The 67,592-nt window shown below is 41.4% G+C and overlaps 2 protein-coding genes across 2 annotated transcripts; one reads left to right on the forward strand and one right to left on the reverse strand.

Moving 5' to 3' along the window:
• Nucleotides 1-16,748: 16,748 nt before the first annotated feature.
• Nucleotides 16,749-25,430, forward strand: RBBP7 (RB binding protein 7, chromatin remodeling factor). The gene is made up of 12 exons (XM_086767640.1): nt 16,749-16,947; nt 17,284-17,428; nt 19,387-19,529; nt 20,010-20,183; nt 20,482-20,597; nt 21,176-21,336; nt 21,764-21,890; nt 21,980-22,057; nt 22,638-22,714; nt 23,167-23,224; nt 24,007-24,117; nt 24,912-25,430. The coding sequence occupies exons 1-12, from the start codon at nt 16,932-16,934 to the stop codon at nt 24,978-24,980; spliced, it is 1,275 nt and encodes a 424-aa protein (XP_086623766.1). The 5' UTR covers nt 16,749-16,931; the 3' UTR covers nt 24,981-25,430.
• A 10,201-nt stretch (nt 25,431-35,631) lies between these two features.
• Nucleotides 35,632-59,657, reverse strand: TXLNG (taxilin gamma). The gene is made up of 10 exons (XM_086767653.1): nt 59,486-59,657; nt 50,405-50,717; nt 49,823-49,914; nt 46,296-46,466; nt 45,350-45,544; nt 43,141-43,260; nt 42,035-42,109; nt 40,587-40,679; nt 39,952-40,047; nt 35,632-38,940 (listed from the first exon to the last, which is right to left on the reverse strand). Exons 1-10 carry the CDS (start codon nt 59,639-59,641, stop codon nt 38,626-38,628), a joined length of 1,626 nt encoding a protein of 541 aa, XP_086623779.1. The 5' UTR covers nt 59,642-59,657; the 3' UTR covers nt 35,632-38,625.
• Between the last annotated feature and the right edge of the window lie 7,935 nt (nt 59,658-67,592).

The raw sequence follows: 67,592 nt of genomic DNA on the forward strand, positions 1-67,592 counted from the left end.
GGGATCTGAAGTGAGACAAGAGTCTGTTGCTCTCCTCTGAAATACCTGCTGCATGGACCCAGAAACACTTTTCAGCTCTCAAGGAAGCCCCTAAAGTTCATATAGCACAGAAACGTTACTGTTGGCAGGTGTAAGGGAGCAGGCAAATGACCTAACTGGGTAGCCAACAATGTATTTAATAAATTGCACAGACAGAAAAGCTGGGACAGGGCCTACAGCAAGGAATGGTCCTGAATTGCCAGCAGAAGCAGCACAGCCCTTCAGTCAGGGTCTGCCGAGAGGGAGAGATACGGAGGAAGCCATAGCAAGGTATTTATGAAGAAATGAAGAAGTTTTGGGGAGCTGGTTGAGAAGTAACAGTGAGCTACCTCCTTCCAACCAGGGAACCCGCAAACGAGTCTGGGGTAAAACAGGGTGAGAATCTGCAGACTAGCTCTTCAGAAGCACTCCATGTGTGGACAATGACTACTACAGAATTACGAATTCCTTGCTGATGTTGTACCATTCATCAGCAAAGCTGAATATGCTAAGGCAGAAAAGGGCACTCTTATTCCAGATATCGTTTTAGAATGATCCTGTGTCGATAGAGCCCCCTGAGGAGAGGATATGCAATCTTCATTAACAAACAGTTTCTGATTTCCAGTCAATTCTGATGAATACATAGAGAGCTCGACCACTAAAAGTGTGGAGTAAAATAGAATGCGTGCCCATACTGCAATCAGTATGTGACTGCAGCTTGCAGGGACAGTCTGGAGTTAATTTCTGGGCTGATGACTTGGAGAAAGATGTTGTAGCAGCTTGGCGTGGCCAGCTATGCCAAACACTTACCTGGACTCTCAAACAGGCTTTGCAGCCTCTGCTGACCTTTGTGACAACACCTTCTATAGTCTCTCTAGCTGGCCTCAAGCTAGCTTCAGTCTTTGCCTTCAGGGCAGAGATGCCACGAGCTATGCGACCTGACCATGCTCCCACAGCTGGTGAAAGAAAGGTGAATACTGTGACTATAGCACCGCTAAAAATCTCCCACTGAATATTTTCTCCCATTTCCACCCTGGATGTGTGTATTTGTGTACATTCCAAATAACTGCAGCCTTCTAGACAAAGCTACCATACTGAAAAGAGAGCTCCACTCTCTACTCCAGCTAGATGCAAGAACCATAGCTGTTCACACTGGGCAGCTTTGGGCCAGCCTTCTACTTGCAGACACTTCTTGATGATAGTGCATCACTGCTGTTTTGAGCCTTCTCCAGCTTGGTGCATCATAAAGAATTTTGTTCACAGTGATTCAGCTGCACTGTTCTTGGCAGCTTTAGCATGGACAGTGCTGCCAGCAGAAACCTCAGGAGCAAGGATAACTGACATGATACCGAGAGCAATGCAAAGCTGTTGGCAAATAACAGCTCTTAGTACTACTGACTGCGCTAAGCAAACTTCCTGCAGCTCCCTTGGTACATGCAAAGTCATTCCCTGGGTTTTCAGACGGTCTGGTTGAAGCAAAGAACACTATGGGAGGCTACTGAGTGATGCCATCTGGCAATGTTCCCACACTAAAAAATACAGTGGAAGATAAATGCTATTTTTTTCTTCAGGAGAGTTTTCCTTCTCAGATTGCTGTGGATTTTATGCTGTGCATATACAGTGGTGAATGGGGAGTATAGTGCCTCTCTTTTCTCTCAAGCTCAGAACTTCTTTGGTCTGGTGCCTTTTTGTTGGTGAATGTTTTTGCTCCTAGCTACATTTCTGTGAAGGTGTTTTGTGGCCTTAGCATGCTGTCAGTTACAATTTAGTAAATCCTAGAGAGGCCTTTACACATTCTACCTCTCATTGAGAACAACTTACAATTTTGGGGAGAAAAACAGTAGCACCTGTTAAATTTTTGAATCAGTGAACTTCTAGCCTTGCATTCTTCACACAGGCTATCTACCTCAACATTTTTAAAGCTGCATTTCAATGCAAAAATCAAATACTATCTCTTTTTGATACAGTGGAAAAGCCGAACTTTTTCTTAAACAATCTCCTGGGTGACTGATGGCCATACTTCTGGAATGAATCTAAGTGAGTGGCCCATCTCTTCCGAACACTCTTATCAGCGCTTCCAAGGGGTTTGTAAAGGACAACAAAAAACTGTGGTACAGTTATTATTGTGATGGCAGACTAGAATTCCAAGGCTTGTCTGCTTTTTCATTTAAGAAACAGTTGCAGTGATTTAAGATGTTGCCAATCCTTGCTCACCTCCTTGCTCAGCCCCAATTATCTTTTCCAAACCTCTTGCAAGTAATGCTTAAGTGTTCCTAAGCCAATATCATATGAAATCTGGAAGCTCAGCATCAACTGCCTCTCACCGTGATTTGGCTTCAGATACCAGACTACTAGATTTCACATCAAACTGGCTGAAGGACTATTTTGCTTTACTGATTCAAGAGGGGAGGATGTAGAAAATGTGGTTGTGTTCACCTCTGGCAGACTGACAACAACAAAGAGTTGGTCAATAACAATTTATATTGTGGCAGCTATTTCTTTACTGAATGTCTACCTAAGACCAATTTTCCAATACCAAAGGGAATAAATCCAGAGTTAAACTCTACAGCTGATCACTAAGTTAGTTACTGCACCAATGTTTTTTTGACTGCTATGTGATTTTGGTGACTACTAACTGTTGGCAAGCCACTCTAATAAACCTAATCAAATAAATCAATCATTTGTAAAAGTCATAAAACTATTCCCTTTGGCTCCACAGCCTCCATTACTTGGGTGGATGCATTTGCTGAAGACAGAGTGCTACTAGACTGACTCAAGCCAGGATGACAAATTCCGTATTCCAGATGACAAAATATTTTCCATCAGAGAAAGAATATTTTTTTTAAAAAAAATATAATTATTATCTTTCAGAGATAGATCTCTTCCATATTGGTTACTCCAGTTTGTGACTACAATTTGTTAGAATTTGAACTGAATACTCTTTATTTTCAGAGTGTTGGTTTGAGCTTGTCAATAATATGTAATAAGTGAAAAAGTGTCAAAATCTAGTGTGCTTAATGTTAGGAGAAAATAATTGTCGTAGTTGAGCCCCGATCGGGACCAGACTACGCAGTCTCTCTCTCACTCCCCCCACCCTCTGAGAGAATAGGGGGAGATGATATAAGGAAAAACGTCTCAAGGTTTGAGATAAGGACGGGGAGAAATCCTGAAAGTTACCGTCACGGGCAAAACAGACTCGACTTGGGGGAAACTATTCATTTATTTCTAAAACTAGCAGGAGAATGAGACAGGGAACAATGTAACCTCCTCTCACCCCTCCCTCTTCCCGGGCTTAACATTATCTCTACTACCTCCCCCCAACCCCCAAGCAGCACAGGATAGGAAGAGGGAATGGGGGTCACGGTCAGTTCATCACCTGTTGTTTCATGCTGCTGCTTCATGGTCGGGGGAAGAACTCCTCACATTCCTCCTCTGCTCCATCGTGGGGTCCCTCCCACAGGCCACAGTCCTTCCTGAAACTGCTCCGGCGTGGGTCATCTCTTCCATGGGGTGCAGTCTCTCCAGAACGGCTGCCCCAGCGGGCCCTCCATGGGCCACAGCCTCCTTCAGGCCTCCACCCGCTCTGGCGTGGGGTCCTCCACTGACTGCGGGTGGATCTCTGCTCCTCCGTGGACCTCCATGGACTGCAGGGGGACAACCTGCTCCACCACGGTTATCACCACAGGCTGCAGGGGAATCTTGGCCAGGAGCCGCATTACTCCTCCCCCTCCTTCTGAACTGACCCTGGCATCTACAGCTGTTCCTCACAACAGGCTGGCAGATGCCTCTCAGGATACTTTTTACATCTTATTCACTTCCCATCTCCTTTCCACTTCTTGCAGCCAGGCCAGGCCGAGTTGGGCCTAGGCGGCTGCCCGGCGGGAGGCCAGAGGGTGAGGCCTGCAAGGCCCACAAAGCTCGCGCCTCCCCTTCTCTGCCCCTGCTCAGCTGCTTCACATCTTCTTTTTCTTTTTTTTTTTCTGTTTTCCCCTTCTTAAATACATTATCGCAGAGGCATTATCACGGGACATTCTGCTACCAATTGGCTCGGCCTTGGCCAGCAGCAGGTCCGCCCTAGGCCTGGCCGAGTCCCCTGAACAAAGGGGAGCGACTTCTAGCAGTTTCCTACAGAAGCTGCCACCTTAGGCCCCCCCTCACTAAACAAAACCATAACAATAATAAAGGATAGAATCTAGAAAGTCATTATCAAAACTTCTTCACATGCACTAAAATTGGACAACTTGGAAAAAGGTATGAAAGGTTTCGTTTTGTTCTGCAGCTGACCTGGCATAGTACATCTACACCCTGAATACGTGCAGCAGGGAGAAAAGTCTTGGAATACTAAGTATTTGCCAGACTTATGTTAATCATCATTAAAGTGGTTTTGTACCCTGAGTGACCTGCTGAAAGAACTTTGAGCTTGTATGTTTGTCTTTGGGGTTTTTTTTCCTGTTATGCTAATAAAAAGTATTACTTCTTCATTTAAGCTTTGTATCTTCATACAAGCTGTGAGGCATTCCCCCAGCTTCTTTGTGATACTGGAGGAATACTGATTGGAAAGCCTTGGGTGAAAGGCAAGTATCCAGGCATATGAAATAATCTTCCATGGACTTACTTGCAAAGTGGTAGTTATTTGCGCTTAAATGATGTCCCTTGAGGTAATGCACTTGAAAGCAACACTTGCATGCAACACCAAGATTTCTGAGGCCATACCACTGGATTCTCAGTATTCTAGTAAGCTGAGATGTACTGTGAGTAGTGGAAAAACTTTTTTTGCCCTTATGGGTGTAAAGATATGTAATAGAAATCCTAGAATTGGTCTGTATGGAAATGTGTGTGTAAAAGCACCAGAAGATATAATGGAGCGAAGCAGCAAACCTACATCACAGTGGAAGAGCCATTCCTCTTCCTGTTATCTCAGCATCAGGACAGACCATAATCACAAAGATACGTGAAATGAAGAAGGAAACAGAACAGGCAGCAACCTGAGGCAAAAACATTGTCCCATAACAACTATTGACTCCTAAAGAGTATAAAAACCTGTCCAAACCAGATTTATAGTCACCAATGAACAGGAACCCAAGAGATGTAGTGAGAACCTGAAAGCTATTTGGTGTTGCCATCCATATGACATAGATCCTGGCAAAATTGCTCGGGCATGCAAGTATGTGGGCATGAGAGTGTGAATGGGCAGAATCAACTTACTTAGTGGATTGTAAACTAAAATAATGTTCTGTCTGCCTAAGGTCTTGTATTGCCTTTTGTTGCACTGACAGCCTACAAGGACCGTGTATCTCCCAGTGTGTAATACTATGTTATGCTTTGCTTTCTTCCGGGTCAGACCACTTGAGTTAAAAGTTTCAGTACAATTAGAGATAAACATTCTTGTGTGAACAGTAAATTAAAGGTAATATTCAGCAAAGCAAAGCATGAGAGAGTTTGGTTAGAGCGGGTACAGCCACTTTCTGTGACTCAGTGGTCCAAAAGGGAACAGAGATGACACTGTCACATTACTGATTCTGGTGATACTGTTGCTGATGAAAACCATTATAGCCTATACTTAAGATTAAAAGATTGCACCTGATTTAGCTCATGGGAAGAATAAACTTCACATTTTTAAGTTAATTCTTCATTTTATTTCTCTTTGCATTGTCAAAACAAGGAGTAACGTCCTCTGCATGTCCCTGAATAAGAGAACAACCCTTAATCTTTAATGAAAGGTGCTGAAGGATGGAGAGTCCCTGCATGTAGCTGAAACCCCCCGCCAGAATCAGAGAGTCCTTACTGAAAGGGATGTAGGGAAGAACAAGAGCAGAAGACCAAGAGAAAATGAACTAACTGTATCAATTGTTGACAACCTGACAGACAGCATCTGCTGTGGATATCGTTTGCGTTAACATCAGACTCCCAGTACTGGTAGTCCCTGTGGCAGGATCAGTCATAAAGAGGATAACCTTTGCTGACCTGACAGCTACCAAACAGGATGCCTGGGAAAACCACAGTGATTACCTCAGTCTGTTGCCTCATCTTTCTGCTACACTGCTTTCCTCTCTCTGCTTGCTGATCTAAATGCTGGTAGGAAGCATTGCTATCTTTCATTATGCAATATTGTGTTATGGACTTATTTAATGAGTTTGTCTTTTTCTTGCGCAAATTGGCACAGAAATTCTCTCACAGTTCACCCTTCAGCAAACAAACTGTAACTTGAGACATCACAAGAAAAAGCATCTTTTAGGTATGGGAGCTGTGTTTTTTCCACATTCTTTTGCTTGTTCATTCCACATGTCCTTCTTTTTGGGGAGAAATGGACAATTTTGGTGGAAAGCAATGTGCATAAACACACACATGCACACACAAACCAAGATATTTCATATCTTTAAAAAATCTAGAAATATAGCCAATTGCCCACTTCCACAGAACTCCACAGCACTTGCTGGTGTAAAGCTTCGTTAGGTAAGTCTTCACCCAGCTGCAGGCACAGATATACTCCCAGTGCTTCTAGCCTTCATTTTCCCACGAGAAAATTAGTTTGCAGCATGCTGTAACCCCTATGTGTATTTCAGCATTACTCTATGCAATAAACAAAACGTTAGTTGCTATGCAGCATATTCACTAACAATTGTAAGGAAGATCCTCTTTTTCTTTTCTCTTAGCTCAGCAGCAACAACCATGCCAAAAAGGGTTTTCTTTTAACACAATCTTTTTTTTTTCTGGATAGAATTTCTGAAGTGATCAAAGACGACCCAGTTAGCTGAGGTCTGATCCAAGACCCATTGGAAGTCTGTGCCTTATGCAGAAAGATCACCTGGTAGGCATTAACAAAGTCCTGCTGCATTCTGAACATGAAGAAATGAGAATCCTGAATAGTATTGCGCCTTCCTGTATGGCAACAACTCCCAAACCAGTTTGCTGCCCAGTACTTGCAAGATTTCAGTGGCAGCAGCTGACAGCTTGCTTTCCTCTGAGACAGTAGCTACCATGGCACTTCTTCAGGCTTCCTGGAAGTTGCTGTTATCCCAGAAAAAAAGGGGCAAGCTGATGTCTGAAAAAAAAATGGCATCATGGCATATTGCCACATGCTGATCTACCCCACTTGGAATGGGTCTTTACACAGACTTAGTTTTGTATTGTTAGGTGAACAACACACTTAATGCCATTATCAGTTGCTTAGAAAAATACTAGTAAAATATACTGTATTTTGATGATTCTATTCTATTAAAATAGTTCTATTGTCTTCATAGCATATTTTGGAAGTCCTTTTAAGACTGAATTACAAGTGTGACCTGACATGCAGTTTAGTGTTCTTTTATCCCTTCTTAGGAGGAGGGTTCTGTGCTTTTAATTTTAGCATGACTTTTTTTTCCTTTGCTATGAAGTGTCTATATTGCTACAAAGTGCCTATATTGCTACCTATTTATATTGTATTACAAAAGCTTTGCTGAATAAATGTGCCTGGGATTTGTGTTGACAGGTGGTGAAATTTATTGCCCTTAATTCTTGTAGGAGTTCAGTCCCAATGAAACTGGGATTCTTCTGTGACCACCCTCTCTGACCACCATCTCACACATATATAAGCCCTAAGACACAGCACTACAGGAGAGGCTGTGGGTTGCTGTAGCAGGAGGGAAGAACCAAGTTTACCTCTCTGGGGCCCACCTTTTCCCTGCGGTTGATTGTGAGAGTGTGTTACATTACCCCTTAACAACTTGTGGTAAATTCTTCCCTTTCCTCTCTCTGAGTGTACGGAGACAGGAGAATGTTTCCACATTTCTGCACACCACCTCATCTCTTTGTGTTCCATATGTTACCAGAATATTTCTCTTCTGAACTCTTCTCTAGGGTCTGAAAGTGTACTAGGCCTTAATAAAACATGTACAAGATCAACAGTATACAGCCCCTAGATATTTCCATTGCGGAGCCAAGTAACTGGGGAGGAGAGACTGATGAATGACTCTATGGCTACAGATGGGAAAGAGGGAAAAGTGTTTCCAAATGTTCTTTTAAACCCTGTAACATATTTTTTTAAATTTTCACATTTCAAGTCAAAATCCCCTGAGACAGAATTTCTGACCTTCACTATCTTATGGAAACTGTTTGTTTCCACATGTGCCACTGCCAAAATGCTGAGTAGGCATTTGAGATTTACCTTCAATATGCCATTCTAGCTTACAAGATGCTTACTGTGAACCTAGGAATTTTGTCCTGAAATAGGTGCAATTTCTCTGCAAACACTAAGCAAAGCATATAATGCTACCTGAGCAAATGCCACTGAGGCATTAGAGATTATAGGATATCAGCATACTTAAGAAATACAAGCAAAGAACACTTGAAAGTCTATCACAAAGCTGTATTCCTTTCAAAAAAAAAAAAAACAAAACAAACAAGAAACAAGATAATTTATGCTTATACTAGCAAGTAGTACCACGCAATAGGAGTGGATCTGTAGAGTAAAGCAATTGGTTTTGAGGATCTTGACTCCATGCTAAATATATTTGTGGGTTTTTACAAATTATTTTAGATAATCTCTTGTCTGGTTCTCTATATCTGACACCCTCACTGGTAGATGGAACATATTTCTAATTTAGTTTCACTCAAAGAGAAATACAGTTCATCTGCTCTGTGACCTGTCTGTAGTGTAAAGCAACCTGCACTAAGTGGGGACAATCAGAAGGTTTGCTTCAAAAGTTCACTCCTGGTCCAGACTAAAATGCTAATGTTAACCCCAGAAGGCTTACAATTACGGTTCTGGAGGTACTTCTTTTGAGAAGCAACTTAAATTAACAAAAAAAAAAAAAAAAAAAAGCATTATCTGAAAAGTTATCTATCCTTCCCTACTTACTTGTTTCACCCGACCACAGCATAAACAAAGCCACTTTGTGTCTCGTTCAAATTCTCTCTATATATTGTCTCTGCTACCAAGAAGGTAACAACCATGATGAGAACTTATTTTGCTCACCAATAATTGTCACCTTGCACAGTCCCATCTTCCTGTATCCAGCTATCTTATTCTCAAAATCTAAGACTAAGACAGATCTTCAGGTCAACAACCAACATCTTCCTATGGTGTCCATAGAATGTTGACAGAATCAAGTGCTGACCTGTGACTGTGGTAGGCAGATGTAATGGTAACACATAACTAATAATAAAGCTGTCCTGGCATCCAACATACTGCATCCACACCACCCTTCCAAAAAAGAAACCAGGTTCTTCACACCCTCCTTAACCTCCCATGTGCAATGTTTTTGAAAGTGAGAGATAGACAAAAATGATTTCTCACACAGAAATATGTTATCATGTAGTCTGGACTTGTCTCCCTAAGCCTCAGCAAAAACCAGGTCCTTCTTAAGAAAGAGGGCAGAGGTGTTATGTTAACAGTTGTCACTGCTCTACTGTTCCCCCAATGCACCTCACAGCAGAGACTAAAGGAAAAACACAAAACAATAAAGCCAAACGTTAACAGTCTGAGCATGTGGGTAGAAACCTGAGCTAGGATTAGCAGTCAGCAGTTTTGATTCCCCAAATTACTTTGGCCAAGTTGCTTAGGTCTGTTTACATTAGATTTCCAGCTGTATGGAGAAATAGTTCAAATATGAAAGCTTAGATTTCTCTAAAGCCCCCAGTGTCAAGGATTTCCTCAGCTGATGGATGCTCAGTCTCAGACACCTTTTAAAGAGGCTCTCTGCAGTATCTCAAATCACAAGATGCTTTTAAAATTCAGGTTTTATTTAATTCAATCCAGTTGTGCTGCCTCTCAACAAAGCAGCAATTCTGTTAAAATCCTTTTTCTTGAAAAAAAAAAACTCTTTGAATATTTTAAATGCATGTCAAATAAGGTCTCAGCAGTGTTCCATTATACTGGAAGTCCCTGTGCTCATATTTAGCTCAGTTGTCCCCCAATGAAGTCCCAGTTACAGAACCCGTTTATACCAGTAACTAAGTGGAAATTTTAAAGCTTTCCTCCCATGCCAGCAAATGAAAGGATGTAAATGGAGTTTTCACCTTCTTTCTCAGTTTCCTCATCAGCAGAAGACAGACAAATGGCAGAGGGACAATACTACTAGCTGGCTCACTCAGGGAACTGAAAGCTCCAGACACGCCAGTGAACTAGCGAAAAAGTGCTGACACTATTGACAGGCGGGGTCTGTGGTGCAATCTCTCCATTGGCACAAACTAATCTGAAACCAGAGCCTGAATGGAGCCGTCCCTGCTCTTGCCCTCGGCCCTGTCCTCCCTGTTGTTCTAGGTTTAAGACCAGGAAGACATGCAGGGAGTATGCCTAGCTTGATCATCTGGCTGACAACCAACTCTGCTAAAATAAATAAATCAAGTAGACTGAGGACCTCATTCAGCTCCCCACTGACCACTTGAATGTTAGTGCTGACACAATGCTGGGCAGAAGAGTGACTACCAAGAGGGAAGATCAGGTCTATTCCTTTTAGCATTATTACGGTCTTAGCTGTTCATAAAAACATACTCTGAAACTTATCACAAAATGGCATTAACAGCACGATGAACTTTGAGCTAGCCCAGAGAGAATGTAAGACAGACTGCTAATTGCAGAACGTGTTCAAGTGCAGTTCTGACCTGACAGGGCAGTGTGGCTATCTTTCTTTCCTCCCATTTTGGAAGAGGTGGCTAAGCCACTTTAGCCACAGACACCACTGCAAGTAACTAGTGTGAACAGCAGCAAAGTTTATTTGCTGGATACTGGTACCCACCAGTTTTAGAACTGACTGCAGATATGTAAACAGGCACCAACCTGGTCTCAGCAGATCTTCTATCTGCCTGTTCCTTCTTCTCTTATATGATGTCCCTAATACACTGCAAATCTATAGTCAATCTGGCACCGGGCTCTGCCTCCCAAAGTAAAAAACTATATGGCCACCTGATGTAATACCTATTCATTGCTACATACTCTGTGCGGTATACTGTGGTTCTCAGTATTCAAAACACTTGGAAAGAAGAGAGGATATAAAATTCAGGATCTCTAGATCTTCCAAAGACTGCACCTGAGGGTGATCTGTCATGATGACTGAATAATCAAACAGAACAAACAAAATTCTTCATTACCACAGAAACTGATCAGTAAGCTAAAACAGCTTGGCATGGTTCCTGTCTCAGTGGATTCACCTCTGAGATATCCAGAACCTTGAAGATAATGCCATTATTAATTGCTTCAAATCTCAAAAGAGTAAGAGTGAAGAACAAAGAAACCATATGGTGACCTCAGAGAAGTCTCTGAAAAAAGGCCAGGCAGCTCAGGTGGGAAGAGACATTCCCAAAAATTAGAAGGCAAGAGTAGAGATCACTTTCCTTCGCCAAATACTTGTAGAGGGTTTTAAGCCCTATAGTAGAAGAAGAGGAAATGGATTATAACAAACATCTCCCTTTCACCTTCTTTAGACTCTCTTGTGCTTCACAATGTTTCACCACATCGTTGAGAGCAGCAGTTCACCTTGACTCCTTTCCATATAACTGAAAACAGCAGCTTCTGGATTACAGTCTCCTCTGATTCCTGTGACCCAGGCACAGGTTTGGATCTACCCCATTCCAGCTCCCCAAGATCACAAGGAGGGAGGCCAGGGCAACAAGCAATGAGGAACTCAACTGAGTCAAATGCTGGAAGCTTCAGAAGTCGGATGTCTCCTTCCATCCCTACAAGTTTGCAAACTCCACATATGGGCAATAATCCATCCAGGCCAGTATGCTGCAGAACTACATCAGAGTATACAAGGAAAGCACATCTGACATCCTCTTGGAAACGTATAGCATGCAAACCAGCGCATATTGCAGCACTGTTTCATAAGATGACCTGCTAAAGACTACTCACATATTCCCCTGCTCCTCAGTAATTCCATCAGTTCCACTGCTCTGTGCAAAATTAATAAAAGTGTACCAAACCAGTTACGTAAACATCAATATCTATGCCACAAATAATTTACCTGCCATTCTATATGGAAATATTAAAAAAATACATAGAAAATGCTAAGCAAATGCCGCAGAGCACAGAGATAGGCCAGCAAGCCTAGGTGTTGAAGGAATATCCATAGCAAGCAATAAGAAAGTGTTCAACAGGATTGGATTTATTAGTCTGGGCTTAGTGCAGTGTTAACGTTATTTTGGAAGGGGAAGGAGGGGCTCGTTATATGAGAACAAGCTTAGTCTGTACGATCCAACATAAACATATTCAACATCAAAGGTAAAACACTGTATATCCCTGAATACTAAAAAAATGCACAGGACTGCCATGGAATTGCTTCTCACTTGCAGCACGAAGTTCAATGCAATCTGCAGTGGTTAGTTGAAAGTGTGACAAATGGTGCTAGTTATCCAAAACAGGCAGATCCCAACAGCATCCCAATAGCGGGAACAGTCCCACCTAGAAGGTGCAAGAGGAGTATTTGTCTACAATGGTGGATATAATCCAAGTGAGTCACGCTTTCCTCTAAGTACTGATGTTCCTACAAATGCACTGTATTTGTTGCAAAAGGAAAGCTATCATTGTGCATGGCTATGCAGCATACATATTGTCCTGCTGCATAGCAGGATAAAACACAGCCAAGCCTATTTAGAAGCGAACCGCCAGAGACATGCTGTCATTAGACAAAGCCCAAACTACATGTCACAGAGAACAAGAAAGTCCAAGACACTGCTACACTGCTACAGCTCAAGATTTTCTGTGACAGCAGAGTATTGGTTAGGTGTGATTTATACCGGAGAGATAATAATCGCTGGGTAAATACAAAGAAATATTGGATGAGCAGTGGGGAAAATAAACACAGTGACATTTCAAGAAATTCTGAATGGATGCTTGCATCAATTAAACTGAGGTGTGCTCTTCTTTTCTGCATGTTTGATGAAAGTGATACTTTATTCCAAACAGGCTACTGAGACTATGCAATGACAGCAAATATATTAGAGAATAATAAAGCAGCAGTTTTTGTGCAAAAATTTTCTTTAAACAATTTTCTGACTGAGATGGTCATTCTCAGTAATACCTACACCTACTTGCTGAGTTGTGCTATGAACATCTATCAGCTCTGCATAATGTACGAGTGACATAAGCATCAGCAAGCCAGCTAATTATTTGCAGAGTAATAAATCAGCATCTATGTCCACAAGCTGAAAATTAGGAAGTGCATATAATTCTTCAAAAGTGTATCTGGCGATTTGAAGAATGATGCAGCACATACACTGGAGGATGCAGGAGACTTTTTTTTTTTTTTTACTGCAATGAAAGTGCAATGTTTCATGCTTAGGTTTGAAAGAAGTATAACTTAATAAAATAAAGCTTATGATTCAAGTCACTCTTGCTTCAAAACTAATTTATCATACATTTTACACATACTGCAAGTGATGAACAATGGCTTTGGATAATTACTTTCCTTACAAAGTGTGAGAATCAAAGGATATGTTTTAGATGTGTGGTCACAGATTTGACTACGCTGATGAATTGCAAATAACCAACCTAAAAGTTGATGATGTGCCTTCTTTGATGGCTGTACCGTTTATAAATTGTCTTTGCCATGACAATCTCAATGGGAGAAAAGCACTTAATAATAGAATTTTTGGTGTATGGATTTAAATTGAAAGAACATGTGACCATGTACAAGTATAATTGCTAACAAGTATAATTGTTAACAAGGAGAAGAGAACTGTGCTGGTCACTTACTGTTTTTGATAGATCAGCATGACAGGTTTTGCTCACCAAAGCTAGTACGAGTCCTGGCAGCCTATTAGAATTCAACTCGATTTGCAAATCCTAAACTGAGTCTGCAAAAATTCGTGAAGGGTCGAGGAGCGATTTCTCCCTTCACTTACAGTTCAGCCAAGCCCTACATGACATCGTTGAAGGACAATTTTGTTTATCGTTTTCCAAAACTAATTCACATTTTCCCCACCATATTCCAGGTAAGCTGTGGCAACAAATACTGCTATTTACAGCAAAAAGCACAAACAGCATCCCGCTGAAATGCGCATACAGGCTTGATCTTTCAAGGGGCCATGTGATCACCCTTCAGTGAGAGCTAACAGAGGTCACTTAAAGCCAGGAAGCCCGACAGAGATTTCCTTTATTCAGTATCTGAAGTTTAAGTGATCAACGCTCTGTAAAAACACACAGACTCTGAAAGGTTCACTCTTCACTCTCCAGCGTTTTAGGAAGGCCTCAGCACTTCGTAAGAGTAGACACATACTTGGCAGCAAATACCAAAACAACTAGTAAGTGTTGCCAAAGGCAAGCTGGTAACACATCTTGTACGATCAAGGCTCTATGTCTGTGTTTGCACACTCACTCGTGCACTTCTATGTAGAGATTATTTTGCAGCTTCTAATTAATTTAACAAGATTCTCATTTTGAGTAAGGAAGCCATCCATAGCCTTCATTCCAGTTTGCGTAGGTTGAAGGAGAAGATTAATATATAGTTACTTAACTTCATGAAAAGATTTCTGTTTTTCAACACTCTGGCCAAAAAAGGCAATGGGAAGGCTTCCTGTTTGAGAAGCTGACTGCCTACCTCAGCCTTCTTCCCTGACACCCGTGCTACAACCTTTGGCTGCTATTACCAGCCTCTGACTCTCCAGCCTCTCCTAGATATCAACATTTTCCATAACCAGATTCCTTGTTTGAAAAAATTGGAGTCCGAACCATAGAAGGCTCAGCCCATGAAGAGTGTCCTCACAGAGGGAAACTGAAAAACACCGGCTCTTATTTCGCTGAGTGTTCCCCTCTCTCTCCTGCCTAAGTCTCTAGCTGAGCACAGTGAGCTCCACTACAGAGCTGATTTCCTCCCCTTCTGGGACTCAAGGCATATGAACCTTAGTGATACAGGATTCATCTCCTCGAGTTTAACACTGAAGCAAGAATTCATCTTATGACTGTAAGTCACAACATAGTAAGAAAACCCATGCAGTTTGGAGGCAAAAAAAGTTCCTTTGAATCTTCAGGAGACTCCAACCTGATTCCTAACTGCCTCTGTTTCCATTATTCTGCTGGAAAGTGTTATTAGCTGTCAGAAGGATTTACCCTGGTTAAGGCTGTTACCTGTGGCAAGTACTGTTCATTTAAGCAGAACAGAAAAAGCAGCTAAATTAAATGGTCTTGTAGACTATTTCAAACTCCTGTAAGACTGATATTATGTGACTGAGAATTCAATAATGCAGTTCAGTGTCTGCCATGCCGTAACTGCAACCTGCAAATAGTTCAAACATGCATTTCTCCTAGAAAAATAAACAACATTCCGTTATCTTCAGCAGCATTGCTGAAAAAAATAGTAACTGTTCAGTTGTGGCCTCTGTAACCATTTTTGCAGCAGCCCTGCATGGCCAGCTTGCAGCACCATGCACCCCTGCTCCCCTCAGCCCCTCTGGGTTCCCCAGAGTCTCCTGGATGTGGCTGCCTCCGCTTGTCTCCACGAGGCTAATCTCTAGTTTTCATTTGTGCTGGAATTTTTTTTACCACTGATGTTAAAGATGTAGACTGTTCTTTTAATTGCTAAAGTATTGTAATTTCTGACTGGTGGAGATATCTTGCATTTTGTATTTTTGACACTTCTGCAAAAGTAATCATTTGTTCTCATTTTCCTCTTGTTGACTGCACTGTTCCTCCTTTCTGAATATACCCTGGCTTGTGTTCATGAAAACTAATGAATTATTTACGTAATAATAATACACTATTCATGTTTCCTGATTTCTACTTCCAGTGTGCAATGACTGATGCCCTATTTGGTAAATCTGTCTTAGAGCAGCAGTAACAAGTCCAGTAGTTTAAAGAGGAGGGCTAGAAGAATGGCTTTGTTCTTCACCCACCTGAGTGTTTAACACCTCTAGAATTTTGAATTTGTATTTTATCCCTCTGCAAAGGAAGTCGAGTGTCAATGACACTCATGGATAGCATTTTGGTACTCTGACGTCCCACACCAGTCCTGACGGGAGTGCTTCTCAGCTTGGCTTGTGGCAGCACCAGGTTGGTGGCACCACCGCCCGAGTTACCGCTGCACTCTGCGGGGAGCACCCCGCGGCCAGGGGCTACCGTCCAAGCAGAGAAACTAGTTACTAGCCCCGCTGTGGCGTGCGTGGCTCTGCACAGCTCGTGTAGCGGCCTCTTCGCGGCACAGACGCCCTCCTGCTGCTAGGGAGCCAGGATTTTGGGGCCACGGCAAAATCTTGATGAGCAGATCCCACGCATCAAACCCGCACGTCCAAAGCGAACCCCACGCCTCAGCCTCGGCTGTAGGAGCTGGCCTTGCTCGGCCGAGCAGCTTTACCTACAGCCCCACCTGGTGGCAACAGCGCGGCCGGCCGCACCTGCCGTCCCCTCGCCCGCAAACCGCCCGGCTCCTCCTCCTCGCCCCCTCCGCTCCGCCCCACCCCGTAATCCCGGGACCACCGCTCCCTCGGCGGTGAGTCCGGCAGCTCTAGGGGCAGGGACGGCGCCGCGGCACCGGCAACCCTCCGCCTCTCTCTCCCCGCCAGACGGCGCTTCCAGGAGCCCCCTGCCCGCTCCGGGCCGTTAGGACGGGACAGGACGGGACGGGACGGCCCCGCCCAGCCCCGCGTGGGCTCAGCGCGCGCCAGCGCCTCATTGGAGCGCCTCCTGCCGCCCCGTGGCCCCGTCTCACGCCCGCCGCCCCGCGCGCCCGCGCCCTCGCGGCCCTTCCAGCCGCTCCATTGGTTGTCGCGGTAGGCGGGGGCCCGCCGGCGGCGCATGCGCAGTGACGCGAGGCGCGGGTTGGAAGTCGGCGGGCACGCGCGCAGCGGGGCCGTTGCGACCCTCACCGGCGAGGCTCTTCCGCCCTCTATCCCGCCCGCCGTCCCTCCCCCCCTCCTCCCCTCCTCCCCCTCCGCCCCTTCGGTGCCGTTGGCCGCTGCTTCCCGCGCTGTGTCTCGCCTGCGCGCGCAGGCGCACACCCAAAATGGCGAGCAAGGAAGGTAGGAGACCCCCTCCTCCCTTTCCTCTCCACGGCTGGGCGATGGGGTGAGGACGCGTGTGCCCGGGGGTGGGGGGCGCGCAGGTCGTGTGGCGGAGTTGAGGCCCCCCGGGCTTCCGCTCCGAGGAGCTCCCGACGGGCTGGTGGCGGGGGTGGGGCCGTTGCAGTTGTCCTCCCGCCGGCCGCGCCTGAGGGCGCTTTGGGACCCCGTTTCCTATCCCGCCCCGTCCCCGGTATAGCCCTGGCCCTTGGCGGCGTCTCCTTTCCCCCGCCTCCGCGCCCCGGGTGAGCGGCGGCGGGCGCCGAGCCCCTGGTTGATCTCTCTTCCTTCCCGCAGTGCTGGAGGACACGGTGGAGGAGCGCGTCATCAGCGAGGAGTACAAGATCTGGAAGAAAAACACCCCCTTCTTGTACGACCTGGTGATGACACATGCTCTGGAGTGGCCCAGCCTCACCGTGCAGTGGTTGCCTGATGTGACCAGGTGAGAGAGGGGAAGAGAAGCCTGGAAGGGGCAAGGGCAGCGCAGGGCTCAGCTGCTCATTTGTTTAGCTTGCAAAGAGGGAGCTGAGGCTGCATGCAATTGCTTGTTCCACTGCTCTTTCTGATAATTATGTCTGCTTTGTAACTTGAGGATAAAAACTGCAGTATGAGAATAATGTGGGTGAGACTTTTCTTTCTGAGCTTGTAACACTTCATTTTGCTTACAACTTTAAAAGCTCTTTGGGTATGCAGAAGCTTTGAGGGAAAAAGGCACAAGTTGATACTGTACAGAACTCTAGCTTAGCCTGGGAGATGTTGTGAGGTGTGAGGAGAGAAATCTTTCTCAGTTTATTGATATATAAGAGACCTAACATTCTTCTATAGTTAATTCTGATCAGAGGAAATATATGTACTAAATTAGCTTTTTCTTGAAGACTGTTTTTTCTCATGTGCAAAGTACAGATAACTATTCTGTAGAAGCTGTGGTGTCTGTCTCCAATTTTTTTTTTTTTTTTTTTTTTTTTAAAGTCTGGACTTATTTAAGAGGGTGTTCTAAGACTGGTACTTCATGTCCTGGTTCTGTCCGTGGCTCACTATTGATTTCACATATTTTGATGTTCCCTACCTCTGAAAACTGTGGGCTTGCTGATTAATTTCTTGAAAAATTTTCAAGATGGGGATAGATTCTGTTCATCTGCCAGCTACTATAGAACTTAAATTGTCACAGTAACCACTCAGGGCTCCACTGAGGTAGTTGACGAGGACTGGGTACTTCATGTTGTTGTAAACTGGATACAGCTAGGTTTTAAAATGTGTGTCTATAGTTCATGCAATAATCAGAGGATGGTCTATTTCCTCTTTAAAATTCCACCTCACATATGTGATGTTATACTTGGTGGCTAGATAATTGCTTAATTTTGTATACCAGAATGTTTGGGGAAGATGTTCAGAGATGTGAGCTAACTAGTCATGGCATGGAGAAAATGAAGTGGGGATTTGAGGGTGTGGAGCCCTTATGAGGAACACTTCTGCTTGCCTCGTATTTTGCAGATTGACTTAATATTCAGTTAAAAACCTGGTATTTCCAATTATCCAGTGTCAAAATATGTAAGCCATTTAAGGCAAGGACTGTCTCTTTGTATGGCACCTGACATGATGGGACACCTGTTCCTGATGCAAGTAAGTGTGTGTGCATTGTGTGTGTGTGTTTTGTTTTGTATTCTTCTTTCCCCTTCAAAATGTATGATGATACTTTGGAAGTGGTGTAGTAAAACCTACGGTGGCTTATTGCCCAAATAATTCCTGTTTGCTTGGATTCAGACAGCATAATTAGTTTGTTGCTTTCAAGAGTGCGTAATTGCTTGGTTTTGACTGTTCAGATTTTTTCTTTCAGAGATAAATGACACTGTCCATCCAATCTTTCGCTTATTACTAAATGTTATACTTAACCACCAGAAGAGAAATTTTATTCCAGTTAGGTAGAATTTGTGCAGTGTTTAAAAATAAACTTCTGAAATAAAATAACTAGAAAAAGCTTCTAAGAGTAGTAACTGAAATAGGTTGCCACTTTTCCTTAGTATTTGTGTTTTATAAAGTAGTATTGATTTGTTTTCTGAATCAATACTGTGCAACTGCTAGGGGAATTAAAGACAGAAGTAGATATTAGTCTCACCTTTAACTACTGCACAAATTGCAATTGTCCCTTTCAAGCCATAGTGGCAATGTTTGCTGGCATGTATTGTCACTGTAGCCTTGCTGGTTGTATCTTTGACTTGCTTATGTCAGACTCTTTCGCACAATAAGTGAACGTCCTTTGTGACAAATGAAAGAATCTCTTACGTGAGTCTCTCTTTTCTAGCTCCTTGAAGAAGTTTGGCTGTTGAGTGTTATTGATATTAGCTATCAAACTTCTAGAACTGAGTGCATAATTTTATTCTATGCATTTATTATTCTAAACAGGCCAGAAGGAAAGGATTATGCTCTACACTGGCTGGTTTTGGGAACGCACACGTCTGATGAACAGAACCACCTGGTTGTTGCAAGAGTCCAGATTCCCAATGATGATCAGTTTGATGCTTCACAATATGACAATGACAAAGGAGGTGGGCATGCATGCATCCTTAGATTATGCTTTAGCAGTACCATTACTAAGTGTTCTGTCTAATGGTATTCTAACTTTCTGTTAAATACTAAAGCATACATATACTTATCAGTTCACACTAATTCTAGATCATTAATTATGGCTAAATAGAGGAAACTTCTTATTTCAGAACAACTTAGGTAACATTATGATATACAATCCCTACTAGCATTTCTACCAGTTCTGTCAGTTGTGATGAAAGCTGATTCATATCTACCTCAAATAGAGAATAAGCACTGAAAGAGTTTGTATCATAGAAGATTCAAAATATCTGAAGTGTTAATGCTGTTGTGTCACATGGTGCTAATCTTTCACAGGCTTTCTTGTATTATGGTAAGATACTTGCCACTCTTTCCTTGGAGCAAGGGAGATGGCATGAAATGCTGTTTCACCAGTTTAAAATAGTTGATGTAATTAACTGCCGTTTTTCTGACAAATGTAGAGTTTGGTGGCTTTGGATCTGTGACTGGCAAAATTGAAACAGAGATTAAAATTAACCATGAAGGTGAAGTAAACCGTGCTCGTTACATGCCGCAGAATCCTTGCATCATTGCTACAAAAACACCGTCTGCTGATGTGTTGGTATTTGACTACACTAAACACCCTTCAAAACCAGGTAGGTCAGACTCCTTGAAGTTAAGCAAAATGCCTCTTGTCATTGAGGGGTAACTGTAATTGGGAGGAGAGGTGACGGGCTCTGGAATCCGAATAAGAAGGCCCGTATCTTTGGTGACTTTAACTGCCTGGTTATGCTCAATGTCATAAGAGAATCTTGACAGAAGCCACACTCACCTAAGAGGGTGATGTATAAAATACAATTATTGCAAAGGATACAAAGTTCTTAGGTGATAATGATGCTCTTATGGATTGATGTGCAAAGCGAAGCTAAATGGAAGGAATTTCCTCTCTTTCAGACCCAAGTGGAGAGTGTAATCCTGACCTTAGATTAAGAGGGCACCAGAAGGAAGGCTATGGCTTATCATGGAACTCAAATTTGAGTGGACATCTTCTCAGTGCATCAGATGATCACGTAAAAACCGCATCTTATCCCCTATTTAAACAAAAAACCCCACCAACCAACCTCCTAATATATGCCATAATAGATAATTAGAGAAAAACTGGGTTGGTGTAGCTGTATATGGTTATGTGGGGAAGCTTTTGCATGTTGTAATTATATTTCTAAAGGCTGTCAGTTGACCTTAGGCTGTAATCAACAACCAGTTCTTTGTAATGTTCTTGATGAAGTGAGAACAGAATGTTTTTATAGTTATCTGCTGGAAGAAATTGTTACAGAACAACCATTTAAACTGGGCGGGGTCTGAGACCATAAATTAGTAAGACTTTCAAAGATTAATTGAACTAACAGCTTATAAATTTCTTTGTGGGCTTTAAAAGTGTAAACTGCTTTTGTGATGTTATAAATAATGTTTGGGCTTTGAATTTGCAGGAAACTGGTAACTTAGCTCACTTCTCATGGCATATTAAGTGTTCCTTTTCTGAAACAAGGAACTATTTCAGGAGTGTCATCTCTGTTTGTATGTGGTTATTTATTTGAAAGATAATACAGTCAGAGTCCGTGTAACAATAGAATATGACTCTTATTTACAGACTGTGTGTTTATGGGATGTAAGTGCTGGACCAAAAGAAGGCAAGATTGTTGATGCGAAAGCCATCTTTACTGGGCACTCTGCAGTAGTAGAAGACGTGGCATGGCATCTGCTCCATGAATCCCTGTTTGGATCTGTGGCCGATGATCAGAAGCTTATGATGTAAGTTGAGGTTAAGCGGTTTCTGGATACTGCCTGCTGTGTGCTGTCAGTGGACCAGTCCAGAGCACTTGGATTAAAAAATCTGAATTCGGGAATGATCTCATGTAGCTCTTCAGTGCAATCAACTATAGTAATGCTGCAGAATCACTAACATCTGCATGTCGTTTAATGTGTTCACATAATTTGAAAATAAGATGTAATTAATATGTACATCAACTTTCTGGTGCGAGCTACTCATGTACAACAGACACAAAATACTGAAAGGTTATGGAACAAAAACTGTAGCTTCAGACTTAGGTTTAGTAGTAATGTAATCTCTTAGACTGATGTGTAGTGTAGTGAAAAAGAATCTCCTGTGAAAACTTATATTTGTTCACTCTTGCTCTCTCCTCCTTGCCCCTCACCCCCAAACCCTTCATTGCAACAGCTGGGACACAAGATCTAATACCACGTCCAAGCCAAGTCATTCTGTAGATGCTCATACAGCCGAGGTCAACTGTCTGTCCTTCAATCCTTACAGCGAGTTCATTCTAGCAACTGGTTCTGCTGACAAGGTTTTTACTTGTGCATACTTCAAATTCATCAGTATTGCTATAGTTCTATAGCAATTATAGTAAAAACAATTTCTTGTTACTTCTCCCAGACGGTGGCTCTGTGGGATCTTCGAAACTTAAAATTGAAACTCCATTCTTTTGAGTCTCATAAAGATGAAATTTTTCAGGTGGGTAAACTTTTCTCACAAACTGTAGAAAGAAAACTTTTTAAAAGAGATATTGACTTGTTCAAAAACGTTTAGATTTTCATATGGTGACCAACCACAATAAATAAGTCTGTAAAACATCCAATAGTGAATTTTGGTTCAACAAATACAGACAGTACCACATAGTTTCTTTCCGCCTTTCCCCACTTGACTCTGATGCAAGTAGTCAGCGAGTTACTGCTAAAAAGATACTGGGAGTTTGCAAGTACCTTCAGTACAGGCAGAAGGTTTCTCTAAAATGTCCTGCTGCAGGCAGCGCTTGGGTTCAAATCTAATATTGTGAAGTCTGCCTATTTAGTAGGTGCAAGTGACAGTGAATTTTAGACAATTAAACTTAATGATATGGTAAACATGTTACAGTGAAATAATGTTGGCTGTTGAATTTGAGAAATCTTAAGACTTTAACTCTATTTGAGCTATAGGATATCCTTTGTGCTGATTTATTGAGTATAGTTACTGAAAACTAGTGGCCAGGTGCTGGTGATGGTGATATGCTTTAGAAATCAGTAACTACTCCAGTCAAGTTGTTTTCTTTCAATAGGTTCACTGGTCTCCTCATAATGAAACAATTCTTGCTTCAAGTGGTACTGATCGTCGGCTTAATGTATGGGATCTAAGGTGAGGAGCAGTTCCTTTTTTTTTTAGTATATATGAACAGATAGTGTAAAAAAAAAAAAAGGCTGCAGACCTACTTTATTTGGTAGATTTGATTTGTGCTGTTCTTTAGCCTGCTTTCCTTGCTTAACTTCAACCTGGTGTTTTGGATATACAGTAGAAGCAGCACAGTACGTCTAGTGTTACTTCTCTGCAAGGATTCTTGCTGATAGAATTGTTTTCTGTTGTCTTTAGTAATAAGTGGTTTTTGTGTCCCTGTGCTTCACAAGTTAGATTCTGTTTCAGTAATGGTAATGCCAAACAGTTGATGTTTTATACCTGAGGCTTGTAATTATTTGACAGTGAGGAAAAACCAATAGCAAAAGCAAATACTGGATACAAAGGCTAGGAACTGTTAAGCTGATGTAGGGTGCAATTTCCATTATTAATAAAAAGTATAAACTACTTTCTTACAGTAAAATTGGAGAAGAGCAGTCTGCAGAGGATGCAGAAGATGGGCCTCCTGAGCTGCTGGTACGCCTTTGTTCAGGTTCCAGAGCGCTGACATGCTGTATGGCAGTATGACGCCTTGTGACTGTGCTACTAAAACTGCAGCAGTTCATAGATCTTTTCACCTCCTCAGTTTTCAGTGCATTGCTGTAACTTGCAGTAGGTTTCTTCTGTTCAATTCTGAAGGTAGTGGTTTTTTTTTTTTTCAGAGTTGCCCCTGAATATTTACACATCTTCAGTGTTGAACATATTTACAGTTTGGTCATCTGCTTATTGGTACTCTTTTTATAACGAAATGCATGTAAAGCCAAGGCCTCAAATTGTTTATCTTGCATTAGACCAACTAGGTCTGATATAGCTAACCTTACTGATGTAGATAGTACAAAGGCTTCTGTTTTGTTCCTTAGAAAACAAACAAACAAAAATGCTTATGGTTTGGTTCCCCATTTCCTGTGTAACTGTATAAGTGCTCATCTAATTAGATGAGGTAATGAATATAAAATACAGCTGGATTTCATAGCTAACCTTGTGCGAAGTAGCAGCCTTTTGAGGATGCCGGTCAGTTGTTGCTATAATGATAGGAACTGTCATCTTAGATGCTGTCTTAGCAATTGCATCGGTGTCATAAGCAGTGAATGGAATGTGCTGTTCCACACGCACCTTCTTTGTGTCTGTGTTGTGAATCTCTAGTAGCAAGTTTTTCTTCTTCGTGTTTTCGTCAGTATTTAACCTCTGAATCTTGGGTTTTAACAGATTTCTCTCTAGAGATGAAATGGCTTACTGAAGCTTGTGGGTTTTTTTAACAGTTTATTCATGGAGGACACACTGCCAAAATTTCAGACTTCAGTTGGAATCCTAATGAGCCGTGGGTAATCTGTTCTGTTTCGGAGGATAACATAATGCAGATATGGCAAATGGTAAGTGTCACAACAGCTCCTGAGTTGCTCTGAAGCTTCTTGCGTAAATGAAACTGAAATGGTCTGTTCTTACGGCAGCTTGTGCCCTCAAGAACTTAAAGTAGTCTATCCCTCGTACTTCTTACTCTCTTTGATTGGAGAGTAAGAACTTCCTAAAGAAAAGAAAGACTAAACCAACCTGAATAAATGCAGTTGCTCACTAATTCTTGACTCCAAGTCTTAGGTACTAGTTAGTATTAAAAATAAATGTAGCAGTTGCAGACTTGTATCCAATACTAGCCAAAACTTAACTATTCCCTCCCCATATGTTGACTGTGAAGCAAGATGCCTTTTAACTCTCCAGTTAGTTCATATTATTTTACATTACAGGAATTTGATTAATTATCTTATGAATGTGGAATAAAATAACTTGGAAATAATTTACATTTTTTTAAAAGTGAGACCTAAATGTGTCACACGTCAGGCTTTCAGTGTTTTATACCTGTTCTTTAACTTGTTTTGTATGTTCAGACTGAGGTTGAAATAAGTCCAAATAAAATGTTTGTGGTAAGGCTGATGGTTAAATGGCTAGTGCTTATGCTGCTGAAATAAAACAACGCGAGAAAACAACTGCTGAAGTCTAGCCACTGTATGCACATTCCTAAATTTGGCTGCCCTTTAAGAAAAGGCAGGGAGAAGGTCCTGTTAAGGAAGGGATGATGTCTATGCCTTCCTGGTATTACCATGTTTTTATATATAAAGTGTAGAAGATGATTGTTTAAAAATAATTATAATGTAATATTTTGTGTCTTTAGGCAGAAAACATTTACAATGATGAAGAACCAGATATAGCAGCCGCTGAACTGGAGGGTCAAGGCACATAACTTCTCTTCCTTAAGGAAATACTGAAAGTGACACAGTTATATAATTTGACTACTATGTACCTTAAAAAAAAAAAAAAAGCCTCAAAAAAAACAAAACCAAAATGCCAGCCCAAAAAACCAAAAAGCAAGCACTGGGCGGAAGCATTACATCAACATGAGAATATTCTTAATCAGGCAGAAAAAGGGATATCCTTAGTTATCTGGGCACTTTGAGCTATTGTATACTGTACAGCAGTTAGCTTTTAGGGAAAGCAAGAATGACTTAATACATATGTTTATATTTTTTACACAAATTTAGTGGGTTCCTGTAAATAAAACAGTCAAATCTTCTCACACAGAAAGTGCGCAAAATAGAAAAAAAAAAGTTTTTATTAATATGTAAAAAGAGCTTTTCACTTTTACACAACACTTTTGGATTGGCTTTGCATAAATAAAATGTATGAAATAAAATGTTTGTTGTGTTTAATGTCCATTGACATAAGGTGAATGCCTTCTTGCCTGAATATGATTTAGTTTCTGCATGGTAATAAAGATACATAGTTCTTGGTTTAGAGCTGAGCCCACAATTAAAGGTCTGGGGAGACAAGAGTTGTTTTGATGCGAAAAAACTTGGAATAGATAACTTGGATCCTTCACAAACAGAATGGGTGTAGAAAGGGGTTTGGGGAATACATGGGGATGACCAGTCAGGCTCCTTTAGAGTTCAAGTATAAATCTAGAGCAAACTGAAGTAACTTGAGCTGGGTTTTGGTTTTGGGTGGAGTTTTCTGTTTTGTGGGCTTTTTGAGTGGTGGTGGAAGCCACATCCTTTAACCTTTTCTTCTCTTAGCTGCTGAGGCAGCAATGCAGTCTCAGTGAATCGGTATCGCCTGTAGCTTTTTTTGATTAGAATGATGTAAAGCAATCAGGCAGGTGTTTAAAATATATTAATATGTGAACAAATACAATATAAACATACACTTTGCTTCTAAACCTGTGGCTGACTGAAAAGCTGGAGAATTTGCATCATGTAGAAGTAAAATATCTCCCTCCTTATCGTGGTTCTACAGACAAGTTGCAGATCCCCTTGGGAGCTGTCAGTCAGACAAAACTAAGTTGATGTCTAATGAGTTTAAATTAAAGCTTTTAGTTACTTAAGACAGGCCTCAATTAAATTAGTTATTGGCTGTCCTGATCTTTCTGCTCAAATGGAAAAAAAATAGATGACTTTGGTGACCGACACTGAAAATGTGCCTTTTGCTGTTGAAAATGTTACTTCCCTTGATGCGCATCTTGCCCTTGCATATGCCTGAATGGTAGCAAGTTAGGAGGCTACTGAGCTCAAGCTGTGCATCTTAAGGTGCCTCTACTGCGTCTGGCAGGCGTAGAGGGCTGGGGGGGGCGTTCACTTCCATACAAGAAGCGGATGTGGTGCTGTGGGTTGGATTTATGGCTAGAAGGGTGTTGATAGTGCACCTGTGTTTTGGCTACTGCTGGGCATCGCTTGCACACCACATCAGGTAGGGGCGGACATGAGGTGGGGAGGGGACACAGCCAGGACAGCTGACCCGAATTGGCCAAAGGGAATATCCCTTACCGTATGTCATGCTCAGCAATAAAAGATGAGGAGGAAGAAGAAGGAGGCTTCCTGTAGTGAGTGTTGCTTGGAGGCTGGCAAGATACTGACCTGTTTCTTGGGGGTGGCAAGTGATTTCACTTTTTTTTCCCCTCCCTCCTTCTCTCACACACCTATCAAACTGCCTTTCCTCTCTACCCATGAGATTTTTCTTCCTGTTCTCTCCCCTGTCTTGGTGTGGGAGGTGTGAGCGAGCAGCTGCATGGGGTGTTTAGCTGCTGGCCAGGGTCAACCCACCACCCTACCATTCATCAGTGGAAAGCTGATACTTGAGATAAATATTTCAATTTTTTAGGAGTGAGAGTTGAATTAATGAGAGTTTTGATTTAGCTTCTTTCGTGCTCTGTGTGGGGATTTGGTAGACTGGACACTCCCTACGTCTAGTAGACTGGCGTAACGTTATATCCCATTCTTAAAAGCGTTGATACTTGGGAGCGGGGTGGGAACAAACAAAAGATGGTTTTGACAAGGGAGCGAATTCACTTTCATGACTCTAGTGCCATGTGCTAGCACTGTAGTCCTGGTTAGCGCTCAGGCCAAGCTGGTTCTTTCCAAGACTAAGGTGGCATTTGTCAGCTGGAACTTCACTCCAGACATCTGTGGTTCAGCATTTTGTTCCTCAGGAAGGTGCTCACCTGTATGTCACTGAGAGGACCAGCTTCCTTCCAGCAAGCCCCCTCCCGTCATCGTCTACAGCAGGCTGTCCCTGTACTGGTGCTGTGAGGGAATGGCAGTGAGGCTGTGGAGCGAAAGTATTCCCAGCTTTACTGTTTGGCTAACGGTCATTCCGCTAAGAGTCAGCATCTGTTGGCAAAGCCTTGGTATGCGTAAGCAGGCCAACAGTTTCTCTTCCTTGCCTCACAGGAAGGGCTCCACGATGATATCTAAGGGGAACTCTAGATGTTCTGGGTGCCAGTTTAATTTGAAAGTGGCAGCAAATTATAAGCATTAAATATCCTGAACTTGGGGATGGTTTTTGGTCAGGTCCTACTTCCTTCTGACATTCATTTTGATGTATGCAGCTCTTGAAAAGTAGGAAATGAAGAGGTCGATGGCCCAACTGTTACTGGGAAAACAGAAATGCTTCCCAGAGGGCACAGTTGTGGCCCGTCCTGGCACTGATATGGCTCTGGGCTATTACATGACCTCTCCTGCTGCTGGTGCTCTTCAGCACTTACTTCAAGGAGACCTCCTGGCTGCTTTGCACCGGCATGTCTGGCACAGATCATTCCCGTAATTAGTGATTTCAGCTTTGTGTGTCTGTTATGGTTGGATTGTTAATACTTAGGTCTTCTTACTGCCTCACTAACTAGATAGAGTGGGAAGGAGGAGTGGACTACTAATTGCAGGGCTGTTCTCATCGCTCTTCTTACACTGCTTGGTTTTAATCCCATGCCTGCTGTTAGCAGGACCTTCCCACATTGTAGGCACTGGGTCATTATAAAGTCATAGAATGGTTTTGGTTGAAAGGGACCTTAGAGATCACCTAGTTCCAACCCTCCCCCCCGCTTCCACTAGACCAGGTCGCTCAAAGCCCCATCCAACCTGGCCTTGAACACTTCCAGGGATGGGGCATTCTCAAGTTCTCTGGGCAACCTGTTCCAGTGCCTCACTACCCTCACAGGAAATAATTTCTTCCCTATGTCTGATCTAAACCTACCCTCTTCCAGTTTAAAGCCATTACCCCTTGTCCTATCACTACATACCCTTGTCAAAAGTCCCTCTCCAGCTTTCCTATAAGCCTCCTTTAGGTACTGGAAGGCCAGTCTCCTCGGAGCCTCCTCTTCTCCAGGCTGAACAGCCCCAACTCTCTCAGCCTGTCCTCCTAGGAGAGGTGCTCCAGCCCTCTGATCATCTTTGTGGCCCTCCTCTGGACTCACTCCAACTGGTCCATGTCCTTCTTATGTTGGGGGCTCCAGGGCTGGATGCAGTACTCCAGCTGGGATCTCACCAGAGCAGAGTAGAGGGGCAGAATCATCTCCCTCGACCTGCTGGCCACACTTTTTTTTTGATGCAGCCCAGGATGCGGTTGGCCTTCTGGGCTGCAAGCACACATTGCCGGCTCATGTTGAGCTTCTCATCCACCAGCACTCCCAAGTCCTTCTCCTCAGGGTTGCTGTCAGTTCATTCTCCACCCAGCCTATATTTGTGCTTGGGATTGCCCCAACCCATGTGCAGGATCTTGCACTTGGCCTGGCTGAACTTCATGAGGTTGGCACGGGCCCATCTCTCCAGCCTGTCAAGGTCCCTCTGGATGGCATCCTTCCCCTCCAGTGTGTTGACTGCAGCACACAGCTTGGTGTCATCGGCGAACTTGCTAAGGGTGAACTCTATCCCACTGTCCATGTTGCCACCAAATATGTTAAACAGGGCCAGTCCCAATGCTGACTGTCCCAATGCTCCCCCACCTCCGAAGAATGCCACTTGTCACTGGTCTTCAGGTGGACATCGAGCTACTGACCGTAACTCTTTGAGTGCAGCCATCCAGCCTATTCCTTATCCACTGAATGGTCCATCCATCAAATCCACGTCTCTCTGGTTTAGAGATGAGGATGTCATGCAGGACAGTGTCAAATGCTTTGCACAAGTCCAGGTAGATTATGTCAGTTGCTTTTCCCTTATCCACCAATGCTGTAACTCTGTCATAGAAGGCCACAAAATTGGACAGGCATGATTTACCCTCAGTGAAGCCATGTTGGCCACCAGTCACCTCCTTTTCCATGTGCCTTAGCATAGTTTCCAGGAGGATTCACTCCATGATCTTGCCATGCACAGAGGTGAGACTGACTGGCCTGTAGTTCTGTAGATCTTTCTTTTTCCCTTTTTAAAAATGGGGGTTTAACAACTCCTTGTTGGTGAGAACAAGGTCCAGCACACCTGTGCCTTGCTGTGTTGTCCCTCCAACAGATATTATGGTGGTGGAAGTCCCACATGAGGACCAGGGCTTGTGACTGCGAGGCTGCTCCTATCTGTCTATAGAGGGTCTCATCTGCTCTGGCTTCCTGATCAGGTGGCCTGTAGCAGACCCCCACTGTAATGTCATCTGTCCCTGCCCTCCCTTTAATCCTGACCCATAAGCTCTCTATCAGTTCCTCCTCCATCCCCAGGCAGAGCTCCATGCACTCCAGGTGGTGGTTGACATAGAGAATGACACCTCCTCCTCATCTCCCCTGCCTGTCCTTCCTAAAGAGCCTGTATCCCTCCATTCCAACCTCCAGTCATAGGAGTCATCCCACCATGTCTCCATGACGCCAACAAGATCGTAGCCCTGTGGGGGTGTGCATGTCTCTAACTCCTCTTGTTTATTCCCTGTGCTACGTGTGTGCACAGAGACATTTAAGCTGGGCCCCTGATGAAGCTGACTTGCTGGCTGGAGTAGCTGGAATTCCTTTGTGCTGCTCCTCACATGCTCTCCTGCTCACCTGTGATCCTTCTCTAGAATCTGGGTATCTCTTGCTAGCACTGGCTTCAAACTGGTAAGAGTGGGATGGATTGAGGTTCCCCTTCCCCAGAATCATTAGTTTAAAGCCCTCTTCACCAACCTGGCAAGCCTTTGGCTGAAGACCCTCTTCCCCTTCTCTGTCAAATGGGCCCCATCAGCCTCCAGTAGACCAGGTTTCTCAAAGCAAGTCCCACGATCTTGGTAGCCCTTGGCTGTGGCACCATTCCTGTAGCCATTTGTTGATTCTCCAGATTCGATGGGCCCTTTCAAACCCCGTTCATGCCTAGACATGTTTGCTTCCACACCTTCCAGAATGGTTGCTCTAAAAGTGACGCAGGTAGGTACAAAACCACTTGAATGTTCCCATGGAAGGCCGAGATGCTGTTGGGAGGTGGCAGCTGGAGGACCATGAAAGGTCAGAGCTGCTGAAGGACAGCTAGGCCACGACCCCATTAGTCATGCTTTGGTCTAGCTGCTGTTTGTAGGTGTAGACACACTAAAATGCCACCTCCAGGAAGTAGAGAGGAGTGCGTTCTCCAGGCGTGGTTTTGGTTTGACTAACAGATTCACAGTGCGGTGGGGTCTGCTGCTAAAGGGAGCGATCTGGCCTGAGGCAGCCAATGCAGCTGGAAGGTTTCTGACTCTGTATTAGAGGCCCTCGTGCTAGACTGGCCCTGTAACTTTTACGAATTCATTCCTGTTGGAAACAGGGGCTCCTGTGGAAGGCAGAATGCCTGCCAAAGCAGTTCTGTGTCTGGCAAGACCCAGCAGATTGCCACTTGTTCACTCCTAAAAGCCTAAGGCCATTCTGTTCTTTTTTTTAACAATGTTGTTTTGCATCCCCGTTAACTGGACAAAGTTAAATTTTTGCAAAAGCACACCTATCTGATTAGCAGCATACTGTCCAGAGAAATTTTGGTGTTGATACAATGCTGTTGTACAGACCCCCTTATTTTTTTTTATTTTTTTTAAAGTGGTTGTCAGCGTTCCTGATTTCTTTTACTGAAATGCCAAGAGCTCCAAGCTGGAGCACTATGAGTCGGTCACTGGTGGGCACCTTCAACACCCCACAAAGCCCTGCTGCTTCCCTGTAGAGCACGGAAGAGTCACCTGGCTGGGGCGTAGGGGTGCACTGAAAGGCAGCAGGATAGGATAATTCCTGACGGAAAAAAAAAGGAGAGCGTAATTCTGTTGTCTTTAATATGCTCATAGTTCAAAGTGCTGCAGCAAGTACAACCTCCGTACTGATTTGTTTTCTTCAAGTCTGAATTATCTTTCACAACATATATGCACACACATACCTTCCTTCACTAGCGGCAAACACAGGAAGGCCATTATATTTAAGCCTATTTGCCCAAGTGCCTTACTATTTTAGTTTAAAAAACTGCTGACCTTCATAAGCAGTATCTACTTACTATGTAGTGCAGTTAGTAGTAAGAATAAAGCAATTTGAAGTGTAAAAAGAAAGAGTCATAAACCAGTCAACGTATACAATGGTTACAGCAAGATATTTATTGCATTGAACAACAGTGACTGCAGGTGTACTTACACAGTACTCATGGAGCATACTCATTCAGTAAGTTACTCCTGGAGGTTGGTACACGCTGGGGAAGAGGAAAAACCAGCACGCTTTCCATCTGCTGACCTTCCTTTTCAAGGGAACTGTATATAGATTTTCAAGACCTATATTTTTTTTGTTAGATTTCCAGCAGTGCAGACATAACAAAAACTACAGAAGGTAATTTAAAGTGAAAAATTGTCAAATTAGGGTGACTTCTTAATTTGTTCTCAACACCTACATTTTTGATACCATTTCTCAGCATAAAGGGTATTGTCTATCTCTAAGGTTTTCAGCCTGCACTAAGGAAATCTAAATTCTTTCATCTTTATACTGAAATACCACAAGAATGACAGTGGAACTATAAACTAAATTTTAAACCTGCTATTTATTTCATCAGACCTGTTTCCTGAAGTTGAGTGATAAAAATCTTCAGCCATGCTCTCTCGTCAGACCACTTGAACATTTCCCAAGAGTGGTCAGTAGCTGGCGAGCAGCACTCTTGCACGCTTCCAGCACCACACTGTGGCAGTGGTTCATTACCAGTAAAGCCAAGGCACATTACTGGTGCACATCACAAATATTTGTGTCCAGTTTTCTTCTCTAAGAACATGATGGTTTGCATCAGCAGCTCCTCTGAATGTAGACTTGAAGACCAGAAATATGTCTGTGAGGAACTGCAAGTGGCTCAGAGTAACTGATACTGAAATATTTTAGAGGACTGATACCTATACAACCACAAAACAGAGAGCATGTAACACTCCTGCACTTCGCTCCAGTGAGACAAAAAAGCAATTTCAGGGTTTTTTTCCTTTACTGTGTATGAGGGACAGGATTTGCTTTTATTGTAGCATGCAAGACTCTTAAGAGTGTCAACTGTTTGATACCAGGCAATTTTTGATATAAAGCCATGTGGTCTATGCCCTTCTCCATGCTAGACTTTATTATTATTGGTGTGCACACTGTACCTTCTCACTGCAGCACTGAAATAGCTGAACAAAGTGCACGTTAGCTGTGTAAACTCTGTACAGAGAATGAGTACTCAGTCACCACCCAGTCTGACCTTTTCCTTTACAGACACTAGAAAGTCCAATGCGGCCAATTCTTAATTCTCTCAACATCAGCTTCTGCCCTATGAATTTCAAACCCAGAGCTTCCCATAGTCCAGGCACAGCCAAACATGCGTAAGAAATTGTAACCAGGTGTTTTCAGAGTCGTGTAACTACTCTTCCCCTTTAGAAGACAATGATTCTCTGCTTTAAACACCAAGCCTGCACTAAAACTGTATCCTGGACAAAAGGCTGAGAAGAGTCAGCAACCTTCTGGTAGGAAAAAGCAGAAGGGCAGTCAAAGCCAGTGAAAAGTTTGATGAGCAGGATTTATAAAAACAGACAAGATGACAAAGATCAAATGGTTTTATATGAATACTGGTGATGGAAAAAAAACCCCAACCAACCATAGACTAAATACTAGCAACATATCTTGGAGTTGGCAGAACTGAGGTAGTTATTTTGATTCTTAACGCCAGGACATAAATTCGGTGGAAGTTCACAGAATCACAGAATTATTATCAAGACTGGAAAAGACCTAAAAGATCATCCAGTCCAACCATCACCAATACTTCTCAGCTAAATCATATCCCTCAACACAACATCCAAACATTTCTTGAACACCCCCATAGTCGGTGACTCCACCACCTCCCTGGGCAGTGCATTCCAGTGCCTGACTACCCTTTCCGAGAAGTAATATTTCCTAATGTCCAGCCTGAATCTCCCCTGGCGCAGCTTGAAACCATTGCCTCTAGTTCTATCACTGTCTACACGAGAGAAAAGGCCGACCCCTAGCTCACTACAACCTCCCTTCAGGAAGTTATAGAGAGCTATAAGGTCTCCCCTGAGCCTCCTCTTCTCCAGACTGAACAATCCCAGCTCCCTCAGCCGCTCCTCATAAGGCCTGTGCTCCAGACCCCTCACCAGCTTCATAGCCCTCCTCTGAACGCGTTCCAGGCCCTCAATGTCTTTCTTGCAGTGAGGGGCCCAAAACTGAACACAGTACTCGAGGTGCGGCCTCACCAGTGCCGAGTACAGGAACTGCATTAGTATGGAATATCTATTATAGGGCTGTAGTTAGAATAAGGCTAAAAATCAGGAACTTGAATTAATCTCCTCAGCTTGAGCAAATATCACAAGATGTAACAGAGTATTCACATTTTTAGGTGCTGTAGCAGATTACTTTCTTGAAGTGGAGCTTTAGGAGCACGACTCTTGGCATAGTTTTGAATCATGCACAAGGCCTGCTTCAAGATGCAACTGTCACAGTCCATAAAGCAGGCATATCCTAGATCCTTTTTTGAGCAAGAAATCAAAAGTAACATTCAACTTTAAACCCAGAAGACAGCAAACAGTTTTAAAGGAAATTAAAGTAAATCTTTGCAGGCAGTACATGATTCTTAAATTACTTAAAAGTTCAGGCTAGATGGGTGCCAGAGTCCACAAGATCAATAAAAGCTAACATAGATGAGATTGAGTTAGGCTGTTAGAAGAAAATAAATCCTTCTTTCAAGACATGTCTGAACAAGAGGAAAAAGCTGGATAATGAAAATCTAAATGTAAAAAAAAAAAAGAAGTAAAAAAAAAATTCAGAAAGCAGCAAAGAGTACCTGTGAGGAACAACTTACTGAAGGCATAAAAGCAAGTATCTTTTTCAAGTACATCACACACACTTGGGCATCTGCCAGGGAGACGAAGCCCCAGCAGCTGGACTGAAGGGCTTGGAATGCAGCTGGTGAAAGAGGTTTTCACATCAGAGCTACTCTTCAGAACAGAAGATAAGTACGGCTCAAATGCGTATGTACACGTGTGCATCTGCATGTCTGTTCACAGAACGGACTTAGCACCTAACAGAAGAAAAAAGCAAAATTCCTCAGCTATTAACAGTGATGTATAACTGAATATATCTCCAGCAAAAGCTTACAAATCTGACCGGCTTTTATAAGGAATTTATAAGGAAGACTGGGGAGATCCATGGAACGAAGAGTAGATTTGACTTCTCTATCAGTATGCACTGTAAGAAATGACAGAAATAGTAGAGATACTTATATAGCGGCAGAGGCAGCGCCTTTTGTGGAGACAGGTCTCAGATGTGAGGGAGTACTTTGAAGGAGCAAACACATACAGGCAGCAAGGACAGCAACTGAGAGCAGGCAATGTACTCTGATTTCCAAAATACTTGGCACAGGCTCAGGGGCAGGACCTACAGTGCTCAGCTTTTATAAAATGGATATCTTCAAACAAACTAAAAATTTTATTTAAATAAAAAAATAATACTGTCTTCAAAGAGTCACAGAGTACATCATAGTATACTGTTGTAAAACAATTTTATGTGCTACCTAGTGAAAACTACACATAAAGGGAAACTGAACTCAAAACCAGTTCTGGTTTAGGGAAGTTGCCAAATGTTTGGGAATCTGTCAAAACCAGCAAATAGAACACTTGGCATAATTAGGAAACAGAGCAAGCTGTGCATCAGTAACAAATGACCCCACATCATATGACAGAATGGGGAGCACTCAAAGTCTCACTACACAACCTGATTTTTAAGAGAAAACCCCACAATTTTCACACTGTGCCCAACTGAACTATGGTAGGTAAGTTTCTGGAGACAGAAGGCACAAGCAGAACTCAAAGCAGGCAGCCACAGGTTCAGCCAGAGCTCCTGCTCTCCATAGTCAAACATGCTCTCCGCCTTACGATGTCCCCAAAGTGAAGCCTGCTGGGCAAGCACAGCAGGTAACAGCACTTTACTTACCGTACTCTGCCTGGGTGGCTCATACTGGCCACCACCAGTAACATATACATCATTGACATGACCCTGGTAAGACCACCCTTCTTAGGGCATTTCACTTGAACAATCCGCTTGAACTCAAATGTCACATCTTTTAATTTTTGTTCTTGAGTTTTCAAACAAATACAACGAGCTCAGAAGATCCAGTCAGAAGACACGAATATGATGTTAAAGAAAAACTCAGAGTCCAATATATTAAGCATACTTATTTACTTAATCTATACAGAATCGAGTAGATAAAATTTCAGATTCACATTCGTGAAAAATCTCTACAAAATGTTTTTGAAAAGCAAAACAAAGACTGCCTGTTCATTTATCATTTTTCCTCATGAAAGCAGACATGGGTTGTAAAAATAAAGCAGTGTGTTTAGCACAAACTAGATTTCTGCATCACTTTTTTTTTTTCACAGTTATTTCCATCTACAGTCCAAAGAGGTAGATTTTCTGCAACACCTGAGAATTGAACTGTAACGTAACCAGGTGTAATGAAAGGAAGGACAAAACATTAGAGATACAGCCCTAACTTACTTGTGTATGTATACACATATTTGGGTCTTGCATCACATTAGTTTAGCTTTTTGCAGCTTAATCATGGTGAAACTGTCAATCAGGCCCCAGAGTTTTGACAATCAGATATACTTACTTCAGCCTACATCAGTTTACAGCCCAGGTTAAACAGTTTACAGTAGTGGGAGAGACGCATTAATACAAGTTTACTTAAAAACCCTACTGGAGCCAATTTGGCTGCAGACTGGCAGTGCAATAGCCTGCTGTATGGCAGATCACTTAAGAGTGCTGAGCTTATCCCTTATATAAATTTGTATTTTTTTTTTTTTTTTTAAACAACTCTCTATAAGCAATGCATGAAACTGTATTGACTGGTTTCAGGAAGCAAAGTATAGCTCACCTTGGCCAGATAAGTTGATATGATAGGGGTATTTTAAGTGTAGGAAAGAGAAAAAAGTTATCCCCACTTTAAAAGCCTTTCACTTGGGCATTCTGCTTCATTTACATATTAAGTCAGTAACAAATATATTTGTATTGCTGTTCTACACATCTGTCGTGACTCTAAAAGCCCTTTAAAATATTCTTGCAGCAGGGTCCAAAAATTCGTTCTTGCTTCCATATAGAACAAGAGCTTAGAAATTGTTAAAGATACAAATGTCCAAATAATAAATCATAAAAGTAGAAAACTGCATGTCCTACCTTGCCACGGGTATGATGCATCAGATACAAAGTTTTTAACTTTTCCTCAGGAAAGTTACTTCATGCTTAGTGTTAGCTGAAAACCAGTTCTTGCAACAACTATTTTTTAAACAGTTTGATTCTATAAAGCAAGTCGTTGGAAAAGCAAGTCTGAAATACTTCTTTCCAGTATATTTTACGCCATATGGTTAGCACGATTAACATTTCAAAGCTCTGAGTCTAACCTGACTGATTGCTCGTTGCTACCTTCTTTTCATTCCTGCATTGTGCTTGGATCACAAACACCAAAACCACACAGATCTAGGAGAAAGATGGCCAGCTTCCTATTTGCTCCACCATTTCAGAAATGTCAGTTTTGCACAGTTCCTCCCAGTGGTATGAGCTAAAACACATTTATCAGGCCTAACATAACCTCACTCTCTTTCAGAGACAGCTACATTATTTCAATGTACATTACTACAGGGAAAGGATCAGGAGCTCAGTGCAGCCTGAACATTCAAGTAATTTAGCCACTAAACTGTCAAGGGCAATGAGGGTGGGAAGCTCATTGAGAGATGTGCTTGATTCAGAAATCCCCTCCCAGGTAAGTGCAAAGAACTTTTAAGTACCAGAAAAAGCTACATATGTTCATATTTCTTAAAATGACAGCAACCAAAACGAGAAAGTAAATACATGGGAACTAAAGTTAAGGGTAGCTTGTAGTTATTTCACACATTGTCTTGCCAAAAAATAAACATTGGTCCTATTTTCTCTCAGGAAGAAGTAGTCAAAATATAGGTATCAAATTTTCTAGGAAAAGACTATATGGTTTAAGCTTAACAAGGGAGCTTTGCTTGTGGTGTGTTAGTGTAAGAATTTGAAGTACCATCTTTACCAGATAACCTAACTGGAAGGCACTCTGCCAACTGGTACAGCTTTGAGGTTGAGCGTGCAAGAAATTGCACGCTGCACTTCAGGAAAAATATTTGAATCTACATATTCAGTTATAACCAGTATATGCTTAACTAACAAACACTTAAATACATTGCATACAAGGCTACTGGAGAAAGCCTATATGCCAAACACCTGTGTCTTCCACACCTCTGGCAGTAAATGTCTATTTTGCAGCCCTTCAGATAATCCAGAGATTCCTCTAGGCAGTAATGGATTTCTCTAGTCAGGATAACCATGTGATGGACACACTGCAACTAAGAAGGAAGAATGTGACCAACACCTGTGCAATAGGCTACACAACTGCAAAACTCCGCTCAGTAACGTTGCTGTACATTTTCTCACACATTTATATTTAACATGTTCACAGGTAGGGGCAAACAGTCCAAACTAACCTTTACAACACAACCCTGAGAAGTCTGCAAGAAGTTGTACACCCTGTTTCACCAGCTGCAAATTAATGTATTTCAAAGCTGTTTTTTCATACCACAAAGTACATAAAACCCTTTAAACATATCTTTACTATATTCTGGACCTTTACTTTTTCATTCATATATATGAAAACATACTAGAGGGGAAAGCTGACATTTTTTACTGGCCATTAGAAATCCTTATGTAGATAAATTTCTGGAAAAATTTGTAATCCTAATATACTGAGTGGCAAATCAATGAACAAAACCAGAATGCTGTTCTTTAAACCAAAAAAAGTGACATGCTGTCACTATTTTCCCCAGAACAATGTTCTATCTGTACACAGTCTTCCATGACAGTGATTTGTGTTGTGGGGAGGAAACGCACATGCATCCTTTTATGGAAAAATATTTTCTTTTAAAAAATGAGGCAGATGTGCAACACAGTTGTGGAAAATTTATAGTTTAAGCTATTTAAAGCTGCTATGCAGCTTCCTGTACCACATAAGTCCAGTAGTTCTAAGAAAATACAGATATGGTAGAAAAAGTAAGAAAATTTTCACCACAAAACCAAATAGTTACCACCAACAGAGAAAGTTATACACAAAATATATCTCTCAATACAGTGTTTACACTTCATTTTAGTCTACAGATTCAGTGCCAGGAACAGGACTTGTTGAAACAGTCTTTTCGGAACTATTTGCCGCGCATGATTCCACGTTGGGTTGGATTCCCAATTCCGTGGGAGTTCCCAGCTCCTCATGGGAATTGAGTGTGCAGGACTGCAACACCTGCACAGCTAGATCCACATCTGCTTCTCTGAGAGAAACCTGCTCCTTAAGGACTTCCACCTTCTCATTCAGCTCATTCCTTTCTGTCTGAAGGGCTCTGCATAGCTTCTCCAAACGCTCCAGTTTTATTTGAAAGCCTTTGTATTCTTTATCTCTTACTGTTTTCTGAAGGACAAAAGAAAATAAAAAGCTTAGTGATTCAACTGAATTTTTTCTTAAATTAATGAAAAGAATCACCACTATTTAATCCAGAATACTAAGTCTTAATTAATCTAGTAGGCATCAAGTATGCTCAGCATACTTGACTACTACACTTCAAGATGGTTTGTCAAGATGGAGTAGCAACAGACACCTTCAGAAACAAGCAATGAGAACTATGTAACTACATAATGCTAATTGTGAGGGCTGAGTGTCAGTGAAGCTCCCAATATGAAGTCCCATAAAGCAGTCAATTACAACCCAAATAATGGCAACTATAGGGAGCAGAAGGGCATAACAGTGGGAAATCTAGAATCCAGCAGCCAAACGCAGGTCAGAAGGTACCATACTGATGGCTCTCCTAACTAGCTCCTTAGAAGAACAGAGAAAGAAAAGCAGTGCTATACCAGAACGCGTATGACCTAGCATGCTTCCACAAGATCTTACCTCATGTACTTAAGCCAGACATTAGACAGTGTAGGCAGAACTGTATGCCTATGGCCTGTGTGAAAACTGTTGTAGCTCCTCTCTTGTTGGACTACAATTAAGTAATGGCACCTCCATGCAGGAAAGTAACTGATCCCTTACACGTGGGTCATCTCCTTCACGTTTGTCTTGTATCTTTAAAATCAATTTCTATCGCAGCACTTATTGAACTTCGCTCAGCATATTAAAATATACAGTCAATTCACTCAGCTTATATGATTGCATACACATTATCCTACCAATTAAACAGTAAGGAAAGATAGATAAGGCTGAACTTTTTTTTCCTGTCATGAGTTTACATTTATATAGCAGCTTTTTGTTTTCCATGTCTGAGGAGAACAGTACCATTACACAACAGAAAAAGTATGGTAGACAGTCCAAGAAGAGGCTACTGTGTAGTATTTCCAATTCTGTAAAACTAAAAAAAACTGTATGATGTTCTCTAGAACACAAACTCTAGTTTAGCCATACCATTGCTTAAAAGATAGTTACCTCTTCAGCCATTTGCAGAAGAGCCTTGTTGTTGTTTTCCCATTTTGTACGCCACACTATGGTTTCCTTTTCCAGTTTCTTAATTTTCTTTGTCATCTACAGAAAATAAATAAAAGACTTGATTTTGTTGCTTGTGTTGCAATGTCAGTAGGTTTACAGGAGTAATTAAACTTCTTAGTGTTACCTGTCAAGTCCAGTTTGAATAAGTTATTTTACAGAAAAGTCTTTCTACACAAAAATCAAAACTCACAAATGCAGATTCTGCATTCAAAGAAAATAAGATCGATTCTTAAAAGAAAGAGACTAACAACCTTCAAGTACAAGTAATAAAAAGCTTCAGAAAAAGACACTTTAAAACATAAGGACAGCCAAAAAGACAGAGGAATACTGTATCTCATTGATAAAACACTGAAATTGGGATTTAGATACTATGCAATTATGTCAAAAACAGGAAAAAAAAATTCTCTTCCATAATACGACAAATGCTTATGCCCCATCTTATGATCCAAATTAAATGTCAAAATACTCCACATATTTTTAGAAGGTAAACACTGTTATAAATCTAAAATGCACCCCACTAACAGCATGCATTTTTATATTACTTTTTATGAAGCTCTAAGTAATCTTTTAAGCACCTTTTCCATTTCTTGCCTGAAGGTTGTAAAGAGTTCATTACTTTTTGCCATCGTGGTCTGGAATTCTTCAAACTTATCCATGTAAAGAGAAAGCTGTTGAGAAAAAGGCAGGAATGTTAATCTGAACAGCTGTATACAAACACAAAAATATTAAAGTACAAGGGAAAATTACACTCAAAATATTAGATGATGAACTTTTCATCCTGTTTTTATACTATTCTACTATTTCCATTTGAGTGCCATGTAGAACCTGTCTGAAAATATGCTATTCATATAAAGGGAAGTTCTGTGTTTACAGAACAGCAATATATTCTGAAGTAAAAAGAGTATTATATTTAATATAAATGTATTATTTAATATAAGGGTATTATAATTAATAAAGTGTTGAAAAACATCACAGTTCATCATTATCTCATTTTTGCTTCCCCACTGAAAAAATCTGTGGACATATACAGGAAATCCAGCACATGATTAGTGAAATTAAACTTCGAAAAGAGCTACCTTTTCACCTAAACCAGCCAAAGCTAACAACCAAGGCTGAGACAAAATAAACATGATTGATTCCAGAAATCAAAATACACATTCGCAACCTATGAAATCTGCCCAGTGAGCAAAAATCATGGAAAGTAAATACTGACGAAGAATTCATTTAATAGTGAAAAGCATTACATTTTAACAAGTGAAGAGCATTAACATTCAATGACAGAAAATTTTCTTGCCCTGCACCACAAGGTGAATCATCAAAAAGGAACTGTAAAGTTTGTTAATTAACATAGTTATAAAAAAAGAAAAATGTTATGGTTCTTATTAAAAAAACTTATACTATCAGTGTGTGATCTGATGTTCTAAGAATATATGACTATTTATTAGTAACTTCTTACTCCAACTGAAGAGTAATCAGTGCTCTCAATTTTTACATTGAGGGTCGCAGGATAATATAATTCAGAGCACAGAAATATTGTATTTTGCTCTCACAGTGGAGGAAATTCATAAAAGGAATGAGCCTAGCTTGTTGTCATGGCGTAACCCCAGCTTGCAACCAAGCACCAGAGTCGCTCGCTCGCCCTCACCAGCGGGATGGGGGAGAGAATTGGGAAGAAAGGAAAACTTGTGGATTGAGGTAAAAACAGTTTACTAGGACAGCAAAGGAAGAGAAAATAATGATACCATATGTAGATAGATAACAATAATAATAGAATATACAAAACAAATGATGCACAGTTTCTCCCCACTCAACAACTGATACAGCCTGTCCCACACAGCAATCACGGAACAGAAATGAAAGTGATCTCAGAACGACCCCGAGAGAGAGAGAGAAAGAGTGAGAGCTGCCCACCAGCCATATACCGAGCATTACATCACAGCATTACAATCACAAATCTCTTGGTATTTTCTTTTTGGAACAACTCTTATTGAAGATCACACCATAAAAAAAAAAAAAAAGATACCTGCTGTTTCAGCTGAGCTTCCTGTTGCTTCATCTGTTCACATTTGTGTCTGGACTCAGTAGCTTCTTTTAGCAGCTAAAAAAAACAATGCAAGAAGCCACATAATGAAGAAAGTACTCCTAAGAATGGCTTAACTTTATCTAGGATGAAAACTGAACAAAGGTTAACATCACCTACGGGCCATTCAACTGTTTTCTCACATGGGTTTTATTACTATACTTTCATATATATGATTTAAAGCATGTGCTGGCATGCAGAAATTTTTATAGACATTTTTCTAATCAGTAACATGAGTACATTTCTATTTATGTAGCAAGTTTGAACTGCTAAATTTAAATGAATAGTCCATTAACAAACTGCATGCAATTTATAACTGTTTTGTAACCTAACTTATTTTCCACTTTCATTTCTCCAGTCACCCATATTACTTTTACAGACTAGTTCAAACCAATTTTGCTTCCACTTGACACCATTTTGTAGGTTCACCTTTGAATAATTTTCATCAGCTTATGATTCAAAAATTGTGTTTTAAAAATATAGAAAAATCCAATGCTAGATGATAATTTTAAGATTATACAGGAAAAGCAAGGCTTTTGCCTAGAAGTTACACAATCATAAGGAGCACAAAAAAATCTTCACCTAAGTATCATTTTTTTTTTATTGGAAACAAACTTCTTGGAAGACTAAGTTGCTGATTATCAACATACAAAAAAACCATCAGGCATAGTTTTGGGGACAGATAGTTCAGAAGAGCATATGTATTATTCTGCATTTGTTATTTCTTACAGCATAAAAACAGAAGTTACAACTCTTGACCACAAGAAAGTACCTTTAGTGTTTCAGCTCAAGACATTACCCAGTCTAAGAAAAACGTAAATGATATACAGCAGTGTTTCGTTTTTTTCAGCAAATGTAACATAACTCATCTCTAAATATGGACATGAACATTGCAGACATATATACACAAAATTTAAGTCTCAGTCCTGCTGCTGTAATCTATCTTGTCAAAATGCAGTCCCCTCAGTTTGATGTACTTGCTTTAAAGCACAAAAAATCTGGTCTGGTGGGTTTTGTTATTTCTCTTAACATACACAGAATTCACTTACAAACTCCCTTTCTCGTTGATGTTTTTCCTCTGCTTCTTTAATAAGCTGGGTAGTTTGCTGAAGTTTGGCATCCACAAGTTGCTGCTGCAGTTCTTTATGTTTGAACACTTTATCAATATGCTAAAGGAAGAAAGAAACTCATATTAATCAAACATAAACAGTCCACTGGTCAATTAAGTTTAAGTGTACATTTACGGGGAGATGCATATTGTTTAGAAGTTTCATGCAAAAGAAAAAGTGGCAAAAAACTGTTTTACATGCCTTTTTTCCTCCCTTTATCTCCATATATTGTAACTACACTTTTTTTGTCTTTCACAGAAGCCCAGATGCATATTTGACTAAATTGGTACAACACTGTCAGTCACTTTACACCAGATATTTCAAAAATCTGGTAGCAAGTAGTCTGCATCCTTTCTTCTAAAGTTAGTGTATCTACCTCTAATCCTTATTGTACATTGTTACTTCTAAAAGCTCTAATCCTCATAACTAAAAAAAAAGCTCAAAATGAACAATAGTTTATTTAGCTGATGAAATTCCACAAATCATTGAATTTTGCAGTCTTACTTCTATCCATAAAGTAGCACAAGACAGCTTCCCACCTTTTCTCTTCCCCAAATTATCCCATGGTAGATAAAAATATTGCATGATCACAAAAGGTGAGGAACTAGTCTACAAAGAACTTTCTAACTGATTCAGATTTAAAAAAAAAAAAAAAAACAAACAACCAAAAAACCCCCCAACCAAAAAATCCCCAACCAAAAAATCCCCAACCACACAACAACAAGAAAAAAAAAAAAAAAAAAAACAGTTGAGAAACTGCATGCCAAACCTCCTATGCCAACTAAGAACTAGCAAACTAATCTCAGCTGTAGAACTCCTAGAAGCTTAGCACTCTCTTACTCTTTAGTACAAGGAGAACTGGCTGTTTTTAACTACTGTAGCTTAGACTGGCTAGCTCACATACTGGTGCCAATCAAAGCTAGTTCAGTTAGCCCTATAATACGCTCACTTCCAAGACACCACTCCAAATATATTCTTAAAGTGTGGTAGCTTACTTTGATTCTATGCCAACAAGAGGAGCTACATACACAAAGGAGCTTCCCCCAAACCCCCAAGCTTAATGAACCAAAACAAGTAAGATAGAGAATAACTCCTATATCCCCTCTCATTATAATGTGAAATTATAATTTAGGAGAACTTCAAATATTAAAACATATTTATGTTGGAAATAATCTTTGGAAGTCATTTATTCCACTCAAACCAGGGTGAACTTCAAAGTCTGATCAGGTTGCTCACACCTTGCCCAGATGATTTCTGAACACCTCTAAAGACAGAGATTCCACAATCTCTGGACAACTTATTTCTATTCGACCACTTTCACTGGGAAATATATTTTTTTCAGTGCATCTTGAATTTAGATATGCAGAACCAGGCAGGAAAGGCAGATATTGGGCCAAACAGTTACTTAATTTTTTTTACAGCAGTGAACTAAAAAGAGTAATTTAAAATACATTGTTGTGGTTTAGCCCTGGTCACCATGTAGTTTCTTACTCACCCTTCCCCTCTCCAGTGGGGTGGGGGAAAGAATTGGGAAGAAAAAAAGAAAAAAAAGAAAAAGACCTCAAGGGTAGAGACGAAGACAGTTTACTAGAACAGCAAAGGAAAATGACAATAACAACATAAAAGGATATTAAAATACACAAAATGAACAATGTATGATTTCTCACCACCCAATGTCCCAATGATCGATACAGCCCGTCCTGAGCAGTGATCATGGAAACGAAAAAAACAAGCAGCAAGCAAAAGGCGGGGAGGGGAGAGAGAGAGACCCCCACATATATCCTAAGCATGACATTTATGGCATGGAATACTCTTTGGCCAGTCTGGGTCAACTGCTCTGTCTCTCTCCCAGCTTCCTGCATCTGCACATTAGTGAGACACAGAAAGCCAGACAGCGTCCTTGGTCTCTTTAGCAACAACTCCTATCATCAGGGCGTTCATCAACATTCTTCATGTATGAAATCCAAAACACACTGGCTACTGAGAGGAGAATTAACTCTATCTCTGCCAAAACCAGGACATATAAATATACACACACACACATACAATGACTGTAACGTATTAAGAGTTTTTTCTACCGTATAAATAATTATCTGATCCTTACAGTCAAGGAACTAACAGAAACCCATTAGAAGCATAATGTAAGCACCTCTTCTCGCAATGCATACTGCTCAATGAGTTTCTTCAGTTTTTCCCCCAGTTCAATATTTTCCTGACGGAGCTTGGCATTATGTATATCGTGTTGTTCCAGTTGAGCCTGAATTTCATTCAGTGTAATCTGGAAGTGTGCAGTTGCTTCTTTCCGTCTTTCTTCTTCTTCACGTGCCTGCTGCATGTTTTCTTCCTTTTATGAGAGAATATTAACATGTTCAAGCCAAACCATGCCCCTTTTTCTTTTTTTTTTTTTTTGAGTCAGAAACAATGGTAATAACTCACTTCTGTACAGTTTCAAGTTCTAGAGTGCTACAGTAAATATAAGCCACAATAATAATATGCTATGCTGACTACCTGTATGAAGTGCATGGAACAAAATCTAGAAATTCCAAAACTTAGAAAATCTTGTCCTTACCACTACCAGCGTTACTCAGAGGCTTGTATAAGACGCTACATGAATACCTCCGCAAGCATAAGAACTACCCAGACATTAAAACCAGCATTGATACTATAATGAAATTTCCTACAGTGATCACAGATAAGATTCTCTTGGCTCTCTTCCATTTCACTCCTATCCATTATATTCTGACAGTATTAAGCCATTTTGAAACCCTGCCATTTCATGCTGCTGTTATTTCACTTGTGTTATTTTTTTCCAGCGGTCATCAGCTCTGCTCCCAGAAACGAATATGGCAAGATACTGTAAATAGTATGATCTGTGAATCAGTTCGAGGGGGCAAAAAAAAAAATTAGCAAGTTGAACTATCCCCATATTCTTTACCTTAAAATCTGGTACACTTAAGCTACATGTCACGCATCTTCTGCGGATACAGGTAATGGACAAAGCTGAACGTAAAAAGCAGCAGTTCTGATTTTAAGCAGTAATCAGTAAGTAAGATTTCCACCACCACTGGCACTGTAATTTATGTAAAGAAACTAACCTTTAAAGTCTTATTATGACGCTGAAGTTCCCGACAGAGAGATTCCAGTTTGCTACGTGCCAAAATGGCCTTGCTATGCTCACTCTGCAAGTGGACTTTCTCCTTCACAACTTGTGCTTGCTTCTTCTGCAGGATCTTCATCTGCTTTTGAACATTTCGGCTCTCCTCCAACTAACATTAGAGAGTGTATTTATTAAACAAAAACAAACAAAACTATCTTTATGCATCTAGATGAGCTGACTGAACAAACTCTTAAACATTTGAGATGAACGCAAGGAAGTCAAATAATTTCATTAAGACCCCCAAGATGATCTTATAAAGAAACACCCACCATCCTACAAACAATTAGAAATGTGTAAAGACATAAGATGGAAATACACAAATTCCAAATTAATAAACATTTGCCTTTGAAGAACGGGGATCATGAGCCTGCTGACCATAGGCTATCAGCTTGTATTCAGCTACAGGGGTAGGACTAGCCCTGAGAAAGGAGGATGTGGCAGATGTTTAAAAGCCAGTCTCAGTTGACTTTTAAACAAGTAGCAACTTTTTGCACTCTTATCTGTAAGGTACACACAGCTGCTTATCCAACAGGTCTTGTTTTTACTATCAAAAAGAAAAACCCACAGGACTGTGTACAGAGTTCTTTCTTGCCAGCAGGGGCTCCTACAAAAGGAAGCAGTAATTGATACAAGTTTTTAAAACGCTAAGGTATTTCAGAAAGAAACAGATACAACTAGCAGCCCTGACAAATCAAGTCAAATACTATTAAAGCTGCACTGCTCAGCCTTTGATGACTTAAGAGATCTGTAGTCTCAACTACTTGAAGCAAAATTTTTATTCTGTTTCCTTTAGGCTGTTTAGATGGTAAACGACAGCACTGAACTTTGTATACAGTGCTGACTTCAAAACCTATTCTATGAGTATCTAGTGAATAGAAGTTTCTTGCATTAATATCTAGTTGAGAGTAAGTTCCATTATACATGATTTTTGGGCTCCCCAAGAAACCATGGTATTTTAATAGAGTCTGATCTATTGTAAAGAAGGTAACAATGTTAAGTGTAACACTGTTCCTTATTAGATAACGCCTCAGCCTAGGAACACCGCAGGAAAAGAAGGCTGGCAACAAGGAACATCACCATGACAGAGAAGAATACAATGCTGGTTTTCTGAAAGAGCTCAAAATAATGCTGAAGCACAGAAGAATGAATTAATAAAGTTAAGGACCTCCATGACAACAGTAAATTCAATGTCTATTTAATCTAGTTTACAGAAAAGGAATATTAAGGCAATATTTTGATATCCAGACATAAAAAAACCGTTTTCTTGGGTGACCAGAAAAAACACTTCAAGTGGCTGTGCTGTTTGCATACCTATGAAACTTGTAGAAATATGCTAACGTGAGACATATCACCAAGGATACAAACCTTCCTGCATCACAAATTGATCTCCTGATAGATTCCAAATTAGGAAAAAAAAAAAAACTGTGGAAGATCTTTTGCCAGGAGAGAGGCATTCCTACCTTTATTGTACAGTCCTTTTCATGAGACACCACTGAAAAACCTGACAGTGAGCTTTAAAGATGATGAATCTTTAAAAAAAGAAAAAAAGCATTGTAGGTGCACTGTCATAAACAGTTCAAACCTCTGCTGGCATTAAAGCTGACACCTGCGCCAGTGGTTCATCACCACTATCATGAAGAAAAGAATGCATCTTAAAAGGAACACAACCAGATCCAACCTAAACTTTGTAAGGGGAACAGAGAACCTTTAAGACTCATTCAGCTAAAATGGAGCTACTGTTAGACCCAGACAAGCTCCCACCCAACTTCCCAGCAGCTCTGAGCCTCATTGGGGAAAGTAACTGGTTTTCTAGGATGGTGGACTGTGAATGCTTATGCTGCCTATAGACTATGGATCCTCTCCTGGGAGGGGAAAAAAAATAATGTGAACACATCTCTCCTGATTGCAAGCTTCCTGAAGGAAATTACAATTCATTTGGGCTAGCTGTCACCACATTGTTTTGAGATCCTTCCTTCAACAAGAAAACCCAAGTGAAGATGGTGCAGACTGTTTTCTTTCTGCAGAAGCAAGTAATTCATGCCAACCTAGCTCCTCATGCAGGCCATCAACATCACCACGGTGATTTGACATGGGAGCTGTTCGCTCAAACAGAAAAGGCATCACATACACAAGCAATTGCTCATAAGAACTAACTCATTTACTGCATTTCTCTTTCACATTACCAAAGCTAATTTTCAAATGGGCTCCCCATCCTTGAGTTGCGCTATGGAAGTATTATTTTTTCTCATTTAAATGAAAGTGACTTTTTAGAGAAGCTGCAGGTTTTGAAGGAAATTCACTCATGTAAAAAAAGGCATGCATGTAAGAAAGAGCAAGGAAAACAAAGCAAAAATATAACATACCTCCAAGGAGGATTCAGGGTTTCCTAAACAGAACTAACCTAAGTCTTTTCTTAGTAACCAGTACTGCCTCTGCCAGTAAAAAGACTGCCTGCTAGCTCATCCTCGAAGCTCTGGAGACATTATTAATCTCAAAGGAAAAATTTATTTTGGAAGTACTATGCCATGTTGTGCAGCCACTACATCGTTTTCAGAAACACTTTCATATTTAACACAATTGACATCTACAGAAGGCACATCTTATGCTTTTTTTCCCAAGCTATTCAGTTATCTCTTTAGTTTTGTATTCATTTAATATCTACAAATATGATGGGAAAACTTATAAACACAGTAATTCTAGTCTTTCCGTTCTTGTCTGTCCCTGTCTTAAGATGAACAAGTGAGGCATTTTTGTCTCCAGGCACATTCTGAAAAGTCAACTTATGAGTCTTTTTCCCTTTTCCCCCCAGTTCTGCCATCAATTAATTTAGAGATTAATTTAATGTTTCTTCTACTTGGGGTGGGAATACACTTTATGATCAATTACTGGTAACATTTTGCCTTTTGGGTTTGTTACTGAAGAAATCTATACTTCTATCCACGCCTCTGCATGATCAGAAAGCACAAAGTAAAATTAAACCTAGATCTTTCCAACTTTCCCTATCCCTAAAACCATTAAAGAGTTAAGTGTAACTGATTTTTTTCCCAAACTCGTTATCACAGTATATTCTTCCCCTTTATCCTAGCGGGTATAAATTATAAAATGCTAGCAAAAAAAGCATTATCAACAGACAAAACCTAAGAAAATAATTACTCCCAAAAGAAACTCTTAGCTTTTCTGTTAATCCTGATGTTATGCTTCAGCACCAAGTTATCAAAAAGTTATCATAATCTATTTTTTCTTTGGATTTAGGCAGTCATGTAGAAATGAAATGACTACATGCAAGTTTGTCTGAAGCAATACTCATAATAAGTCTGAGTGGTGTTTTGGGTTTAGGTGTTTTTTTTTTCCCTACCAACAGTGTGAAACATTCAAAATCGTTAACTGTCCTGTATTCGAAGTTCCTGCATTCCACAGTTAATATTAACGCATGAATAACTCCTACTATCTTTAGAAATTACTTACCAGATCAGCATACTTCTTGCACAAAGCTGCCAGCTTTTCCTCTGGAGTAGAAAGTGTGTTCAAGGCTTGCATTAATAACAGTACTTCTTTTCCTATGAATTGAATGAAAGACAACCACACTGAGAAAAACCATACCACAAAAGCAGCCTGTCTTTAGAAGTAAAGAAAAATCTGACAGAGTGAAGTTTAAAAGGTTAAGTTTTGCTAATAAAAGATATTCACACAAATGTTTTTAATAAGCCTTTGGAATTTAAATATCAGCAGTGCTTTGGTAGTGTTGAACACCACAATCTCAAATTTAAAAGTTAATCCAGCAACCGAAAAGTTAAAAAAGCTGATTAGTAATTACCACATTATTATTAAAGTTCTTGTAAAAATAGCGTTACCAGCAGAAGGATTCTTACATATGCATTAAGAACTGTCTTTTCCTAAGCAGAAGTACACATTTTCTCAGAACACCCTGTTAAAGATGACAAGTTTTGGCTACAAAGTAAACTTGAAGCAAAGGCAGAGAAAATACGTATCTGTTTTATGAAAATATTAAAGCCATTTAAAAAAATCAAAATGCCAAAGAGAACACACCCAAAGTTTTCTCTTTGTGTTTTTCACTCTCTGGATCTTGCTGGCCATCAGGTGGATCAGTACGGGCTTCTTCTCTCCCAGGAGTTTCCTCACGAGACTCTTGAGAGCAGCATGTGGACCCTGGGTGCTTTCTGTTCTTTGTGATATACTCAGTTTCTTCCAATGCGCCTGTGTTTTCCGGGCCATAACAGTTGGACTGCACATGCTGCAAGGCTGTTTCAGACAATTCATTGCACTTGCTGTTCACCAGCTGATCCTCGTTGTTCATCCCCGTCTCCTGAGATCCAACTTCTTCCATTGCACCACCAACCAACTTCAGAAGGGAAACAAAGAATCGTAAGTAAACAGTCAAGCAACTGTACTTAAAGTGAAAACTGTGACCTTTCTTTTGCATGGACTAATCAGAGTAAAATTTCATCATTATTCAAGTTGATACTCACTGTTGTTAAGATAGGTATAAAAATAATTGTACACAGAACGAGACTAAAAACTGATGAAGAAAACAACACACAACAGCCCAAAATATCAACTACTCTGTTATGAAACAACTTTGATACCTTGTCATTGCAAAAATGTTTATACTCTAGAAATTAAAAATTCAGAGGGAAATCCGTTCTTAAAGCTCCAAAACTAATTTGCTACCAACTCAGCTGTTAAAGCGCACGATCTTAAATGAAAGCATTTCTCCCATATAGATCTTAAAAATGTATCTCTCAAATCACTAAGTATAATCTAATCAGCAAGAGTTTAACTAGCTTTAGGTACCATTGTTTGAAAAATAAGGTGTAGAAATTGAGACAGAATGACACCATTATTAAAAACAACTTCATTACACATTACTTTCAGAAAACGGAAAGATAATCAATTTTTAAATAATTCAAGATACATACTTCAAGAAAGAGGGGGGAAAAATTAACCTGCTAGGAAGTCTAAATAAATCCACAATAATACATTGTTTTGATAACATACAGTTTAAACTACTTCAGTCAGAATGCCAAATATGATTGTTAGCTCATGACTGGAGAAAATTTGTTGTTATAACAAAAATGATAAACAGAAACAGGAGCACATCCATTTTTCAAATGTTAAAATTCACATCTATGAAATCATAAAAAAGTGAGCATTAACCGGCTTCAGATTTGGAGTCATACTACCTACGATTTTTAACAACATGTTATTTCCACTCAATTAAATAGAACTTTCTTGAAAGATTTCTTAAACCTGAATTGTTTAATTATTTAACCAAAAAGTTAAACATCACCAGCTGTTTTAACACTGCAGTGATATGTCCATATTTTGGAGCAGAACATCTGATGATACCACCCTATAGCTTATCAAGCAGCTATCAGACTCCATCACCAGAACAACATTCCCAGTCTCTAGAAACATTTAAGGCTGACGAGACCTTCAACGGTGTTTGGTTGGGTGGGTTTTTTTAGTCTTGTTATACTACAAGGGCTGAGACTCAGGACAATACTTGGAAGCGATTCAGTATTTTTCTTCTGTCCATTTGCAATCCTAGTATACACCATGGATACATAGTTAAAAATATAATAAGCAGAGTTGAACTCACTTCACTGCGCAAGTGATCATTCTCACTTATTTACTTTCCATGAACTGAAAGTAAATTTCCTTAAAAAGCAACAAGCAATTATGAAAACAAGACTTGTTTATATGTACAGTTATGCTGTTTAAGCCCAAATTAATTTCAGATTAGCACATTCTAAATTTTGAAATAAGACAATCCTTAAAGCCAGGAGTTTGCACTGGGTTTTATATTCTGCACAGATAGACGATTTTCCTCTTCGAAAGGAACCGGCCAACATCAAAGGAATGCAGCCAACACTAATAATATACTGTGAGATATATTTCAGCTCCCAATTTGTTCAGCATGCTTGGAAGAGTTATTTAAAAATCATTAAACAAATAGGCACTAACACTGTAAAAAATATGTAACACCTTAGTTGTTCTCTACACTTAAAGCAAGTCCCTTGCTTTAGATCTTTATCTCCAGGTAGATTCGTTATTGAGAGGATGGAAATCACACAACATCGTTCACAAAGGACAGTAAGTTTTCTAACCGCAAATCATCTGTATAGACACTAAGGAGCAACTTTTGACTTATATCAAGGAAGATTCACTTTGCACTGCTCTTTACAAGTGTGGAAGTGCTTATGGACAAATACAAACGCGCTGTAGTTTTATCATTCTCCAATCACGTCAGGCAACGTACTTAATAAATGCCTGCAAAGGTAATGCAGAAATAGAATTGCTGTGACAAATCATCACCTCCAACATTTAACAGTTGATGTTTTAGCACTGTAAACCACATTTTTTTTCCCTAGATTGTCTTAAACTACGAGGCTTCCATTGTCACGCTCACCCCTCCAAGTTTAGGGTCAGCTAAACAAACAAGAGACTTCTTAAAAAAGGACAAGCAATGCAAAAACAGTACAGCTCGCTTAACCTTTTTCTAGGCACCAATGAAACCACGGTACAGACCTCTGAAAAGCTCGATTCATACAGAAGCTGAAGCTACTGGGTCGTATTCCACTGACGAGACAGGAAAGATCAGAGCTATCTGAACACAACATGACACCAAAGTAGAACTGCAGTATCAACACAACAGCTGAATTTTTCCATCACATACAATATGAAGTTCTCATTCAGATTGTTGTGCCTAAGTCTGGCAAACGGTATGTAAAGTCTGCTCTAAACGCAAAGTTTCTAGTTTTGTACAGTATTTCCAGACTTTCTGAAATCTAGAAACAGGCTCAAAATTTTATTTTTGAAAACAGTACAAAATTGCCAGGAACACTAAGAAGCAGCTGAGGTCTGACTGGCTGCAGCTGTACACACTGAACAGCAGCAATGCCCAAACAGTTCTATTGTTTCATTCCCCTTTTTCATACCTGACTCTGTTAGGCTAGCAACAACATTTGTGCAACTTGCCCTAACACAGCTTAGACAGATCACTGCTTCAACCCAGCTCACTGCACAGCAATAGGCAATCCTGCCAACCAGAAGTGTTAGCACGATGGTTGGAAAGAAGCCAAAGCACAACAGTCGCTAAAAAATACTCAGTCTAATCACAGCCAGAGCGCAAGGAACTAAACAAAAAATACCCTAACCACAGGTAGGTACTTAACACTGACTATTGAGGTACAGAAACACTGGCAGCAAGAAAACGTTCACAAGAAGCACTGCTTTAAATTTAGATAATCCCGAGATTTTAACTGTTTTCCATCTGAGAAAATTCTGACATTTCTAGGGGAAAAAAAAAAAACAAAACAAAAAAACCAGAACAACTGGCAGGGGCATACATCCAAACAATGAGTCGCAGAATGTCCACCTCTACTAGCAAACTTTTCCCATTCATCTTTCAACATTCAGCTCTGTTAATACAGAGCTGGTAATTGTGGACCTGTCAAAGCGGGTCCAGAGGAGGCCACAAAGATGATCAGACGGCTGGAGCACTCTATGAGCACAGGCTGAGAGAGTTGGAACTGTTCAGCCTAGGGAAGAGAAGACTCCAGGAGGACCTTATAGTGGCCCTCCAGTACCTAAATGGGGCCTATAAGAAAGACGGGGAGAAACTCTTCAGCAGGGCCTGTTGTGAGAGGACAAGGAGTAATGGTTTTAAAATAGAAGGAGATAAATTTAGGCTTGTTATAAGGAAAAAAAAAAAATTACAACAAGGGTGGTGGAATGCTGGAACAGGTTGCCCAGAGAGGTGGTTGATGCCCCATCCCTGGAAATATTCAAGGCCAGGTTGGACGGGGCTCTGAGCAACCTGATCTGGTTGGAGATGTCCCTGCTCCTTGCAGAGGGGTTGGACTAGATGACCTTTGAAGGTCCCTTCCGATCCAAACTGTTCTATGATCAACATGCATATTCTGAAAGCATCTGGAAGTTTCATGGAGTTACCACCAGCTCATTAATTCAGCAGAGTTTTTTGCAGAAGTTAAATTAGGTGTCAGTCCAATTCTTTACTCAAAATAATAGTTTCTCAACTTTGAGTACTCTCTATCCTTCATCAAAAACCCCACAAGGACTTTCAGAACTTCAGACTCATTCTCCAAAGTCTAACAGAGAAGGTAGAAATAACCTACTGGAATACTGAATTGAAGAAAAAGGTTTATGTACAAGTGTCTTGTACATCTCAAATATATTTGAAAATAACAGCAATAGTGAAAAAATTACAGAACGTGTCAATCTTCTCTGGGTTTTCCAGTGAACATGGAACAAATCCAAGCTTACTGACAAGCAAGTGGCAGTAGGCAGGTTTTTTTTGTAATAATATCCAGTTTCCTTAGCTTAAATACAATTAAAAATTGGTGACCACAGGCTAGAATACTGTATTTAAATAAGTGATTCTACCAGCAGCCAGAAAAACCTGATAACATACAAAAAATAACTTTAAAAACCCCATAGTTAAATTCTATCAAGTGCATAAGTTCTAGCAAAACTGACAGTAGAGGCACAACATAGTAAAATTCTAATGTATTTAATCTAGATTAGAAAGTGGTTTTCACTTTAAACAGAGAATTCTGTTATTACCTGACAGGAGCCACAAACACTTAATAGCTAGATTCTTTCCTGATTATGACTAACAAAGGATTTTCTACATTAAGATCACCTCAGATATTAAAAACATAACCAGAAGTCTAAACAACATTCTGACACTCAATTTTATTCTTAAAACACTTTAACTACAGATAGTTTCAGACTTGATCTGTATCAAGCTTCAGGTTGGAGTACACCAATAACAAATATCACATTGAGCACGTTAAGCACTAAGCATGTTAGTATCACTGAAACTGTCCCCCCCCTCACTGAGACAACGGTCAGAACAACCCCAACTGTTACCTCTGTCTTTTCAAACATGCGCTTATCAGACGAGTGAACTTCTCAGTTTAACATTCCAGCCAGAACAGAGCACTTCCAACAGCACATTGTATAATAGTGCTGATTCAGTACTGACTGAATAAAAACAGAACAAAACCAGAACAAAACCCTACCAGAGACCTTCTACTGAAATCACCGCTACCTTTTCTAGCTGCTACCATGCTCTCTCAGCTTCCAGCTGGCTTCCAACCTGCAGCTTCTAACCAGCTTTAACGATAGGTGGTTTATAATCTGACAGAACAGAATTAAATTATTATCTCTCACTGAAAGTCTTTCTAGGTATATAAAAAGAGTATGTTGCATGCATAACGTGCCATTTCATAAGATCACAAAATTATTTATCAACATTCAAATCTCTACCACTAAAAAATAAGATACTCACCACCTACCTAGCTGTGAAACCAGCTATTACAAGACACTGACATTTCTGAATAAGCATATCATCTTCAAGCTACTTAAGACAGAATTACATGCCAAACAACTTGAGGATGCCTGCAGTAAAATTAATGGTAACATCGCTCCTGCTCACCCCAAAGTTTTCGTTCAGTCTTCTGCTCTGTTCTCTCAACTTGTACCTTGTGCAAAAAAGGTGCACATCAGGAAAACTCTACCTTACTTCACACCTAGAAGATGAGAGGACAAGATAGGTGTCCTATTTATGAAACTTGCTGTGATGACAAGAGCCTAAGCCAACTTTACTTCAAACAGTACTGCTTCAGCAACATGTGCTGCACAAAAGGACAAAACAGACACTCACCCTACCATACCAAAATGTACCATAAACTGACTTTTTTTTTTGTTCTACCTACAAAAGTCTGTAACATACAGTGCTACCTAAAAAATTTGCTTATTGCAATAATAGTCTTTGTTATTGGTATTATGTGTACTAAAGTACCTGTATTTTACACTTCTGCGCATACACATACCCCATCTTTCCCTAAAACACCTCTCTGTATCTCTTACTAAAAGAGACCACAATTAGTAGCTACACCAACATCCCTTTTTTCCTATATCTTACCAAATTACCTTAAAAAAAAAAAGCTTTAGCATTAATCTACCAAAACATCTCCAACATTCCCCATAGTAGCAGTTGCCCTGTACTGTGAAACGACTCATACAACCTTAGCCTTTGGAATTGCTAATACTTTCAATATCCTGGAAGCTGTAGAACAAACTTACGTACATAAAACATATTTTCACAACTGTAAGACAGCCTAAACATACAACCAAATATGCAATCATTTGCTCAGCATCAGGCTTCAAGACCATTGGAATAACACCATTCAGCTGACCCCATTTTCAAACTTACTGCACCAAGCAACTAGACATAAAAACCTTATACTCCTTATCCTGACTAATTACATTAAAAAATCTTGTGGAAGAAGGTATGTTATTTATCATAAATATTTATGGTTTATAACAAATCTACTCTTCCTATATCCCAGCAATTTACTTTTACCTGCTAACACAGGGAAATTTAGTTTGAAGATGTATGTGTAATATACTTTTCCTCAGCATAGATACTCCAGAAGACTTCATTTAACATAACTGTACTGTGCTCAAAATCAGCTTAAAGTAATTCTTGGTAGTAATGTCATTCATGACTCCTTCATAAAAACTTTTTGGGATGTCACAAAACTTGAGTTTGAATTTTATATCAGATGCACCTTCATCCACTGGTCTAGACACAATAATTCAGGTGTTTGTGACCACAACACCAGCTGATTAAGGTTATTTCTCCATGCAGTACTTCTCTATACTGTGCTCACTGACCTAAATGATCATGCAGTCTAATTATACCTTTTTGAAAGCCTGACGGCCTCTGGAGCTGGCTTCCCCACTCAACTACGATCTTAGTTATGAGATCAGAAAGTCATTTCAAACAAACATTTCACCCTGTTCTGTCATTACATTAAAAATTATGTTCTATGCACTCATTTATTTACTTTCAAAACACTGGACTGACGTACCTGCAGTATTGCTCATCATTAATTTCAAAGCATTGCAAGGTTAGACACAGCAAAAGAACGATTAAGAAACACCTACTTTGGAAATCTGTATTTTATGTTTATAAAAGTCATTGTTAACAGAATTCCACTACTACCACTGGCCTTGCATTCAAGATATGGTCTTTGACACTGATTCAAATACTTACATTCCTACATAGCCCCTGCTCAGGGTCCTTACTTTTTTCTGTCACCCTTTCCATGCTTCTTGCTCTTTCAGCGGCCTCATGACAGAGAAGACATTCCTGCTTTTAAAAATAGCTTTGTTATTTACCTCAAATGCAATCTCAAAGAAAAAAAAAAGTTGTACCATTTTTCTTCTCTGTGCTCTGAAAAAAGGTTTGAAAGATTTCTTCCCTGTTTCAGCTAAAACATTAAAAAACACTTCCTGTAATCCTAGCAAAGATTTCACTGCAGCAACCCAAAGCTTAAATGAAAACTTTTAGTGCATTTATATGCAGGGCAAAGTGCTGCACATTTTCACCAGCTCCTTTTTAATGCAAGCATCTGAGACAGGTGTTAATTAAAAAAAACATCTAATACAGCATGAATCACTTCCACCAATGAGGTTTCACTTCCTCTTCACTATTAACCTAATAGTTTTCTAGTCACCCACAGTAGGTTTCTGGAAAAAGCAGGGTAGACAAGTTCTGAATTCCCAATGCAAACAGGTCACAAGGAACCTAAAAATAAAGACGCTCCCATGTACCAAGGCAGGGGGAGGGAAATCTGCAAGAGATCCCTGAACAATTTTTAATTTGCAAAAAAACTTCAAAATTTGCTAGAGACTCCTCACCATATTTTACCTTTTAAAAAAATTACATTTCATTTTACTGTGTGCATATGAAATAACATGGAGATGCTATATTTTTTTTTAAATCCATAATCATCTGCTTTCATAGCAGACACTAAAGTTACTTACAAGCCACTTCCTAATAAAATACTTCAGAAAACACATGGCAGAAGAGATGTTTTTTTTCATTGGGGAAAACTAGCTCCATAGCCTCCTAAATCCCTTTCCAACAGCCAAAACAAACAACCTCCACCACAGAGTTACTATTTCTGGGATGTTATTGTCCTTTGTACCACAGAAAGAAGTAACTGAAAAAAAAAAAAAAAGCCACTTGAATTTATGTAACGACACTGGATGAAATACTGAAGCGGCACATCCGATTACCAAGGCAGCTCTGTCATACAAAACCGAGTGCTGCTGATACTACAGACAGCAGCTGGATTACAGCACATTTTAGGTCTTTGCCGTTCGGTGCCCAAGTAACGCATAATTTAGGCTTTTCTTACACAGGCAACTAGAAGTTACCGGGAAGTCACCGAGAGCACCAGGACACCGCTACTGTCAGTTTCGTTTCGGAAGAGAAAGGGGCGCAAAGGCCCTTTTTCCTTATTGGGGGGGGGGGGGGGGGGGGGGGGGGGGGTGGTAAGGCAGTACCCTCGCCCCGCCGCAGGCAGGCGAAGCCCCCGCTCCCGCCGGGTGCGCTCCGCACCTCGGCCACACCGCTCGCACCGGCAACTGCCGGCCGGGAGACTCGCGGGGCCGCCCGGCTGAGCGCCATCCCCCCCCTCGCCGCCGCCACCACCCCAGTGAAGGCCCCCGCGGCCGCCCAGACCCCGGCCCCGGCGCAGTGGCGCAGGCACGGCGGCGCACCCCCCCCACCCCCCACCCGCTCCCCGCACCGGGCCCCGCCACGTGCCGCCGCCCCCAACGGCCCGCCGCGCGCGCGAGGCAGGGACCGCCCCTCGACCCTCGGGAAGAGGCGGGAGGTGGGGGGGGGGGGGGGGGGGGGGAGGGAGCCACTCCCGGCCCCAGCGAGGCGAGCGGGGGTCCCCGCGGGTGCCGCCGAGACCCGCTCCCCCCACCCCGCACCCCCCCACCCAGCCACACACCCGCGGCTGCAGCGACGGGTCCGGTCCCGGGGGAAGCGAAGCGGAGCCCGGCCTGCCCGGCGCAGGGTCCCGAAAGCGGGTGAGGCGGCGGGGGCACTGCCTGCCCCACAGCCCCGAGCGCCCGGCCCGTCCGGTCGCGGAGCGCGGAGGCCGCATGGGGACGGGGAGGAGGAAGCGGGGGGAGGCGGGGAACGAGGCGCCACGAGCCGGCGGGGCGGAGAGGGGGAGCGCCCTCCCCCGGGGCCCGACTGCGCGCCGCCCTCACCTCCGGGCCGCCGCCGCTCGGGGCCGCCGCCGCCGCCGCCTCCTCCTCCTCCTCGCCGCTCTGACTCCGGCGCCGGCTTCGTCCCACCGCCGCCGCGCTACCGGTGCTGCTGCTGCTGCCTCCTCCGCGCGCTGCCTCCGCTCCGCGCATCGCCATGATGTGACGGCAGCATCCAAACAAGCTGCCGAACCCAGGGACACCGGAAGCTCTCCCTGCGGCACCGCCCCTTCTCCCGACGGCAGCCAATCACCGTGCAGCCCTCCGCCTCTGCGTGGGAGGTTTGCGCCCTCCTTGCTCGCCGCTCCTTCTGCCCCGGCACTGCCGCCGGGACGGCGGAATCACGCGTGGGCTTCGCGGTGAGAAGCTGACCGCCCTTCCTAGTTTGCTCTGCTCGGCCTAGCGATGCGGCCGCCCGGTGCCTGAGTGCACCGTGCGGTTCTCCAGCCCTCAGGCCTAAGCGGGGCCTGCCGGGAGCGGTAGTCGGCTCTGCCGCGGGGCATGCCGGGAGATGTAGTCGGAGGTGGTGGGGGGGCGGTGGTATTAACGGCCGGCCACCGAAGGAAATTTTGCCCCTTCCCTGATCCCAGCGTCATGCCGCCTTCCTTGTAGCCGTTACTGCTTGTCTCATGGCTTAGGGGACGCAGCCGCGAGGGGAAGGCCGAGCGTGGGCTGTTTCCTGCGGGCCGGCTGCGGGCGGCTTCTCCTGAGGAAGAAGTAGGGCGGCTGCCGGGAGACTGGAGTTGCGCCGGGAAGCTTTGCCGGGAACGGCTTCGCACGTGCAGCCGAGGCCAGGAGTGCGGCTGGAGCGTCTCCTTGGGCCGGAGACATCGCTTCTGAGTCATCAGCCCCTTCCTGCGGGCATGGCCTTCGCCGTCTCCTCTCCGCGTGGCTCCTGCCAGCGGGGAGGCTGCCATGGGTTTAAGGATTGCTTGTGGGGAAGAATGAAGCTGCTGAGGTGTTGTCGCAAATCTGGATCCGTTTACCCAGTGTGCAGAAACCAATTAACACACTGAGTAGAGGTATTGCTTTATTTAATGTTTGCGCAAAGGCGGGTGCTAGATTGGACCCGGGTTTGGGGCAACAGGCACACGTGCAATCCGTTGAACCTACCATCGGTTTCAAGTGCCTGTGTAGGCCTTCGTCTTCGGGTGGACTGCCATAGAATAACTTAAAACTGATGCAAGCAAACATCCTGTGAATACATATGTTCCTGCTTTCCAGGGAAATAAACTTAATCTCTTCATAATAGGAGGGGAACCTTTATGTTCTTTTATAGAGTTACTGAATAAAAATATTACTCTAAACCCCCTCAAACACTTAGTACTCCAGAGAATAGGTGGAGTGGATATTTGTGTTGGATAAAGTAGCTTCTGTGAGGTAGTACCTGCCAAAATTATTTTGTCCTTACATCCTAAATCTGTATTTAGCAGAACTATTCAATTGCTAATTTCAAGGTGAAAAAGAATTCTACATTTTGGGGCATCATCCTGATATTTAGATGGAGTTTTTCTCCCCCAAAATAACACTTGTTCTTTTAAAAACATGCATAATACTAGTACAATTCTTGGAAAAAGAAAAAAGTGTCCCTTGTCTCCACCAGGGGAATTTTGATGCTTTAGGATTTCTCCACACATCCCTTCCATTTGAGAGTAGCAAGAGATCCATGCAAATCTGCGCTGGGTGATCCCAGGATGGCTCATACAATCCTTAAATAGGGCTTTAAGATTACTTTTAATTTCTCCCAAGCGTTATTTGAAAGTATATATGTGTAGCGAACCATAAATTACTCCTGCGCCCTCCTTCCCTTCTCCCTGCGAGTCACTTTTTGGAATAGAAGGAAGATTAATTACAAATATGAGCTACTTTGAGAGAGAATGGAATAAAGAACCACTGAGTTCTTGCTGGCTGCGAGCCTTTACTGTAATAAAATTCACTATTAGGGCTATTTTGGTGAATTTGGGTGCCAGAGAGGTTAGCGTGCATTGTGCAACAGAAGCAGGCATTAGGCCATTCTGTCAAGGGGGACAAAGTTTTCTTCAAAAGCTACCAGGTGTTAGAGGATATATTTCCATCAGGAATTCTTTTCACATTTGAACTGGCAGGTTATTTTCTGCTGATACATTGACACAGATCAATTAATACCGTTTTGTGAGGAAAGAGACTGCTTCCTAGTAAGTGTTTACAAAAGTTTAGGGGTTTTTTGAAGACGGCTGATGCAGGCATAGTGAGAGAGGTACTACCAGCTTCCAAACTCAGTCACAGATCTCCGCTGCACAGATTGCTCGCTGTGCTATTGTCCTCTGAAGAACACAAATGTGAAATTGAACAAAATAACTACATTTGCTATTTTCAGTTACACTATGCTGCTCTCCCTATGTCTTTTTATGTTTTCTTGTGAACTGTTTTCCTTCAAAAATGCACTTAACCAGCAAAGTGCATATCAACAGTACTGGAAATTCATATTCCACTCCTGCAAGTAAATACACGTACTGACAGGAGGATGAGAACATATCTGCAGTTATGCCCTGGTAATGACCCTGCTGGAGATTGCTCGTGCGAGGGAGGAGCAGTCATGAAGTACATACTCGGAGCAGCCAAGCAGATACTCCACCCAAATGGCTGTTGCCAAGAAGCTGCTTAATTGTTGGGCACTAAAAGTAGTGGTCTCATGTTATTGACAGGCAGGAAGCTGAAATTTTAAGAAAATTAGTTCTTTTTCATTATTATTATTATTTGGGATATAACTAAGCATCCATTGGTTAAAAACCTTTAGTTACCAACTTTTTATACATTTTCAGGGTAACCTATTTTTACAGTCTATGTCCAAGTTAGGTAGTTATTGCCATGCTTACACATAGTCTAACTTCATGAACCCTGTACACATAGGTGGTCAATTTGACACTTCTCTAGAGTACTTCACTGTCTTCATTGGGGTGGGGACTCCTAGACAACTTAGTGAAAAATAAATTGCTTCATTATTTTTTTAAACATCAATAGGGTGACAACTAGAACAAATGATTTAAAACTCTAAACGATGACAATTGAGAAACTATGAAATAAAGACAGTGTCCTCGTTTTGGCTGGGGTGGAGCTAATTTTCTTCCAAATAGCTGCTATGTTTTGGATTTAGTACAGGATTTTGTATGTGAAGAATGTTGATAACACAGTGATGTTATTAGTTGTTACTAAGAGATCAAGGAGTTTTCTCAGTTTCCCAGGTTTCACTAATGTGCAGGTGCAAGAAACTGGGAGGGCTATAGCCGGTACAGCTGACCCAAACTGGCCAAAGAAAGTATTCCATGCCATTCATGTCGTGCTCAGTATGTAAGGGGGGGTTGGCCAGTGGGCAACTTTCTCAATCTTGCTCTTTTTCGCTCTCTCGGGATCACTCTGAGATCACTCTTGCTTCTATTCCATGATCCCTGTGCAGGACAGGCTGTATTGGTCATCGGGTGGTGAGAAATTGTGCACTGTTTGTTTTGTATATTCTATTATAATTACATTGTATTAATAACAACTAATAATAATTAATAACTTGATATTATTTATAATTATTAAATATTAATACACATAATTATTGTCTATTCCTTGCTGTCCTAGTAAATTGTCTTTATTTCAGCCAATGTGTTTTTCTTTCTTCCTGATTTGCTCTCCTATTCACCCCCTGGGGAGGGAAAGGTGAGCGAGTGGCTGTGTGGTACTTAGTTGCCAGCCAGACTTAAACCATGACAGACAGTATTTCTTGCCTTACAGCATTGTTACAACATGCAAGGCAGTCAGGAGACTATTGAAATGCTGCACCAAATTTAATTTTTTCCCTTTCATAATCATCACTATCATGATTGCTTTCAGCAAAATTTTCAAGAATCTCTGGACTACCAGAATTTTTCTTGGAATGCTTTCCCTCTGGTACTCATGGAATCATAGAATGGTTTGGGTTGGAAGGGACCTTCAAAGGCTATCTAGTCCAACCCCCCTGCAAGGAGCAGGGACATCTCCAACCAGATCAGGTTGCTCAGAGCCTCATCCAGCCTGGTTTCCAGGGATGGGGCATCATCCACCTCTCTGGGCAACCTGTGCCAGTTTTCCACCACCCTCATTGTGAAAAATTTCTTCCGTATATCCAATCTGAATCTGCCTCGCTCTATTTTAAAACCATTACCCCTCGTCCTGTCACAACAGGCCCTGCTGAAGAGTTTCTCTCTGTCTTTCCTGTAGGATTTGGGGATTGCCCCGGTGCATATGCAGAACCTTGCACTTGGCCTTGTTGAACCTCATAAGGTTCACATGGGCCCACTTCTAGAGGTTGTCCATCCTGTCCCTCAGGCGTGTCAACCACACCGCTCAGCTGAGTAGGAACTGTAATTCTTCCAATGTTACTTTTCACAATCAAGAATGAAAATGAAAGCAGGAGGGAAATGAAAAAATACAAACCAACCAAACTGAACAACACAAATCACCAGTCTTCTACTTCACAGGATCCTAAAATTAAATGATGGCTATGAGGGAAATTGCCTGGGGCCCAATGTGGACAATATTGCAAACACGTACTGGCTGAACATACAGCTAAAAACAAAACAAAACAAACCCAAGATGTCAGAGCAGAAGGAGTGGGATGAGGAGTAATACAGAAATGAAACCAGCATGTGTCAGCTGGGTGGTGCCTTCTCCTACGTGCTTGTTGCACGTGTCACACCTCCCTCCCTGAAAATTAACTCTGAAGGTAAATAGGCTTTAAGGAAAGCTGTCACAAATTATTGGGGGCATTGGAAAAACTCATGTATGACAAGAGTGAAAAGTCTGAAATTGCTTGCTTGGCTCGGGAAAGCAACAAGTGAGACGTGATGAAAAGAAAGCAAAGTCAGGATCTTCTGTTTTCCTGTGTCACACCAGGGTAAGTTAAATTACAAAGTGGCACATTTAAAGAAAATAAAAAGATTTTTTTCCCCTCACACATTAAGAAATTAATTACCCCACAATACCAATGAAATAATGAACTAGACTAGAAAAGGAACTGGACTTGTGTGTCGATAAGAATGACAGCCAGTGACAGGTTTGTGCAAACGTGCTTTGAAAGAGAATTTGTATGCCAGCCACCAAGGTCTGAAGGCGAGCCTTGGCTCACCGTGATGAGGCAGGTGGTCAGTCTGGGGATCCGATGAACATGGCGCTGCGTACTCTAATGCTGCTCATGTCCTGCTGCACCAGCCAGGACTGGAGGCAGGACACCCAAACTAGAAGCTGTGCTTGCGGTCGTGAGTTAAATCTGCTGGTGATTGTCTGCCGGCATCCAGACTAAGGGGATGCAGAGCACTCCCTACCCTACTCCTTGGTGCTCGGCCACCAAAGCTGGCTGGCTCGCCGGATCCACTGGGAATAACTCAGTAGCCAGGAGCTGATGGAGAAATTGCTAGTTGGCTCAGGGCTAACATTTTTAGGGGTCTTTCCCAGTGTTTATAGGCATTCAGTGTTCAACATGTGCTCAGACACATCAGTTGACTAGTATATCCGTAGCCAGAAACACCCAAAGTGTGTCCGATACAACGTTCCTCCGGCCGAAAAATCCTATGCGGCAGTATTTTTGCCTACTTAGGTAATGGTTTCAGCTCTTTCATTCACATGCAAACTAATTTTTTGACACCACATCCCGCCGAGAGAGATTGTTTTTTCCACATCCAGACTAAATGTCTGCGGAGGCTCCTCTCCACCCCAACAACGCTCATACAGCAGCGCTTTTCATCCACCCAACACACGATGGTCTTGAAAGTCTTGTTACACATGATCCAGGATGCACGGCGGTGATGATACAGCAAAAGCCAAACTGTTTGATGTTTAAATTGCAGGCATCAAAGTCATGAAAGGGCTCAGGGCCAGCATTAAAACATTTGTGAAATAAGTGGCACAAGATGCTGGGTGCAATCATTCTATTCACTGGCCATTATTTGATGGTGAGGTAAACTGGGCTCATTTCTCAGCAGAAAGGACAGAGAATGCAGAGAAACAGTAGCTTTACCTGGCCCTGAAACCTTCACATTTGAGTATGGAAGCCATAGCTTAGGAGAACAAATAAATAAAAGCAACTGCAGAATTAAGGTTTTGTGAGTGCATACAATTAAAAAAACCCACACTAAACAAGGTTTTCTTTAGAGCATCATATATCAAAGCAGGCAGCAAATCTTTATTTTTCTAATTTTATATATAACCCTTAACTAACTGCATTTTTCTTCTGTCTTTCCCTACTTTGTCAGGATCCCACTGGCATAAAATAACCTTTCTGCCCATGTAGTTTTGGATTAAGCGTGCCTCCCAAGCAACCTCCCAAGGTTTGTCATAGCTTCATGAATCCCCTGAATTAGCAAAGGAGAACGTTCCCAACCTGTGCCATAATGAAAACCAGGCTTTTATAAAACGAGGCAAGTGATTCACTCTTGAAGATAATTTCTGCAGAGCGCTGTCTCATTAAAAATGATAGAGTGGCGAACTAATGATAATTATTTTGGTTGCTCCTCCTCTCTCAATGGTATCTAGTTAAAAGTAACAGTTGAAAAAGAAAAGTACATTGTGATTTTTTGAATATATTTAGACACACTAATAGATGTGGGTTTGCATTTATAGATATGCATGGTTTTCATATGTATATATATAGAGCCAATACTGAGCTGTACTGAGAAGAAAATGAAGCTGTGCTTATCTTTGGATGTTTCTGTAGGAACTGTTGTTTTCAAAAATAATTAACTTCAAAATAATACAAAGAAAATATAGCAAGAAATTCATTCACTGTTACTCGCCATTTAATTTTTAAAAATGGTAATGCTGATCTAAAAAAAAAAAAACCCCAAACCTCTAATGTTTAAAACAAAGGGAAAAAAAAGCATTGAAAATGAGTACTTTGGAACAAAAATCTACTAATGGGTAATATTATTTAAGACTAGGCTACTGTGCTGTTGTGGCTATAGGTACATCAGTCAGCACTTACTGAGGCATATAGTCTCAGGCCAGACAGTACATCTTCTAAAGGTGCTGAATCGAGACCCAGGCCGTTCCCAGTGTGGTTCTCCACGCTGTAATCGTACAGCTAGACCCCGGCTACAGCGCATGGACCGAGGGCCCGACGTGGCTGCTGTTGCTTGGCATTGCACCGATAAGTAACCAGCCACGCTTCATTCCCTTTTCTGTAATAGCTATCGCAAAGTAAAAGTCAATAATATTTGAGTTGCCCAGAGTTAAGGATGCATGTCATGGTCAGGTGATATGCTGCTGTTATTCTTCTAATGCACGAGGTTGAGACGGACATCCCGCGCTCCAGTACTGCACACATAACCCCTCCAGACAAACACCAAGGTAACCAAACAGCATGGAGGGAAAAAATACTTTTATGACCTGACTGACAAGCGACAAACTAAAGAAATGCAAAGTTTACTGAAACAATTCAGGAAAAGGAAAGCTTTGATTGACTTTGTTTAGAGAACAAATGTAAATGACCGAATAAAAATGCAGGGGAACATTTTACTACACCTTTTTTTTTATTCCAAGATTTTACGATCGTTCCTCTGCCTCCTTCTCCAAACGAATTACTGAGTCAGAAAGTCCCATATGCATATTAATAGCAACTGGACTAGAAAACTAATAGTTGAAGAGGATGCTTTAGTGCACAGAATAACTGGAGATGTTATGTCAGAAGAAAGCTGTATCACTGTTCTGAGCTAACGTAAATGGATCCTGCGCAACCTTTTCCCTGTTTCTCAAAGGTTAGTTTCAAAATTGGCAAGTTTAGTTTCTTCTAAGAAAAGTTGTTAACAATCTTTTTGTTGGTTTGTTTGCTTTTCCTCAGTGTTTTAAACAATTGCATTTGCTGTTACATTGTCTCCCCAGGTTGGTATTATTTACATGGGTTCTTGGTTTCTTTTGGTTTTGCCCTTGATTTTGTGCTGTTGTTTTGCTGGATTTTAGCATCTGCACCATCCCAGTGCTTGGAACGATGTTGTTAAGAAAATGCCAGCATACTTGCTTATGAAGTATATTATTAATTATGCTGGTTTTGGCTGAGATAGAGTTAATTTTCTTCATAGTAGCTAGTATGGGGCTATGTTTTGGATTTATGCTGAAA

The sequence above is a fragment of the Chlamydotis macqueenii genome, chromosome 1, assembly GCF_036417535.1.
Source record: "Chlamydotis macqueenii isolate bChlMac1 chromosome 1, bChlMac1.mat, whole genome shotgun sequence".
Classification (NCBI taxonomy): Eukaryota; Metazoa; Chordata; class Aves; order Otidiformes; family Otididae; genus Chlamydotis; species Chlamydotis macqueenii.

Coding starts and splice junctions, on each gene's coding strand:
- RBBP7 (XM_086767640.1), top strand. Junction 19,530..20,009: donor ATATGACAATGACAAAGGAG/GTGGGCATGCAT, acceptor TGACAAATGTAG/AGTTTGGTGGCTTTGGATCT. Junction 22,058..22,637: donor ATAAAGATGAAATTTTTCAG/GTGGGTAAACTT, acceptor TTCTTTCAATAG/GTTCACTGGTCTCCTCATAA.
- TXLNG (XM_086767653.1), bottom strand. CDS start 59,641: ATGGCGATGCGCGGAGCGGAGGCAGCGCGCGGAGGAGGCAGCAGCAGC. Junction 46,467..49,822: donor GCAAGAAGTATGCTGATCTG/GTAAGTAATTTC, acceptor CTCTAATGTTAG/TTGGAGGAGAGCCGAAATGT. Junction 38,941..39,951: donor TTCTGCAAATGGCTGAAGAG/GTAACTATCTTT, acceptor TTTGTCCTTCAG/AAAACAGTAAGAGATAAAGA.